A 70,445-nucleotide genomic window follows, 5' to 3' on the forward strand; every position below is an offset into this window, starting at 1 on the left:
GGTATAGGTGTGGTGAGATTCTGGACCACTTCACAACTCCTGGTTGCAGCCCGGCAATTCACTAGATAGAGCCCCTCCCCCCCGTGGGCCCCCAGCCCATGCTCTGATGAACCTCAAGCAAAAAAAATATGGGCTGGCCCCCCACCCTCACCAACTCAGAGCTCTGTGGAGCTCAGCCCTTCCTGCTTCTCATTGTCAGATTCCTGAATTCAGTTGGTGTGGAATCTCTCCTCCCAAGCAAGTTTGAACAATTAAAGTTTGTGTTGATCCATAACTTGGTCAACTGTAGTGTTCCCGTCAAGATCACCCAGTGTTCCCCTCTTTATGAGCAGACACAGCTCACTAATTTTATTAAGCACACCACGGCCACTGAGGTTGAACAGAGCAGAAACTGTACAATGGGTGGGATGGAGACACGGCAGGCTCTACCCGTAGTCCAGCGTAGTTTTCGCAATTTTGAGATGGCCTGGCAGGTCTAAATCCCACCAACTACTCAAAATCTGTTGTGTTTGAGCTCAGTGGCCGGGGTGTGCTTAATAAAATTAGTGGGCTGTGTCTGCTCATAAAGAGGGGAGCACCGGGTGATCTTGATTGTAACATGATGGCTGATGAAGGATTTTTTTATGTACAGGTGAAACTCGAAAAATTAGAATATCGTGCAAAAGTTCATTTATGTCAGTAATGCAACTTAAGAGGGGAAACTAATATATGAGATAGACTCATTACATGCAAAGCAAGATAGTTCAAGCCGTGATTTGTCATAATTGTGATGATTATGGCGTACAGCTCATGAAAACCCCAAATCCACAATCTCAGAAAATTGGAATATTACATGCAATCAATAAAACAAGGAGTGTACATAGAACAATATCAGACCTCTGAAAAGTATAAGCATGCGTATGTACTCAGTACTTGGTTTGGGCCCCTTTTGCAGCAATTACTGCCTCAATGCGGCGTGGCATGGAAGCTATCAGCCTGTGGGACTGCTGAGGTGTTGTGGAAGACCAGGATGCTTCAATAGAGGCCTTTAGCTCTTCTGCATTGTTCGGTCTCATGTCTCTCATCTTTCTCTTGGCAATGCCCCATAGATTCTCTATGGGGTTCAGGTCAGGCGAGTTTGCTGGCCAGTCAAGCACAGTAATCCCACGGTCATTGAACCAGGTTTTGGTGCTTTTGGCAGTGTGGGCAGGTGCCAAGTCCTGCTGGAAAATGAAGTCAGCATCCCCATAAAGCTCGTCTGCGGAAGGAAGCATGAAGTGCTCCAAAATCTCCTGGTAGACGGCTGCATTGACCCTGGACTTAATGAAGCACAGTGGACCAACACCAGCAGATGACATGGCTCCCCAAATCAACACAGACTGTGGAAACTTCACACTGGACTTCAAGCATCTTGTGGTGTGTGCCTCTCCATTCTTCCTCAGTCCTTGGACCACTGAGCAACAGACCAGGTCTGTTTTTCTTTAGCCCAGGTAAGACGCTTCTGACGTTGTTTGTTGTTCAGGAGCGGCTTGACAAGAGGAATACGACATTTGAAGCCCACGTCCAGGATCCGTCTGTGTGTGGTGGCTCTTGATGCACTGACTCCAGCCTCAGTCCACTCCTTGTGAAAGTCCCCAACACTTTTGAATGGCCTTTTCCTGACAATCCTTTCCAGGCTGCGGTCATCCCTGCTGCTTGTGCACCTTTTTCTTCCACACTTTTCCCTTCCACATAACTTTCTATTAATGTGCTTTGATACAGCACTTTGGGAACATCCAACGTCTTTTGCAATTACCTTTTGAGGCTTTCCCTCCTTATGGAGGGTGTCAGTGATGGTTTTCTGCACAACTGTCAGGTCAGCAGTCTTCCCCATGATTGTGATTCCTACTGAACCAGACTGAGAGACCATTTAAAGGCTCAGGAACCCTTTGCAGGTGTTATGGCTTAATTATCTGATTAGAGTGGGACACTTGGAGCCTAGAATATTGCACCTTTTCACAATATTCTAATTTTCTGAGATTGTGGATTTGGGGTTTTCATGAGCTGTACGCCATAATCATCACAATTATGACAAACCACGGCTTGAACTATCTTGCTTTGCATGTAATGAGTCTATCTCATATATTAGTTTCCCCTTTTAAGTTGCATTACTGAAATAAATGAACTTTTGCACAATATTCTAATTTTTTGAGTTTCACCTGTATTTTTATGTTTTTTTAAAAAAAATTTGGTTCAAGAGAAGGTTAAAATACAAAATTCAAAATGGTTGATGGAATTGAGTATGGCCGGTCCAGAGAAAAGAAGGACTAAGGGGTGACATGATAGCAGCGTTCCAGTATTTGAGGGGCTGCCACAAAGAAGAAGAGGGGGTCAAACTATTCTCCAAAGCACCTGAGGGAAGGACAAGAAACAACAGATGGAAACTCATCAAGGAGAGAAGCAACCTGGAACTGAGGAGAAACTTCCTATTAGTGAGGACAATAAACCAGTGGAATGGCTTCACTTCAGAAGTTGTGGCTGCTCCATTTCTGGAGGTTTTTAAGAAGAGACTGGACAGCCACTTGTATGAAATGGTACAGGATCTCCTGCTTGAGCAGGGGGTTGGACTAGAAGACCTCCAAGGTCCCTTCCAGATTCTATTCTTGGAAGGAAGCTGGTTTCATTCTGACCCTCCTTCTGGGCTGCCTCATGATAGCTTTTCCCCACCTGGTGTGGACAGGAGCCACCAAAGCCACGTCCCTTCAGGCCATCCCCCTTGTGGGAAACCTTGCAGGCCTCTCAGGGGTGCTGATGCCAGCCCAGGCCTGCCCCGAGGACCCTCATCCCCTGCTCCACCCCCTCCTGCCCTGGGACCCTCTGGGCCACGCAGACTTTGGGCACCAGCCTTTGCAATGCTGGGCAGCAAATGGCTGGCAGGGGGCGCCCAGCCACCCCACCCGCCGCCTCCTGGCTTCCAGGAGAGGAACTCACAGAAGGTGGAATGTCAGAGTCAGAAGGGACCTCAGAGGGTGCCTGGCCCAACCCTCTCCTCAAGCACCGAGTTCTGGTCCTGCCTTAGGCATGGAAGCCGGCTGAGTGACTTTCGACCAGCCCTTCTCCCTCAGCCCAGTCCCACCTCACAGGGTTGCTGTGCTGGGGACCATAAGGGGAGTATTAGCTATGTTCACCACCCTGAGTTGGAATCGGAATAGAGCTGGGAGGGACCTTGGAGATCTTCTAGTCCAACCCCCTGCTCAAGCAGGAGACCCTACACCATTTCAGATGAAGCACCCACTATTGTGTAGTGGGTTCTGGAACGCAGGAATGACGTCAGGCAGAGGAGTACAGCATGCAGCTCTTTATTGGTGGTAGAAACTGTACTGGGAAATCGGGGTTACCTGTGCCCCTTATATACCTGGCCAGGGACACCTTCAACCAATCATTCAAACCTCAGATTTCCTGCTGAAAGCTGATCCTTGCTACAGCAGTTTCGGTACAGCACCACCTGGTGGTATCGGCTGCAACAGTTCACTAATCCAACACATAACACCCCTCCCCCTTTTAAGAACAAACAATAGATACAGTGACACAGACTTGCCAAATGACAAGCTGTGGTAATACGCCCTTTGGCCACCCTCATGTCCGCACATAGTCAGCAAGATAGGCAGGTGGCCTATGTGTCCGGGATGACCGTCTCAGGGGTTCCCCCCTGTCCTGTACAGCAGAGTCAGTTGTTGAGTCCTGGCCTGGCGTTTCAGGTTGACCCACCCCAGAGTCAGCACTTTTGGCCGGGTTGTCGTGATGGCCCTGGGCTGGCTGTTGCCTGGACCGGGCAGGGCTCTCTGGCAACCATAGTGGGTCTGTGAGGTCCTCCTTGGGCTCGGGTCCTGTAGTTGGTTGGTATGGTTGGCTGTGGGGACCTGTGGACTGTGCTCCTCTGGTTGGTTGTTCTGTGGCCTTTCAGGAACCCGTCTCGTGACTTGGTCAATGTGTCGTCTGATGTGACGACCCCCCCTCCACCCCTACAATGTAGGAGAATGGCCCTGTTCTGTCAACCACCACCCCTGGAATCCACACATGTCCCGGTCCATAGTTCCTGGCCCAAACCAAGTCATCGGTGTGCAGCTCCCTAGGTGGTTTGGGTTGCTCGGTCTCCGCAGCCACTCTGTCGGGGTGTAGCCTGTCCAATTTGGTGATTAGGTGCCTGCCCCAACGAAGTTTCGCTGGGCTCTTCCCCGTGGCTGTGCATGGTGTGGTGTGTTGAGCTAACGGGAATTTCGCCAATCTGTGATGCCAGTCTCCACTGGTGATGCGCCTCAACGCGTCCTTGGTCGTTCAAACCATATGCTCTGCTTGCCCATTGGTCAACAGGTGGAAGGGCACAGCTGTGACGTGCCTAATTAAGTTGGCCTTCGTGAAAGCCTGGAAATCAGCAGAGGTGAATTTAGGCCTGTTATCTGAGACCAACATGTCAGGGAGGCCGTGTGTTGCAAAGAGCCCCCTGAGCGCTTGGATAGTTTTAGCTGTGGTCATACTAGTGACTGGCACTACCTCTAACCATTTGGAGTGGCTGTCTACCACCACTAAGAATAACTGCCCTTGGAAGGGGCCAGCATAATCAATGTGGACCCTGGACCAGGGAGTGTGTGTTGCCTCCCATTTGTGGACAGGTGCATGGGGCATCTCCGGCCTGGACCTTTGGCAGGTGTAGCAACTGTTTACCTGTTCCTCTATTGCCTTGTCTAGACCAGGCCACCACAGGTAACTCCTAGCTAACGCCTTCATCTGTACTATGCCTGGGTGCCCTTCGTGTAGTGACTGTATGACCCTGTCCCTCAATGTCTCCGGGATGATGACCCTGCTACCCCACAACAGGCATCCCTTGTGGGCAGACAATTCATACCTCCTAGTGAAGTATGCCAGGAATTCCGGGCCTGGACTTTTTTCTTGCCACCCCGTGACTACCCACGACTGAACCCTGCTCAGGATTCTGTCAGATGTTGTTTCAGCTGCTAGGTCCTTTGCATTTAAGGGGCATTCCAGTAGGTCCTGGATGGCCAATATTTGGGCTGCCAGTGCCGGATCAGGTTCTGAGCTTGCTAGGGGTAACCTACTTAACCCATGTGCATGGCCCTTTTCCTTGCCTGGTTTGTGAACCAGTTTATAGGTGTATGCAGAAAGGAATATGGACCACCTGAGCATCCTTGGGGATAGAATTTGGGGGTTTTGCTTGTCTGTTGTAAACAACCCCAATAGAGGCTTATGATCTGTGAAGATGGTGAACTCCCTGCCATAGAGGTAGTCATGGAGTTTTTTGACCCCGGCCACTATCGCCAGGGCTTCTTTGTCGATCTGGGCGTAATTCCTTCCTGCCCCTGACAATGTTTGGGAGTAGTATGCGATGGGCACCTGTTCCCCGTCCTTTGCCAGGTGGCTTAGTACTGCGCCCACTCCATAGGGGGATGCATCGCAAGCGATGCAGATGGGCTTTGACTCAAAGAAGTGGGTGACTGTTGAATTACTAGACAGCAATTCTTTTAGGCTTTTGAAACTTTTTTAATGGACCTTGGTCCAGTTCCATGCAGGCTTCTTGTCTAGGACCCTGTGGAGAGGCTCAGCTATGGATGTTTTGTGTGGGAGGAATGAGTGATAGAACTTCAGGAGCCCCAGAAATGCTTGCAGCTCCGCCTTGTTCCTGGGACTGGGGGCCATTTTGATTGCCCTCACCTTGGATTCTGCAGGGTGAATCCCTTTGGCATCAATTTTGAACCCTAGGAATTCTGTGGCTTTAACGCCAATGCAGCACTTGTCTTTCTTTAACTTAAGCCCTGCAGAGCGGAACCTCCCTAGAACTGCCTGCAACCTCTCAGCTAACATCTCCTCTGTGTCCCCTGCGATGAGAACATCATCAAAGTACGGACATAACCCTGGAATGCCTTTCAGAGTCCGCTCCATCACCTCCTGGAATATCCCAGGTTCTACGCTGACACCGAACTGTAAACGGTTAACTCTGAAGGCTCCTCTGTGCGTGACTATTGTTTGGGCATCTGCCGTTTCCCAGGTAACCGGGAGCTGCTGGTAGGCCTGCGTGAGATCCAGCTTAGCAAAGATGGCGCCGCCTTGAAGTGCAGCAAGGACCGTTGGAACCGGATAAGCATGCTGATTCTCGATTTATCGTGCACTTATAATGAGCGCAAATTCTCACTTCTGCCTTTGACTTGAGGGGGTAACTATTGGGGTCTCCCACTCTCCCCCTTCTACTGGTTCTAACACCCCTTGTTCTACTGGCTTATCCAGTTCGCTCTCAATCTTATGCTTGAGAGCGAAGGGGACTCTACGGGGTTCAATTCTCACAGGCAGAATGCTAGAGTTTAGTTTAAAGGAGATGGGGGCCGTGACCTGTATTTCCCTAATTTATCATCGAACACATCTGCAAATGTTTTGCAGACAGCTTTGATGCTGTTGGCCTGAGTGCTATGGATTCCTGAAATCCCTATGCCTGTTGTGATTCAGTGTCAGCCTGTGGGTTCGGCAGCTGAATCGGACAATTCTGAGGAGGAGGAGGAGGGGATTGGAGAGCCTGCAGAGGAAAGTTCTGAGGCATCGCAGAGCTCTCAGCCAGGCCACTCCCATCTTGTTCCTCCTCAGACCCAGCTGTGTGAGCCTGAAAGCTTGGACGGAGATATTTCACAGCTGGCTTTGTTCAAGGACGCCTGAAGCAGGAGGCAGATAAGCAGGAGTGAACAAAGGGAGGGCAATGAGGCACCTCGGGAGGAGGCAAAGAGAACCCACACCTTGAAATTGTGTTTAAAAGGGGAATGTATGGGAGGTATGCTGAAGGCAACCGTTTGAACAGCTTCTGATTTAGTCGTGGTTAGTATTTTGTTTTGCTCTGTTTTTGGATCTGTTTCGTTTCCTTTGTGTAAATAAATTTGGCTGGCTTACTTTCAGCCTATTGACTTTTGAAAAGGGGTTGTCCCTGACATTTCTGTAGGGCCGGTAGTAGGATGGAACAGAACAATGCCTAGGGCCTTAAACCAATCCAACCCCACGAGGCTAGTCCTCCGGCCCTCAACCACGAGGATATCCAAGTGCCCTTGGAAGCCCCTGAATCACACCGAAAGGGTGGCCTCCCCCATGACTTTGACGGGGGTGTGTTGGAAATCGGTTAAAGTTATGCTGGAGGGCCTCAATTTGGCCCACCGCTTGCTCCGGCCGCACACAAATTTAAAGGTCTCCTGCGAGATTACAGAGACTGCCGAACCAGAGTCTAGCTCCATTTTGCGAGGAACGCCCTGCAAATGGATGTCTAGTCTAATTTTGGGAGTGAGTAGCCGATGGACCCCTGTGTTGCAGACGGCCCTCTGGCTTTTAAAATAGTTTATGGTGGTGTGCAGATGGGCCCCAGTACCTTTTGGCGATGCATCCTCAGGTTGCAGTTTGTGTAGGCTGTCCTGGGAACGGTTCCGGCAGACCACGGCGATGTGGCCTGTCTTCCTGCAGGCCTGACAAGTGGCTGTCCAGAACTTGCAGGCCGCTCTCACGTGCTTCCTGCCGCAGCCGGCACACTTGATGGAGGTTGCGCTGCAACCACGTTGATCTCAGCCCCCTCGTCTGTGATGCCGCTCCCGCTGTACGCAGCATTTTCCTGGTGTATGGATCCTTCTGGGCTGCTGGGTCGGGGGGTGGTCTGGACTGCGCTGCCGGCCGCCTCGTGTGCCAGGATCTCATCCTGGGCATCTTGTAGAGTCAGGTTGGGCCTAGCAAACAGCTTCTGCTGCAGCCGCTTGTCGCAAAGGCCAAACACGAGCCCGTCGCGCAGCCTCCCGTCTAGGTCGGAGAACTTGCAGAGGCGGGTGGCCTGCCACAAGGCCCCGATGAAATCTGCCGCCAATTTGCCCAGTTGCTGGACCCATTGGGTGAACTGGAACCGCCAGGCCAGCTTGGACATTCAGCTTCTCAATGAGGTCGTGGTAGGAGACGCTCTCGAGGGTAGCCGGTGAGCACAGGCCTACGGCCAGATCATAGATGGCGGACCCACTGATGCAGAGCAGGGCCGCCGTTTTCAGACTGTCTTCAGCGATCTGGTTGGCTCGTAGGTAGAGTTCGACCTGTCCCAGGTGCAATTCCCATCATTTGGGGTGTCGGATGTCGAACTCTCGGGGCTGGCCGATCTTCGCCATCTCTGCGTCGGGCGTCCTTGAGTCCTGCTTCACGGATGTGGCCACTAGTGTGGCGACTAGCCGGTCTTCGAAAGGTGGAGGGGGGGAAAGATGCCTCTTTCCTCCAGCGAGCGATGCCGTCCCCTAGTGACTTGCAGCTCCTCCAGTGAAGCAGAATCCCATCCTTGTCGCCACTATTGTGTAGTGGGTTTTGGAACACAGGAATGATGCCAGGCAGAGGAGTACAGCATGCAGCTCTTTATTGGTGGTAGAAACTGTACTGGGAAATTGGGGTTACCTGTGCCCCTTATATACCTGGCCAGGTACACCTTCAAACAATCATTTCAAACCTCAGATTTCCTGCTGAAAGCTGATCCTTGCTACAGCAGTTTCGGTACAGCGCCACCTGGTGGTATCGGCTGCAACAGTTCACTAATCCAATACATAACACCTAACCCACAACTTTTGTTCCATTGATTAATTGTCCTCCCTGTTAGGAAGTTTCTCCTTAATTCCAGGTCGCTTTTCTCCTTGATTGGTTTCCATCCTTTGTTCCTTGTCCTTCCCTCTGGTGTTTTGGAGAATAGTTTGACTCCCTCCGCTTTGTGGCAGCCCCTCAGATACTGGAACACTGGATGGGGAGGAACAGGCTTCAGCTCAACCCTGACAAGACTGAGTGGCTGTGCATGCTGGCATCTCGGGAAATTCAGATTATTCCATCTCTTACTATGGGGGGTGAGTTATTACCCCCCGTAGATAGGGCTCGCAACTTGGGGGTCCTCCTAGATTCACAGCTCTCCTTAGAAGATCATATAAGAGCTGTGACCAGGGGGGCCTTTGCCCAGGTTCGCCTGGTGCGCCAGTTGCGGCCCTATCTGGACCGGGATGCCTTGCGTACAGTTACTCATGCGCTCGTGACCTCTCGTTTGGACTACTGCAACGCTCTCTACATGGGGCTGCCCTTGAGGACCACTCGGAGGCTTCAGCTGGTGCAGAATGCAGCTGCGCAAGTTGTGTTGGGAGTCTCCCGATACTCCCATGTTACACCTCTGCTCCGTGAGCTGCATTGGCTTCCAGTTGCCCTCCGGGTGAGATTCAAGGTGCTAGTGATGACCTATAAAGCCCTACATGGCATGGGTCCGGATTACCTACGGCAACACCTGCTGCCAGCGTCAACCTCCCTCCGTCCAGCGCGCTCCCACAGAGAGGACCTCCTCAGGGTGCCACCAATCAAAGAATGCCGATTGGTGGCCCCCAGGGGGAGGGCGTTCTCTGTGGGCGCGCCAGACCTGTGGAACCGCTTACCGGTTGAGCTCCGGATGGCCCCCGACCTTCGCTCCTTCCGACGGGATCTAAAAACATATTTATTTGAGCAATCCGGCCTAGTTTGATGGGTTAGGGGTTGGGGTTTTAACATGGTTTTTTAACTACTGTATATATCGGGCATAATATTTAATTGTTTTTTAACTTTTGTACTTTGTATTTTGATATTTATTGCCCTGTACACCGCCCTGAGTCCTTCGGGAGAAGGGCGGTATAAAAATTTAATAAATATAAATATAAATATAAGTGTGTCTCCCGTTTCTTCTTTTCTTTAGACTGGCCAAACCAAAGTCCCGCAGCCGTTCTTCGTATGTTTCAGTCTCCAGGCCTTGGATCATCTTAGTGGCTCTTCTCTGAACTTTTTTTTTCCAAGGTCTCAACTTTTTTTGTGTGATATAGTGACCAAAATTGGCTGCAGTATTCTAGGTGTGGTCTTACTAGGGCTTTAGAAACTGGAACTAATACTCTGCGTGATCTTGATTCCATGCCTGTGTTTATGCAACCCAGGATTGTATTAGCTTTTTTGGCTGCTGCTGCACACGGCTGGCTCATAGTCAAGTGATTGTCCATGAGGACTCTCACAGTTGCTGGTTTTGAGCCAAGTTTCACCTATTTGCGAGACCACCTGCTGCCATTGTCAACCTCCCATCGCCCGGTTGCTCCCACAGTCGGCCTCTTCAGGGTTCTGTCGGCCAGGCAATGCCGGCCGGCAACCCCCAGGCGGAGAGCCTTCTCTGTGGGCACGCCAACCCTCTGGAATGAACTGCCTCCGGAGCTGCGGACGGCCCCTGGCCTTCGGTCCTTCCGCCGTGACCTGAAGACTTGGTTGTTTCAACAAGCGGGCCTGGACTGACTACCTATTTTAATTAGGTTTTACTGGGTTTTAAATTGTCATGTTATCATTGCATTTACTAGTTGAATTCTTTTTAAATTTTCATTCTATGTTTTTTCTTTTTTAATTTTTATTGTTGTGAGCTGCCCTGAGTCCTTAGGGAGAAGGGCGGCATATAAATTTAAATAAATAAATAAATAAATAAATAAATAAATAAATAAATAAATAAATAAATAAATAAATAATCTGTACTTGGACCTTTGTTTTTTCCTAACCGTGAGAAGAATGAAACCAGTGGAACAACTTGCTACCAGATGTGGGTGCTCCATGACTGGAGGTTTCTAAGAAGAGACTGAACAATAGTTCTATTCAGACTTTTTTCCATGCTTCAGCCCAAGCTTGCAAAAAAAAAATGTTTTATGAAATCCATTCTTTAAAGTTGACACCATTCTTAAGGTCGCAGCCTTGTTTAGTGGCTCCTTGCAGGGGTCTAGATAGGGCTGGGCTGAATTTCCCCCCCCCCCAGCAGCCCCTTCCCCAAAGGCTTTTCAAACTCTGCAGGGCCCTCCAGGTGCCGTGTGTGGCTCTGAGTCCCATTTCCGCCTCCCAGCCATTAATGCAAGTATTGAGGCAGGGGGCCCCCAGGATGCCCCCCCTTGATCTGGAACCGCAGAGGAAGGGTTTTTGAACCGGCTTTCTCTCCACTTCATCCTTGGTCCATCCTTGCCTAATTAGAAGATTGGGGGGGGCTCCTTGGCCAGTGCGTCTCAGGGCTGGCGAAATTTCGATTACCTTTTGTGGCTTTGTGTGTTGCTCTCTGGCTAGTTTATGATGCAGTGTGTGGTATGAACAGAGAAAAACAGGTTGATTCAAGATCCGGTTGAAGGGCTGTGTGAGAATGCAGCCACTGGGTACAAAATGGGGTCTGGGCAAAAGAGGTGGGGGGCTCCTGTGTGGGGAAGGAGAGAATTCCCCCAGCCCTCCCACAAACCCTGTGTCTGTGCTGGCTCCTTGGGCGGGTAGGGCTGGCACACGCTGTTGTCTATGCCTGGCACGGAGGGAAGAGAGCAGCCAGAGGGGCACCCAGTCTTGGCAAGTGGCTTTATTTATTCATTGTCCATTTTCTACGGAGGCACTGGGGCCACCATAAATGTGCCCGACAGGTGTGGCAAATTCCATGCTTTCAAGGTAAAGGGGGGGCAGCCTTTGCGCCCTTCTGGGCACAGGCACAGAATCCGGGACCACCGTCTCCTCCAGGCAATAATTTATTCCAGAATTCCCTTCCTTCCAAAGGCGCCTGAAGGCTTCCGGCGCCTGGCCTCGTCCTGATCCGCCCCTCTTTCTTCAGCACGAAGCAGCCCAGCTTCCCTCCACGGAGCCCTTAGGGAGAGCCTGGAAAAGGGAAGGAGGCCTCAGAAACAGTCTTCCCTGGGATGGGGGGGGGGAATAGATGGGGGGGATTCCCGGTCCACCCTCTGGGGTGTTGGAGAGCCCCTCCCCCTTCTTGCTAGGCTGGCCTGTCTGAGAGGCAGAGAGGCACCGCTCCCTGCTGTGAGGGGCTGCTTCTCTTGTGGGGGGGGGACATCCAGCCTCAGCCTTCGTGACCCCCCCCCGAGTTAGTCTGGGGGAAGCTGAGCTTCTCTTCTGGAGCAGGCTTAGGGGCGAGGGGATCCCTTCTAGCTGGGGGTGGAGCAGGGGAGGGGGTCTTCTGAGATATATGAGTGGCAGCGTTCCAAAGGGGTCCAGGATCCTCTCTCTCCTGCTGGCCAGAGGGCCAGAACCATCTGGGGGGGGGGCAGGAAGAGCGCTTCTTGGGTTGTGCTGCTGGGGGGGGCTGGCTCTCCTTCCCCCCCTTCCTCTTCTTTGCACTTGGCCCTCAAGGTGTGAAGGGCCTTCGCACAGGGCCTCCCCACCCTTCAGCCCCCCCCTCGTGCAGTGCCACACACCCACCTCTGTTGTGGCACTTCAGCCGGCACCAACGACGCTTCTTGAAGTTGTTGGCGTTCCCCGCACAGCCCCCGAAGGTGAACTTCTGGCACTGCTGGGTCTTCGGGTCATAAAACCAGCGTTGTAATTTTAAATCGCAAGGGCCTTCTTCAGCAGGCAGCTGGCAGAGGTCTGCAGGGTGGAGGGAGAGGTTGACACTAGGTGGGCAGCGATATAGATGCTTTAAGAGGGAGGGAGGGAGGGAAAGGGGGGAAGGAAGAAAGGAGAGGGAAGGAGGGGATGAAGGAAGGACAGTCAGAGTGGGAAGGAAGGAAGGAAGGAAGGAAGGAAGGAAGGAAGGAAGGAAGGAAGGAAGGAAGGAAGGAAGGAAGGGAGAAAGGGAGGGGGAGGCAAAGAGTGAAGTAAGGAAAGAGAGAGAGAGGAAAGGAAGGGAGGGAGGGAGGGAGGGAGGAAGGAAGGAAGGCAGGAAGGGAGGGAGGGAGGGAGGGAGGAAGGCATCAGAGACCCAGAAGGCTCGGCCCAGGGCAAATTACCAACCATTTGGAATCCTTAGAAGGGGCGGGTGCCAATGACAGTGAAGTGACATTATGGCCCCTGGAATTTTGGTGTTTGTCCAACTGGTCATGTGCCCTCCACCATGCCCAGCATCTGCAGATGAGCCGCGAGCTCTGCCATTAGCATGCCAGGGGCGCCTGGAGGCCCCCAGTGGCGTGCGTGGCCTGCCAAGACACAGCCAAAGAGTTGCTCATGGCCCGCGCCCCCTCCTGTCGAGCGGATGTCTCTGGGTCTCACCTGTGACGGGCTTCATGCAGCGCAAGGCACAACCGTAGGAGCAGCACTTATCCATCTCCTGGCAGTTGCCGTCATGCAAGCAGTCTGTCTGGCATGGCACCAGGGCACCGCGGGGGCTCGGTGGGCAGAAGCCCAGCTTTACTGCAAAAAGAGAATCAACCCATGGGCTCCGGGAAGTGCTGCTCATGCAGCCCCACAAGGGCCGGCACAAACCCCATCAGTGTGTGTGTGGGGGGGGCAGGAGGTGCAGGAAAAGGGAGGAGCCTCCCCCACCCCGTACCGGACTCTTGAGATCAGCTGCACCAAAGGAGGACCAGTCAAGGGCGGCCTGCATCCTGCATGTGCAGCACCCCGAAAAGCGAAGCAGGCTTGGGCCTTTTCCTGCATGGGCTCAACAGACACCCCCCCCTCCCGAAGACCCCACCCTGCCAAAGAGGTAGGCTCACCAATCTGTCCACAGTAGCGCTTGCATTCCTCCAGGGTGTGGTAGCGGTTGCGGTTCCCGGGGCACCCGTGGTAAACGAAAGGCTCGCAGCTCTTGGAGGTGACGTTGTAAAAAAAACGGTCTTTAGGCTCCCCGCATCGTTCTGAATCGTTGGGGACGGAGGTGCAGCTTCCCTCGACTGGCAAGAGAGAAGATTCGGGAAACTCAAGACTTTTCTCAGTTGTAGGTGCTCGGGGGGGGGGAGAGGGAGGATAGAGCAACTGTCAGGACCCACCCCAATCCACGTCTTAGGAAGACAAAAACTCTTGGAGTCAGTTCTAGTCCAAAAGGAATTTTTACTAGGACATGCTTGGTTGTGGGAATACAAGACAGGACTTGGTATTGTTTTACAAATTGAAACTCTATAAAGGGATCCCGGTTCAACCCCCCTTCCCTTGACCCCATTTGGTCAGCCCCCCATCCTTCTACTTCGTGTCATCCCTTTCGTGGGAAAGGAAAAAAAGGAATTTCGAATCTTTATGGTTATTGGCTTCTTCCTCTCCAGAATTAAACGAAGACACAAGCCAGATGCCCTCTTCCCTAACCCTCCCTTTTGTTCCCCCCAGTTCAAAAGGTTTCCCTTGGTCTTTGAAATAACCTAAGGCAGGCTGAATCCACATCCGCTCCTCCTTCCTCGGGAGATGGCAGAATCCATGGGGGGGGGGAGAGAATGTTTTAAACATACATTTATGAATGTGATATAAATGGATTCTGACAGCAGCCCCCGAATAGAGGGGTCACCAACCTTGGCAACTGGGAGACTTGTGGAGTTCAACTCCTGGGCAGTTGGAACTTTAACTGGCTGGGGAATTCTAGGAGTTAAAGTTGCCAAGGTTGGAGTCACTCCCCCAAATAGAATTTGCATTCAGAGCCCTGGGGGCTTTGGGGGGGGTGTCCCTTTACCCAGGGAGGATCCCTTTAAATTCCGGGCTGTTTTTTTTTTTAAAAAATTGTTTGTTTGTTTTAGTTGTCTTTGTTAGATGGTTATATTTTAACTGAAACTCAATCACCCAGAGGCCCTGAAGCGAAGGAAAACATCACACCAGAATGCTGAACATTGGAAACCTCATGCTGGAAGGGACCTTGGAGGTCTTGAACAGAACAGAAAATAGAATCGATTCCAATAGAATAGAATAGAATAGAAATAGAATAGAATAGAATAGAATAGAATAGAATAGAATAGAATAGAATAGAATAGAATAGAATAGAATAGAATAGAATAGAATAGAATAGAAAATATGGAATGGAATAGAATAGAATAGAGAATGAATAGAATAGAATAGAATAGAATAGAATAGAATAGAATAGAATAGAATGTAGGAATAAAGGATAGAATAGAATAGAATAATAATGAAGAATAGAATAGAACAGAACAGAATAGAATAATAATGAAGAATAGAATAGAATAGAATAGAATAGAATAGAATAGAATGTAGGAATAAAGGATAGAATAGAATAGAACAGAATAGAATAGAGAATGAATAGAATAGAATAGAATAGAATAGAATAATAATGAAGAATAGAATAGAACCGAACAGAATAGAATAATAATGAAGAATAGAATAGAACAGAACAGAATAGAATAATAATGAAGAATAGAATAGAATAGAATAGAATAGAATAGAAAATATGGAATGGAATAATAGAATGGAATGGAATGGAATGGAATAGAATAGAATAGAATAGAATAGAATAGAATAGAATAGAATAGAATAGAATAGAATAGAATAGAATAGAATAGAATAGGAGAGGAGAGGAGAGGAGAGGAGAGGAGAGGAGAGGAGAGAAGATGGAAGGGACCTTGGAGGTCTTCTAGTCCAATCAGCTGCTCAGGCAGGAAACCCTCAACCATTCCAGACAAATGGCTGTAGTCGGATCTGACCTGACTTGCATACCCTAATTAGCGATTCTGTAAACCAAGCCAAGGCCTGCTATCCAGAGCCAATCTGGGGGGGGGGGCTTTTTTGACCCAAGAATTCCAAGGAGCAACTTCACTCTGCCGAAATTCTTTCAAGACACGTCACAAAGCAAGCAGCGCATCGGTGGGGGGACCCTGGAGGGAAAGGGGGCTGATCAGGTGAAACCAGCAAGACGCTTCAAAAGGGGCAGAAGAAGCGAAGTCTTGAAGGAGGAAAAACCTGGCGTCATGGATAGGAGGGGGGGCTCCTCCCGAGAAGCATCGCGGGGGGGGGGATGCTAAACATGAGCCAGCGGTGTGACACCACCCTGGAGAAGTACAGACTTTGGCTGAAAAGAAGCCACCATTCCCGGCCTTTGCACGCAGTTCTGTGTGTGAATTTGAGGGTGGCGACCAGGACGGAATGAGGGGAAACGGTGCCCGGAGCTGCTCAGCATTCAAACAAACAATAGTTCGGAGGCAGGCTTAGCCTCGAGAAGGGGAGAGGAGAGGAGGCAGTGGGAGACCCAGCGTCTGAAGGGCCGTCACGTGGAAGATAGCCAGGATTGTCCCAAAGACAGAGCAACAAACAAAGGTTTCAGCGATAAGAAGGGAGATTAATTTGGGGAAAACCCTGAGCTGTTTGACTCTTTGCCGGAGCGTCTGAACAGAGCTGGAGGGGGGGGCATCTCTCAGGGAGCTTCCTGCCCTAAGCAGAGGGTGGACTAGATGACCTCTCAGAGCCTACAAATTCTGACATTCTGTAATTCTACGAATATTTGTATCAAGAGCAGTAACTCCTTGCTCTGTCCCTAGGTGTTTATTATAACATCGAACTATTAATAATGTTGATTATATTATTATAATATAATTACTTTTCGCTTGGTTTTAAAATCTGTACGCCGCCCAGAGTCGCCTTGTAGGGGAGATGGGCGGCATAGGAATTAAATAAGTAAATAAATAAATAAAAACATAAATAAACATTAAAATAACCCCGCGGGCTGCTGCGATCCCCTTCGGGGAGGGTGGGGGGAAGGTGGGAACCGGACCCCCAGTTCATCGAGGTCTCCTTCTGCACCGGGCCGGTCTCCTCTCTCCGGGATTCTGCCCGAGGAGCCGTTCGCCGCCCCGAACCGTCCGAGGCTCCCTTCGGGTCCGCAGCCTGACGGGGCGACACCCCGGCGGGAGCGAAGCTGCGTGATTCACCGGCCTTGCCCAACCCTCCCCCGCCTCGGAGTTACGCGCGTCGGGCAAACGCAACCTTCGTGGGAGCGGAAGTGCGTGTTGGGCGCCGCCGGGCCCTCCTTCGTGGCCCCCGGCGGGCTGGGCCGGACCTTCGCCCTCCGCTCGCCCCTTCCCACGGGCGCCTTCGATGCGGCCGCGCCTGGCCTGCCTCCCCACGGCCGCCCGGAGTCCGCTGACTGCCAGGTGGGCGGCGTCCTCGGGAAGCCGGGACCCCTTCCCCAAACCCGAAGGGCGCCGGGCCGAGACGGGGACCCCAAAAGACAGCCTGGCCCAGCAGAGCCTCGCTCGCCCCCCACCCCCTCCCGTCTAGGGCTTCGCCACGGGCGGAGGACCCGCATTCCCGGGTCCGGGGAGAGAAGGGGGCGTCTCTGGGAGGCGGGACGGAGGGTTTCTCTGGGCCTTCGGGGCTCATCCCCGAGGCTCCAACTGCGAGGGGTTCAGACGGGGCGGGGGCTTCCGGGATCCGACGAACAGAAGGACCCTCTGGGCGAGGCATCCCGCCGCCCACCCCTCCCGCCCTGGCGCCCGCCCCACTTACAGAGGTCGGAGACGGAGAGCAGCGGGCTGCAGAGGACCAAGGCGCCGCAGAAGAGGAGGAGGAGGCTGCGACTGGATCCCATCAGGCTGGCTGGGCGACTGAGCCGCCTCCGACTCGTCTCCCGGACAAAGAGCGCGGCGCCCCTGACCCCCCCTTCCCTCCCCTCCGGAGGGCCGGGCTGGGAAACCCCCTCGCCCCGTCCCGCCCTGCGCCTCCGGATGACTCCTGCGGGGAAGGTTTCGACGCCCGGGGTCTGGCGGAGACACGTCAGCGGGATCCGGGCGGAGCGGGGTAGGGCAGGCTCCGTGGTTTCATAAGGGGGGGGGCGATGACACCCGATTACCCTCGACTCCTCTGCCCCCACAACCCCGAGTAGGGCAGAAGGACCAGCGTCTCAGCCTCCAGGCGCGGGAGATGCCTCCCGCGGACCCATTGAATCCGAATCAGAATAGGAGCTGGGACCTTGGAGGTCTTCTAGTCCAGCTCCCTGCTCAAGCAGGAGACCCCATACCATCCCAGACCAGTGGCTGTCCAGTCTCTTCTTAAAAGCCTCCAGGGATGAAGCACCCACAACTTCTGAAGGCAGCTTCTGTTCCACTGGTTAATTGTCCTCACTGTCAGGAAGTTTCTCCTTAGTTCCAGGTTGCTTCTCTCCTTGATGAGTTTCCATCCGTTGCTTCTTGTCCTGCCTTTTGGTGCTCTGGAAAATAATTCGATCTCCTCCTCTCTCAAACATTGGAATACTGCTATCATGTCACCCCCCCCCCCCAAGTCCCTTTTTCCCTAGACTGGGCCAAACTCAAATCCTCCAACCGTTCTTCATAAGTTTTAGTCTCCAGGCATTTCATCGTCTTTGTTGCTTTTCTCTGTACTTCTTCCAAAGTCTCAGCATCTTTTTTGTGATGGGGTGACCAAAACTGGATTCAGGATTCCAGGTGTGGCCTCACTAAGGCTTTATAAAGCTGTACCAACACTTGACGTGATCTTGATTCTGTGCCTGTGTTTATACAACCCAGGATTGTATTGGCTTTTTTGGCTGCTGCTGCACACGGCTGGCTCATGGCCAAGTGATCGTCCTCTCACAGCTGTTACGTCTGAGCCAGGTTTCACCGCATCTGTATTTGGACCTTCGGTTTTTCCTGCCTAAGTATAAAAGCTGCGTTTCCTCCACATTCAACATCATTGCTGGTGGGAGATCCCCCTTCTGCTTCCAGGCTTCACTGACCTGGCTTTGGAGGGGCATCTGAAAGCCCTGGAGGTTTTCAAGAAGAGACTGGACAGCCGTTTGTCCGGAATGTCATAGGGGAGGGATGTCCAATCTTGGGAACTTTTTAAGACTTGCGGACTTCAACTGCCAGGATTCCACAGGCAGCACGGCTGGCTGGGGAATTAATAATAATAATAAAGTTGGAAGGGACCTTGGAGGTCATCTAGTCCAACCCCCTGCTCAGGCAGGAAACCTTATACCATTTCAGGCAAATGGCTGTCCAGTCTCTTCTTAAAAACCTCCAGTGTTGGAGCATTCACCACCTCTGGAGGCAGGTTGCTCCACTGGTTAATTGTTCTAACTGTCAGGAAGTTTCTCCTTAGTTCTAGGTTGCTTCTCTCCTTGACTAGTTTCCATCCATTGCTTCTTGTCCTGCCTTCAGGCGCTTTGGAGAATAGCTTGACTCCCTCTTCTTTGGGGCCGCCCCTGAGATATTGGAACACTGCTATCATGTCACCCCTCACCCTTCTCTTCGTTAAACTACACTTACCCAATTCCAGCAGTCGTTCCTTATATGTTTTAGCCTCCAGACCTCTAATCATCTTTGTTGCTCTTCTCTGCACTCTTTCTAGAGTCTCGACATCTTTTTTACATCGTGGTGACCAAAACTGGATGCAGTATTCCAGGTGTGGCCTTACCAAAGCATTGTAAAGTGGTATTAGTATTTCACTTGATCTTGATTCTATCCCTCTGTTAATGCAGCCTAGCACTGTGTTGGCTTTTTTGGCAGCTGCAGCACACTGCTGGCTCATATTGAAGTGATTGTCTACTAAGACTCCGAGATCCCTCTCACAGTTACTACTATTGAGCAAAGTACCACCTATATTATACCTATGCATTTGATTTTTCCTGCCTAAGTGTAGAACCTTACTTTTTTCACCATTGAATTTCATTTTGTTAGATAGTGCCCAGTGTTCGAGTCTGTCCAGATCCTTCTGTATCTTAAGCCTATCTTCTGGAGTATTGGCTATTCCTGCCAGCTTGGTGTCGTCAGCAAATTCTGGGAGTTGAAGTCCGCAAGTCTTAAGGTTCCAAAGTTGGACTTTCCTGGTCCTGGAACTGCTGCTTTGAGCAGGGGGTTAGAGTAGAAGACCCCCCCCCCCAAGGCCTCTTCCAAGCCTGTTATTCTGAAAGTCGCCACTCTGGCTCCCGCTGGGGGCTCCTCGCCTGGCAAATTGCAAGTCTGGGCTGGTTGTGATGGAGCCCCCTCCCCCTGGGGGATTCTGTGGGTGGGACCAGGCTGCAGCTCTCGGAGGGGATGGGGGAGTGCCCTGGGGTCTCCTGGGAGCTCTTCATTTCCCCTCCGAAGCTTTTCTCTTTTTCCAAAATGAAAACTAAGTATGATGGATACAGGTGTCAAAGAATAAATGTAGGTAAAATAAGACCGAATTTTCACAGAGCGATACCTCCGTGCTCCCGATGGGGGATGCTGATAACGGTGTTGATGGCAGCTTTTCCTTTTAAACTGTTTATATCTTTTTATGAAAATATTAAAATGTAATGCAGACTAAACTAAAAAAGAGATAGAAAGAAATAAAGAATGTAAGAGAAAAATATAAAAATATAACAAAGAGAAAGAAAATGTGTGGAGTTGCTTCCAATTTCCACCACAGGTATAAAATTCAGTGACTCTTCACCCCCTCCAAGGTCACGACAAATTTCTATCTGTGTACAGGTAGTTCTATCCCGTTTATCTAGTGGCTGATCAAGGTTACAAAAGCACTGAAAAAAATTACTTTAGACTTCTCTTCTCTTCTCTTCTCTTCTCTTCTCTTCTCTTCTCTTCTCTTCTCTTCTCTTCTCTTCTCTTCTCTTCTCTTCCCTTCCCTTCCCTTCCCTTCCCTTCCCTTCCCTTCCCTTCCCTTCCCTTCCCTTCCCTTCCCTTCCCTTCCCTTCCCTCCTCTCCTCTCCTCTCCTCTCCTCTCCTCTCCTCTCCTCTCCTATTCTATTCTATTCTATTCTATTCTATTCTATTCTATTCTATTCTATTCTATTCTATTCTATTCTATTCTATTCTATTCTATTCTATTCTATTCTATTCTATTCTATTCCATTCCATTCCATTCCATTCCATTCCATTCCATTCCATTCCATTCCATTCCATTCCATTCCATTCTATTCTGTAATTCTATTCTATTCTATTCTATTCTATTCTATTCTATTCTATTCTATTCTATTCTATTCTATTCTATTCTATTCTATTCTATTCTATTCTATTCTATTCTATTCTATTCTATTCTATTCTATTCCATTCCATTCCATTCCATTCCATTCCATTCCATTCCATTCCATTCCATTCTATTCTATTCTATTCTATTCTAGGCAAATGACTCATATTTATGACAGTTGCAACCTTCCTGGGGTCACGTGATCCCCATTTGCGACCTTTTGACTAGCAAGGTCAGTGGGGAATCCAGACTCACTTAGCAATTGTGTTACTTACTTAACAACTCAATTCACCTAACAGCTGTGGCAAGAAAGGTCGTCCAATGGGGCAAAACTCACAACAGACTTGCTTAGCAACGGAAATTTTGGGCTCAATTGTAGTCGTAAGTCGAGGGGGTGGAGTGGGTGCTTGTTCGCCCCTGAGGGACACAGGGATGACCCCCCCCCATAGAGACTGGCTTTGGGGCTCTGCTCCAGTGGGGGTGATCTGGTGGGAGCTGGTGTGCAAATGGCCGTGAAGTGGGTTTTTTTCCCCCCAGCTGGGTGTGCAAGAAACCCCAGAGGAGGAAGGCGTCCACTGTGGTTGTGTGAAGAAGAGAAAGGAGGGCTGGCCGGGCGTTGGGAGACGCAGGGACAAAAGAAGGATGCCTGGGAATCTGCTTTGGTGAGACCCTCAGTCGCTCTGTTCTGGGAGGGGGCATGGCAGCCCTTAACTGGACTCTGGAAAAGGGTTGGAGGGTCCCCGGTGCCCACATTAATCACCCCGCCTTGAAGAAATGAAGTCATTGGTGACTTATGAACAGATGGCATGCAAATATTTTGTGTGGACAATTATAGCATCTGTTTAAAACAGACAAATATCTCCATGCAGGAGAAGCCCTCATGTAGCAAATATTTTTCCCTAAGATTCTGTTCTGTTTTGCAGCTTTCTTCCTCCTGCTTCTCCCCCCCCCCCCCGTTCTGCTTAATTTAAATAAAGGCAAAAAACTTTCTCTGATGTGCCTCATGGCCTCCAGCCAGACCATCCGTGTGGAGCCATCGCAGGACGGCAGAGGCTCTGTGCCCACCCCAGACTTACTCTGGAGTAAGCGCTTCCTGGGGACTGAGCTTCTGTCCATCTGGCAGGGATTTCTGGCTACGAGAGAGGCGCTTCCCCTGCGGATCCCCCCCCGGAAAGCCACGTTGGGGAAGGGTGCTCCTCTTCCCCTGACATGGGGGGGACATGGGTCAATGTAGGGAGGGAAAACCCCCAAAGGGGCAGAAGGAGACACCAGAGACTAAGACGGGAAGCTGGAACCAAAGCTTTATTGCAGAGAAGAAGGGAGGAGCCCAGGGTGGGTTTTGGGGGGAGGGTCTTCGGGGTGGTCCAGGACAGAAGAAGGCTCTTTGGCTCAAGTTGGAACACTAGATCCAATTCGGGTGGGTCTCCTCGTGGGTGAAGCTGTAAAAAAACAAAACATTCAGACGTGAGGTTTCCGCCCATGATTCCCTCCAGGTCTTCCCCCTGCCTCATCTTTCAGCCACGGAGACCCAGGCCTGAAGTCAGGGGGAATGTCCTGATTGGGAGAGAAGGGAAGCAATGGGGCAGCCTCCCCATGGGAGTTATGGGGCTCCAACACCGGGGCTTTCAAGCGGAATACAGAATTCAGAATTACAAAGTTGGAAGGGACCTCAGAGGTCTTCTAGTCCAACCCCCTGCTCAAGCAGGTGACCCTGTACCACTTCAGGCGACGGCTGTCCAGTGGCTTCTAAAAACCCCTCCCTCGACGGAGGCCAGCTTGATTGTTCTCCCCGAGACAGAATTTTTCTCCTTAGTTCCAGGTTGCTTCTCTCCTGGCTGAGTCCCTATCCCTTGTTTGTTTGTCCCGCCTTCAGGTGCTTTGGAGAAGAGCTTGACTGCCTCTTCTCCATGACAAGAGCAGAGCAAAGATGGGACAAGATCTCTCCAGGATGCTCTGCACTGGAGGGAGGATGGACTAGATGACCTCCAGCGTCTTTACCCATCCTGTCTTTCTAGGAGGCCTCCATGTTCACAGGAGCTTTCTAACTCGGACATGGAGTGTTTCTCACGATCACAAATGTGAGGTTGTGACCCTAATCCCCTGGCGAAGCTATGGTGGGCCTTCCTGTCACCTCATCATGGACCGGTTCTGGTCTGCCCAGAGGATGAGCTGGACCAAAGTGGGCAAGGGGTTTTGTCCCGGCCTCTCCTCTTCTTGGAAGTCCTCCTTGCCTGGGACCTTCTGGCATCCTGACCAGGCTGGCAGGAGGACCATCTTCTCCAACACAAGGACCCAGCAGCAGCTGAACTGGGGTGGGGGGGGGTGGGGAACCATTCTCCCAATGGTGGTTCAGGAGATTAAAGAGACAGTGGGCATGGGACGTGGTCAGTCTCGTGGCTCCCACAGAGTGGGGGTGGGGTACCTATCAGGAAGAAGGGACCCACCACACCAGACCAAGCTCTGCTTCAGCTTCAGGGCATCTTCCTTTTTTTTACATCTGCTCCACCTCTGATGCATGCGAGGGGAGCCTGAGGGACCCCAGAGGGTGCCCAGAGCACGACTGGACCGAGGAGACACCACACAGCCCTTCCTTTGCACTGAGCAAACTGCACAAGTGACAATGTCCACACAAAGTGCAGTCAACCAGGCATCCGTAATGGCAACACTTCATGTTCCCAGGGCATTCCCACTCACTTTCACACCTCAGGGGACAAAACGTGCCCGTGTCTGGAGGGGGTCTGGGACCCACAGAACTGAAGATCCCAAGGCTGAGACGTTCTCCCGGGATTGGAGCCCCAGAGCAAGCAAGGTCCCATCTCTGGACCCTCCCCCAGCAGCCAAAGCCCCTCCGTGCAGCCAGGATGAGACGTTGCCAGCTGGAAGAGGGTCCCGCCTCTTGCCCCTCTTTTTCCCCCAGAGCCTGGCTGTGTCCTTCTGGGGTTGACCTCTCAGGACTCTGAGCTGGACTGTATAACTGGACGCCTCTCTCTTGACCTGGGATCCTGGGGGTGGAAATGTGTGTGTGTGTGTGCGCGCGCGTGCGTGCACACACACACACACCATTTCCACCAAAGAGGAAGGTGGTTCTCCTTGTGGGTGTGTGCTGAGGCCCATCTTGGCCCTCCCTCTCCATCAGGGAGGGGTTTGTGCTGGCTCTGCAGACCCCTCCCCAAATACAGAGGAGCAAAATAGCACTCATGAGCGGGGGGGGGGGGGGGGGGGGGGGGGCTAGGATGCAGCACTGCAGGCTTCCTCCGTGGACTGCCAGCTGCCAGCAATTTGACAGTTTGATCCTGACCGGCTCAAGGTTGACTCAGCCTTCTGTCCTTCTGAGGTCAGTAAAATGAGGACCCAGATTGTTGGGGGCAACTTGCTCTCTCTTTACAACCAGTTAGAGAGGGCTGCAAAGCACTGTGAAGCAGTGTATAAGTCTTAAGTGTATAAGGGCTGTTGCTCTCCTAAGCAGAGAATGGACAATCCCTCCCCCTTCCCCACTTCAGCTGCTGATGGGCAGCTTGTCTGGAATGGTATAGGGTTTCCTGCCTGAGAAGGGGGTTGGACTAGAAGACCTCCACAGTCCCTCGCAACTCTCTTATCCTGTAACCAGAGAAGTTGTCTTTCCTTTGGTCTCCGGGAGGAGGAGGAGGAGCTGCAGGGAGCGATGAGTTCAAGTCCTGCGGAGGCCCCATCCTGCTGGTCCTTTTCGCTCCCTTTTCTGTGACATGATTTGTAACTCGGGGTATAGCCTTATCTACAAGGTGAACTGTTACCCAAACTGGATAATTGCAATTATAAAAGACTTAAGGTCTTCCCTTGTTTTTCTATAAGAATGCCTGCTTTGTATCTAGAAGCTATGTGTGCAACAGTGTTCATGCTTCGGTTAAACATGGCCACACTTTGGTTCTTATTTATACTTTAAAATACTAACTCTGAGCAGTTTTTTTTTATAAAGAATAAGCCTTATATAAAATGAATTCATATGTTATTCTGCAATAGCGTGCACTATTCTAAAAGTATCCTTTAAGTCAGTATATATATTTCCTCTCTATTCCTTCGTCTTATTATATCTCCTTTCCTAAATGTATCTTAGGTAAGTGCCTCTATACGCCTATTCCTTTAACAGAACTGGAAAATTACAACATGTACATTTCTCACAAAGCCACCCTGGGCCAGCCACTCTCTCCCAGCCCTAGGAAGGAGGCAGTGACAAACCACCCCTGGGAAACCTTGCCAAGGAAGCTGCAGGGTGTGGTCCAGAGATGAAACTCACTTGAAAGCACAAAAGCAAACAAAATATTATGAAAGGATGAATACACGCCTGTTTCTTCTGTTAGTGTTGCATAATAATTCTTTCGGCCAGCCTCACGGCTGAACAATTCAGGCTCCCAAAGAGCCCAGGAGGGCAGAGGCCTCTTCAACAGGCAGGGATTCACCAGGGTTACATTAACAGCCCTCTGCAAGCTGGCCATCGACGGGGCGCTTCAGTGCATCTGCTGGTCAGTTTTTCAGCAGCGCAAGTGAGGATTTAGATTTAGATTTATTAAATTTATATGCCGCCCTTCTCCCCAAGGACTCAGGGCGGCTCACAACAATTAAAAATTAAAAAAAACATAAAGTATAAAATTTAAAAAAGAATTAAACAATGGAAGTAATAAATAAATGACAATTTAACCCAATAAGAGCTAAATTTAAAACCATGGTCAGTCCAGACCCGCTTGTTGGAACATCCATGTCTTCAGGTCACGGCGGAAGGACTGAAGGTCAGGGGCCGTCCGCAGCTCCGGAGGAAACTCATTCCAGAGGGTCGGCGCGCCCACAGAGAAGGCTCTCCCCCAGGGGGTCGCCAGCCGGCATTGCCTGGCCGACAGAACCCTGAGGAGGCCGACTCTGTGGGAGCGAACCGGGCGAAGGGAGGTTGACATTGGCAGCAGGTGGTCTCACAAATACCCCGGGCCTAAGCCATGTAGGGCTTTAAAGGTAATTACCAGCACCTTGAATCGCACCCGGAGGGCAACCGGAAGCCAATGCAGCTCACGCAGGAGTGGTGTAACGTGGGAGTATCGAGATCCTCCCATAAGCACCTGCGCGGCCGCATTTTGCACCAGCTGAAGCCTCCGGGCGCACTTCAAGGGCAGCCCCATGTAGAGAGCATTGCAGTAATCCAGGCGAGAAGTGACAAGGGCGTGGGTGACTGTGCATAGGGCCTCTCGGTCCAGAAAGGGGCGCAACTGGCGCACCAGGCGAACCTGTGCAAAGGCCCCCCCTGGTCACGGCGGTTAGATGAATCCAGGAGGACACCCAAGTTGCGGGCCCTTTCTGAGGGGGGCAGTACCTCCCCCCCCATCAAAAGAGATGGAACATGTTGGACATGAGCATGGGTGCTTGCGCTGCTTGACCAATAAAGCTTTTGTAGATGGCCAGAGAGCCCCCGGGCGCTGTCCCTCCCCCTGCACATACCACTCCTAAAGGGAAAGACCCTCGGATGCCCAGGAGGGGGGAATACCCTGGCAATTGTCTGTGGAGATTCTCTCTCGTCCAGGCCACGGCTGTCCCGGAAGTGCTGTTTCAAAAGGCCTCTGGATCTTTTTTTTTTTTAATTCCATTTATATCCCGCCCTTCTCCGAAGACTCAGGGCGGCTTACAAGCTTAGCAGTAGCCTTCATTCTATGTATATGCCTGCTTATTAGGGCTTTCACAAACACCCCAAGCGGCATTATTACAAAGTCAGCTTAATTGCCCCCAACAATCTGGGTCCTCATTTTACCTACCTGGGAAGGATGGAAGGCTGAGTCAACCTTGAGCCTGGTGGGATGCGAATCTTGGTTTCTCCTTCAAGAAGAGCTGGAGAAGCTTCTTGGATGAGAAACGAAAAAACAAAGTCCAGTCACCTCTGGAAGAAGCACTTTTGGGACACACCGGCAACTGTTGGCAGCTGCCCGGGCTGAATCGAGGAAGGGTCTCTGGGGTAGGGGCTGGGAGGGAGGCCTTCTCTTAAGCCCTCCTTTTTTATGACCTTAGATCTGCCACTCTGCCCTGCAAGGACACTCGGGGCACTGGGGCTGCTCTGCCCTTATCAACTTCATTTAATTTGCGGATCTTTCTGCTGTCTCTTCCTTCATGGGGCTGGGCATTGAGCTTGCCCCCCAGAAACCCTGAGCGCCCCATCCCTGGAGATTTTTAAGAAGAGACTAGACAATCACCTGTCTGAGATGGTATAGGTTCTCCTGCTTGAGCAGGGGGCTGGACTAGGTGACCTCCAAGGTCCCTTCCAACTCTGCTATTCTGTTCTGTTCTGTTCTGTTCTGTTCTGTTCTGCTCTGCTCTGCTCTGCTCTGCTCTGCTCTATTCTATTCTATTCTATTCTATTCTATTCTATTCTATTCTATTCTATTCTATTCTATTCTATTCTATTCTATTCTATTCTATTCTATTCTATTCTATTCTATTCTATTCCACCAGGAAAAGCAGATGAAATCTTTAGCAGGATCAGTTGGGCGAAGCCCTCAGAAAGACTAAGAGGCACTTTGAGGCTGTGGGAAGATTTGCTGCATGGGGGTGTTTGCATCCCCCCCTTACCTGTTTGTCCCATCGAAGGGGGCAGCTCAGCCAGGAGGGGGAGGAGACCCAGGAGGAGGAAGAGGCGTGTGCAACCTTCATGGTGTCCGAAGAACAGGAATGACCGGCTGGGCTGGACGGAGGGACCTTTACGTCCTGCTATGAGGAAGTGAGAAGACCCCCTTGCAGGAGAAGAGCAGATGACGAGATTAACAACTCTTCCTCAACGCAACAGACCGCTGGCCTTTCCGTGTCAGGTGAGGCCAACAGGTGAGGGAACACCTGACATCTCTAACAATGGGGGCCTATTGTGTTCCAACAGGTGAGCCCTGGGGATGCTGCTCCTTCCTGGATCCTGGGTTATAGAACAGCATGCTTGGGTTGCCAAATGTGTTTGCCTGTTGGCATCACAACTTGTACCGTGACTGAAGGGAGTGGCAGGGACATCCTGAGAGGGTCAGGTGCCCGTGGCACGGGCACAAGTGTGACTCACGAGGGTGTCCCTCTCTGTCCTGCAGCACTGAGGACACTCAGTGGACTTTGGGGCAGATTTTAAGATTCCCGATGCCCACATTGTTTTCATCTGCAGCTTGTTTAAGTGGAATTGGGCTGGCGGAAAATGGAAAAGGATGGTTTTCTCTCTGCTGAGAGATTAATCACTCGGTGTTGAGGAGGTGAAGTTACACTGCAAGCACAATGGCAGCACCTTTGATTGCCCTCACACTCCCAGTCACTCGTACAGGTCACGACACAAGACGTCACGGGGCCTGGAGATGCCCTGGGACACTGGCCAGGCTTCTCTGAAAAATAGAAGACATCTCTGTGGTTTGTGCTTTTGTTCTATGTTAGCTGACTACGCTGAGCTAATCAAACAAAAAATGTTCAAGGATCGATTTATGAATGTTTCTTATTTTGAGTTGTTGTAATAATTATTTGATATTAACCTCAGTTTCAGATCATGGGAAAATATTCATAATTTCTCTCTCTCTCTGTCTCTCTCTATTCTATTCTATTCTATTCTATTCTATTCTATTCTATTCTATTCTATTCTATTCTATTCTATTCTATTCTATTCTATTCTTTCTATTCTATTCTATTCTATTCTATTCTATTCTATTCTATTCTATTCTATTCTATTCTATTCTATTCTATTCTATTCTATTCTATTCTATTCTATTCTATTCTATTCTATTCTATTCTATTCTTATTTCTTTATTCTATTCTATTCTACTCTATTCTATTCTGTTCTGTTCTGTTCTGTTCTGTTCTACTCTACTCTATACTTTGTTCTGTTCTGTTCTGTTCTCTTCCATTCCGTTCTGTTCTGTCCCGTCCCGTCCCGTCCCGTCCCATCCCATCCCATCCCATCCCATCCCATCCCATCCCATCCCATCCCATCCCATCCCATCCCATCCCTCCCATCCCATCCCAGGAAAAGCAGATGAAATCTTTAGCAGGATCAGTTGGGCGAAGCCCTCAGAAAGACTAAGAGGCACTTTGAGGCTGTGGGAAGATTTGCTGCATGGGGGTGTTTGCCACCCCCCGTTACCTGTTTGTCCCATCGAAGGGGGCAGCTCAGCCAGGGGGGTGAGGAGACCCAGGAGGAGGAGGCAGCAGCCATGCACAACCTTCCTGGTGTCCGAAGAACAGGAATGCCCGGCTGGGCTGGACAGAGGGACCTTTAAGTCCTGCTTTGAGGAAACGGGGAAAATTCCCTTGCAGGAGAGGATGAAATAGGAAGGTGTCGAGATCTCTTTCTCAAGACAACATACCGCTGGCTTTGCCCTTGTCAAGTGGGGGAGAAAACTGTCAGCTTCACCATCTGAGGCCCTTCGTGTCTCCAGACAGGCTTCATGGAGGGCTGGCGATCCTTGGGCTGCTGCTCCTTCCAAAGTCCTGGGTTACAAAATATGTTTGTATGTTAGAATTAGAAAGTGTAGCATCGGTGCTAGAAGGAAGGAAGGAAGGAAGGGAGGAAGGGAGGAAGGGAGGAAGGGAGGAAGGGAGGAAGGAAGGAAGGAAGGAAGGAAGGAAGGAAGGGAGGGAGGGAGGGAGGGAGGAGAGTGTCAGGACCCACCCCAAACCACGTCTTAGGAAGACAAAATTCTTGGAGTCAAATCTATTTCCAAAAAAGAATCTTTACTATGACATGCTTGGTTGTAGGAACAAGACAGGACTTATATTATTCCACGAAGTAAACCCTTATAAAGAGTTCCTGGTTTAACCCCCCTTAACCCCATTTGGTCAGTCCCCCATCCTTTCTCTCATATCATCCATCTCATGGGAAAAAGGAACTTAGGACCCTTCATGTTTTATTGCTGTCTTCCGTGACAAAACCCAGATGCTAGCCCTCCCTTTTGTTTCCCCAGTTCAAAAGGCTTCTCCTTTCCTTTGAAATGCCTATTGCCGGTTCAATACACATCTATCCTCTTCTCTTCGGGAGATGGCAGAATCCATGGAATAATGTTTGAAACATTCCATTTATGAATATGATATAAATGGATTCTGACAGTCCGCTCTCCTTAGAAAAAAGATGTGTCCATTTGTAGGGGAAGAAAAGAAAAGAGAAGGAAAAAAACATACGTAAATGTTAATTCGGTTTGTTCGGATATTCTGTATGAAATCTCTTAAGCAGCTTTGGTGCTTTAACGTGGCATTTGCTGACCCATTCATTTTCTGAGGAGGGGAGGTGTTTCCAAGCCACTAAATATTGGGTTGTTCCATGACGTTTCCTGGAATCCAGAATTTCTTTCACCTCAAAATGTTGTTCTCCTTCCACCATGATGGGAGGTGGTGGTGGTGGAATTTTTGTTCGTAGGGGAGATTGTTGTTCTCTCTTTATTAGACTGCAGTGAAAGATTGGGTGTATTTGTCTAAGATTTTTAGGTAGTCCTAATTCAACTGTTACTGGGTTTATGATTCTTTTAATAGGAAAAGGTCCAATGTATTTTGGTCCTAGTTTTTTACAGGGTTGGAGAGACTTAAGGTATTTTGTAGACAGATATACCATCTCTCCCACCTTGAACGGTGTGGGATCGGCTCTTTTCTTGTCTGCCTGTGTCTTGTGTGCTAATCTAGCCTCTGTTAATGCTTTTCTGACAATAGGCCAGGTGTATTGTAATTGAGCAATCCATTCCTTTAGTTCTGGAATTACCGGTTCTTTTGGAGTTAGATCAGGTATGGGGTTGAAGCTCTGGCCTGTGGCTACTTGAAAAGGAGTGTAACCTGTGCTGGAGTGAACTGCGTTGTTATATGCCACTTCTGCAAAAGGCAGTAGGTCCGACCAGTCCGACTGTTGGAAGCTTATATAACATCTTAAATATTGCTCAAGTACTGTGTTAGACCGTTCCACTTGCCCGTTCCCCTGAGGGTGATGACTAGATGTCAGTCCTTGGGTGGTTCCTAACAGAGATAAAAATTCCTTCCAGAATGCTGACGTAAATTGCACCCCCCTGTCAGATATGATGCGTTGTGGTGCCCCATGCAATCTGTAAATATGCTGTACAAAAAGTTTTGCTAATGCTTTTGCAGTTGGAATTTTTGGGCAAGGTATGAAATGGACTTGCTTAGAGAACAGATCAGTGACAGTCCAGACAACGGTGTTTCCGTTGCTTTCTGGTAGTTCTACAATAAAATCCATGGCTATTTCTTTCCATGGGGCTGAGGGATTCGCCACTGGTTGTAACAGTCCTGGCGATTTCCCTTGTAACCTCTTGGACATTGCGCAAATTTGACAACTGCCCACGTAGCTTTCTATGTCTTTTTTCATAGATGGCCACCAAAATTGTCTTTTAGTTAAGTGTAATGTTTTTACAAACCCAAAATGTCCTGCTGATTTTGTATCATGGCACAGTTGCAAGAAATTGGTCCTCTGGGTGGCAGATATGTATAGCTTCTCACCCACCCAAGGTAACCCATCTTTAATAGTGCACACATGCCTATTTTTCTGGAACCATTCGTCCCCTTCCAAGGACTTTCGGAATTCTATTCCGGTTTGGCTATCCACTTCCGGCTTCATTTTTACTTGTGCCCTGGTGGTGACTGGTGCTGCCAGTTGTTGTTCTGGTACGAGTGGTTTAAAGTCAGTTACCCGTGTGCTGTTATATTGGGGCATGCGAGATAATGCATCAGCCAGGAAGTTCTTCCCCCCGGCAAGTGTTTGAGAGTGAAGTTGAATCAGTGAAAGTGTTGGGACCAGCGGGCTTGCTTAGGAGTGAGTTTCCTGGGCGTTTTTAGTGCTTCTAAATTTTTGTGGTCAGTCCAGACTTGGAAAGGTATATTATTTCCTTCCAAAAATTGACGCCAAGTTAATAATGACCACCTTAATGAGAATGCTTCCTTCTCCCATATTGGCCATCATTGTTCAGTTTCTGTAAGTTTCCTGGATGTATATGCACAAGGTTGCAACGCCCCCTCATCATTTTCCTGTAGTAATACGGCTCCGACTGCTAAGTCGCTCGCATCTGCCTGTATTACAAAAGGTTTGTTGGGATCTGGGTGTTTAAGTACAGGTTCCGCAGAAAAGAGACTCTTTAGCCTCTCAAATGCTGCTTGACATTCCATTGACCATTTTAGAGGCTGGCTGGGTTTCACGGGTGACCCCCCCTTCGTTTTCAACAAATTTGTGAGGGGCATGGCTATTTGGCCAAATGCGGGGATGAATTGGCGGTAGAAATTTGCAAACCCCAGGAAACTTTGCAATTGCTTCCGTGTGCGGGGCGTGCCTACTCTAGTACTGCCCTGACCTTCTCAGGGTCCATTTCGATGCCCTCTGGGGATATGCGATATCCCAGGTAGTCGATTTTTTCCTGATGGAATTCACACTTCGATAATTTAGCATATAAATGGGCAGCTCGCAACTTCTTCAGGACTGCTCTGACTAGATTGATATGTTCCTCTTTGGTTTCTGTGAAGATAAGGATGTCATCGAGGTAAACCAGGACCCCCCTTATATAGGTGCTCTCTCAGCACGTCATTAATTAATTGCATAAAGACTGCGGGAGCCCCTTGCAGTCCAAATGGCAATACTTTGAATTGATAGCACCCCACTGGGCAGTTGAATGCAGTCTTCCATTCGTCTCCTTCCTTAATCCTAATACGGTAGTATGCTTCCCTCAGGTCTAGTTTGGTAAAAATCTTTCCTTTCGATAGGTGGGATAGCATATCCTTCATTAGGGGAAGGGGGTACAGATTACATTCACTAATTGTGTTCAGATTTCTATAGTCCACAACCAAGCGGAAAGACCCATCCTTCTTCTCCCTGAACAGAACCGGGGCGGCCACTTTGGGTTTGGCAGGCTCAATAAATCCTCTTTCTAAGTTTTTCTTTATGAATCTTTCCATTTCTGCCATTTCCCTTGGGCCCATGGCATACATCCTGGGTTTTGGGAGTTTTGCCCAGGTTTGAATTCTATGGTGCAGTCTGTGGGGCGGTGGGGGAGAAGCTCATATGCTCTTTCCTCACTGAAAACCTCAGCCAGGTCCCTGTATTCCTCCGGTATCTCTGTTAGCCCCTTCTCTTCCCCCACTGCTGCTGCCTCCTCCCTCTGGGTTGGGGGGGTGTTTGGGGGTTTTACGTTTTCCTGTTCCCCTTTTGGGAAGTTGAGTTCTGCAGTCCTCCAGTTTATCCTGGGGTTCCATTTCTTCAGCCATTCCAGTCCTAAAATCATTGGGCATGCCATGCCTGGGGCCACTATAAATGTTATGTCTTCCTCATGGGACCCCAGGGACATGTGGATTGGTAGAGTGGCTAGGGTAGCTGGTCCCCCCCCTGCTATAGACCCGTCTAATTGACTGAAGGAGATTGGTTGTTTTAGCCTCCTCACTGGGATGCTCAGTTCCTCCACCAGCGTTGGGCTGATGAGGCAGCGGATGCAGCCAGAGCTTTTATTTCATTGGCTTTTGGTACAGAGGAAGCTAATATAGTCACTGTCTTAAGTATGGGTGGAAGAGGTCCACTTACCAAAGGTTCTCCCTCTGAGCTGTCTTCCGAGGTGTCCACCGCCCCTGCGGTGTAGGCCGGAGTCCAATCCCAGGTTTTGGCAGGAATTGTGGACTCTACAGCCTCTGTCCCCTTCATGGAAGATTCTTTTGGGTTGCCTTGAGACTTCCCCAGCTTTTTGGAAGATGGTGCCTCTGTTTTGCATGGAGGGGCTTTCGAACGACATTCTGCAGCACGGTGGCCCTCTCTCCCGCAATTGAAACATCCCTTTGATTTTTTAGCCGTGGCCGGTGGGTTTTCCCCCTCACGTGTTTGTTCGAGTGGCGGGCGGCCCCATGGTTTTCCTCTGCGTTGTCTCTTCAATAGGTCTATTTCCACTTCATCTGCCAGGACATACCAGTCGTCGAGATGGTAGGGGTCTCCCCGAGGCAGGCAAGCGTCATACAGGTCGTAGTTTAGACCATCTTTGAAATGGCTGAGGAGGATGTCTTCTGGCCAGTTCAGCTTGCTGGCGATGGCTCGGAATTCTTGGGTATATTCGGCCACTGTTCTCCTGCCCTGCCTCACCGTTTTGATTCTCTCCCAGGCCTTCCGGTCAGCCAAAGGGTCCTCGAATCGTCGCCTCAAGGATGACATGAATCGGTTGAAGTCGTTGAGTTCTGGGGCGTTGGAGTCATGCAGGTTCACCACCCAGTCTGCAGCCTTCCCGTCCAGGGCAGATTGCACAATTCGGATGCGTGTTTTGTCACTGGGAATGTCCCGTCCGTACTCTTCCATGTAGCTGAGGACTTGGGTTAGGAAAAATCCCAGTCGTGATGGCTCCCCCTTGAACTTTGCTTCCAGGGGTGGAAATCTTTGGCTGGATCGTTGTCTGCGCCGCAGAGTGTATCGCTCCTCATCTCGATCCCCGTCTGTGGGTCTGGGGTGGGTGGGTACCGCTGAGTCAGTGGCTCCTGTTCCATTGGACGGCCCTGGGGTTTCAGGTGTTGGATCCCTTCCGTTACCCCTCCAGTTGCGACCCCAGGTGTTGTGTCGGTTGCGGTTTCCAGCTCTCTCCTCCCTTAGTGAGCTCAGGGTTGTTTTCATCAAGTAAATAGCTTTTTCCAGAATCCGCTCTTCCTCACTGGCGTGCAGGGAGTTCTCCATCTCTTGTTTCCATTCCGGTTGGTGGTCGCTCCGTCTCAGGGTCACTTCTCTCGAAGCCTTTTCCCACTCACTTTTCCTTCCAACGCCCATCGACCACTGGGGTTTTTGTTCGTGCTGCTCCGCCGTTTCCTCCCAGGAGGAATATGATGCTTCAGCTTCCCAATGTTTCTGGGAGTTCGGCTGGGAGGAAGGCTCCTTCTCCGTGGGGCTTCCCTCCCTTCTTGCTTCATCGTCAGACATCATATTTATTTGCAAAGTCCCCCGGTAAGGTTCCTCTTCCCAGGTTGACTTTCAGTGCAAGTCCTGTCTGTTAGATGTTTTGTGCCAGCCATTGGCAGTTCCCCAAAAGTATCATCAGATGGAGGCAAAGAGGCTTCTTTGCTTCCACTGATGAGCCAAGGGTCTCAGACCCCGACAGCCCCATTGGTGAGAGAGTTTTATGGTCAGGGAGGGACCAAGACCCCCCATAAATACCTCTGCACGAGGGGCTGCTCTTTGTTCTAGTTCTCCATTTCTAGTTCTCATTCTAACTTCTACCTCTACTCCTAGCTCTCAGTCCTTCTCTTGTTTTAGTTATGTAATGCTAGCTTGTTTTATTTTATTTCTCTCTCACATGCAGGCATGAATGCTTTCATGCCAAGTATTTCTTTCTCTTTGATCTATCATTGAATAAAGCTAATATGATTGCATCTCTGCGTGATGCCTTTACTTGGAAGCACCTTTAACGATTCATCGTGAGATCACCTCACACTGTCTAATGTCAGGACCCACCCCAAACCACGTCTTAGGAAGACAAAATTCTTGGAGTCAAATCTATTCCAAAAAGAATCTTTACTATGACATGCTTGGTTGTAGGAACAAGACAGGACTTATATTATTCCACGAAGTAAACCCTTATAAAGAGTTCCTGGTTTAACCCCCCTTAACCCCATTTGGTCAGTCCCCCATCCTTTCTCTCATATCATCCCTCTCGTGGGAAAAAGGAACTTAGGACCCTTCATGTTTATTGCTCTCTTCCGTGACACAAGCCAGATGCTAGCCCCCCCCCCTTTTGTTTCCCCAGTTCAAAAGGCTTCTCCTTTCCTTTGAAATGCCTATTGCCGGTTCAATACACATCTATTCTCTTCTCTTCGGGAGATGGCAGAATCCATGGAACAATGTTTGAAACATTCCATTTATGAATATGATATAAATGGATTCTGACAGAGAGGCTGATGACTTTGGGGTCCCTGATGCTCTTTGAACTTGTCTGCTTCCTTGCGGACATTGCATTACCCAAACTAGGCAACATCCTCACGGATGCATCAGTCAAGGCTTACTACTCACTAACAGGGAAGAAATGGTTGGGGAAGTAGAAGTTGTAGGAATCTTGGTGGAGAGGAATTGTGTAATTTGCAACACTGACCACTTGGGAAAGATTGCAGACTAAAGCTACAATAGTCACATCAAGCTATAGCTTAATTTGCAAAACGATGCATAGCACCATCAGTAATATCAGCCTAGACAAGTCATACAGCAATAAATGTTGGAAATCTCACAAAACAGAAGGAATACTTTACTGCATCTGGTGGGCGTGGAACCCCTCCACCCTCCTCAAAGTACGCGAAAGATAAACGTGCTACAAGGCAGAAAACTTTGAAACTGAGGCTGGATTTGCTTAGTGACCTGCGTGATTCACTGACCTGCAGCGATTTGCTTAAAACCCCTAGCAAAAAAAAAAAAGTTGCAAAATTGGGCATTTGCTTCACAATGGATATTCTGCTCCTAGTTGTGGTTGTAAGTTGAGCACTCCCTATAAAGTAAACTACAACTAAACTGTCTTCTGTCCATGTCAGTTCCCAGGATCAAGAAACGATAGTCTGTAGTGATATTTAACAGGCAAGGATGTGAAGTTTTGAGCAAAAGCCAGAACTGGCATCACATCTAACATGGCTGCACAAACCTGTCCGGGTCTTCACAGGATAACAGAGTTGGAAGGGATCGTGGAGGTCTTCTAGTCCACCCCCCCTGCTCAGGCAGGAGACCCTATCCCAGGGGTCCCCAACCCCTGGTCCATGCCATGCCAGAAACTGGGCTGTGCAAACAAGCCAAGCCCCCTCTGTGGGATGCAGGCAGCACATGAAACTGCTCCCACTCCAGAGCATGGAAAAACCTCTTTCCACGGAACCGGTTCCTGGTGCCCAAAAGGTTGGGGGCCTCTGCCCTACACTATTTCAGACAAATGGCTGTCCAGTCTTTTCCAGTGATGGAGCGCCCACAACTTCTGGAAGGAAGCCATTCCTCTGATTAATTGTCCTCACTGTTAGGAATTTTCTCCATACTTCCAGGTTTGCTTCTTCTCCCCTTGATGAGTTTCCATCCACTGCTTCTTGTCCTGCCTTCAGGGGCTTTGGAGAAGAGGTGGACCCTCCCCTCTTATCTGTGGCAGACCCTCAAATATTGGAAGATGATCATGTCACCGCTGCTCCTTCTCTTCGTTAAACTAGACATACCCAATTCCAGCAACCGTTCTCTGTATGTTTTAGCCTCCCCCCCCCCGATCCTCTTGGTTGCTCTTCTCTGCACTCTTTCCAGAGTCTCAACGTCTTTTTTACATTGTGGTGACCAAAACTGGATGCCGTATTCCAAGCGTGGCCTTACCAAGGCCTTGGAGTCCCTGATGCAACCCTGACTGGATCAGTGAAGGCTGAAGGGATCAAACCTTCTGTTGGGGGGGGGAGTAGATGCCAGGCTGGGGGGGTGGGTGAACCAGAAGGGCTTCCCTCAACCCCTTCTGTTTATTTGTGCAGGAGAATCAGGGGTTATTTTCTACCGCGGCCCACGCACAGGGCACTGCCAAGGTGGTTCTTGGCCCAGAGCCAGGGTAGAATAACAGAATAAAAAGAGTTGGGAGGGAGTTTGGAGGTCTTCTAGTTCAAGCAGGATAGAAATAGGGAGCTGCCGAGAGCTTGTTGGGTTGGCTTAGAAAGGGCAGAGTTTTGAACCATTTCATTTTATTCAGAAATCCTGCAGGCCTCTCTTCAAATGGGAATTTTGCCTTCCCTGGCTGGCTTGCAACCGGTGGGAATGTCAAAATATTCTTTAATGTTGGAACAGTAAATAGGACATATAATCCACGGAGGCTCAGCGGATGGATCCTTTACCAAGGTTTGGGCTGGTAGCAGCCCCGCCTGAGGGCCTGCCCTGGCCCCAAAGACGCCCTTCCTCGACTGCAGAAGCCCTTTCTGGGGTGTGTGTGTGTGTATGTGTGTGTGTGTGTAGAATGACGATGACAATGGAGGAGAAGGGTTCCCTCGCCTGGGGGGGGGGAGGGCAACAGGCATTGGCCAATTTCAACTCGATTCAGCTGATTGCAGCAGGAAAAGCAGCGCCCGCCCTCGCCCGCCCTCCTAACGGTGCGATCCTTGCACAACCCTGTGGGCGACCTCTTTCCAGTTCCCCTCCTGCCTGGAAGGCTGGTGCAGCTCAGACTGAGTCCCCACACGGCTGGCAGCAACATCATGGGCACAGGGGGTCCCAGAGCCCTCCTTCTCGGGCTCCTGGTCCTCTCAGCTGGGCTTATGCTCACCGGGGCTGGAGGTAAGCCTGGGTGCCCTCTGGGGTTCCCCCTGCCCTGCCTACAGGGAAGCCGAGACCATGCTCCTGGCCTCCAAGCAGTGGTGCCACAGGGAGGCAGTGGGGAGGGTGGCAAGGAAGGGGTCCACCTCTGGAGACTGAGAATCTGGAAGGATGCCCAGGTCCACCTCATGGCAGTCTTGTTGCATTTCAATCAATCTGAATAAATCTGGAAGGGACCTTGGAGGTCTTCTAGTCTAACTCCCTTGGTCAAGCAATAGACTATTTCAGACAAGTGGCTGTCCAGTCTCTTTTTAAACACCTGCGGTGATGAAGCACCCACAACCTCTGGAAGGAAGCCGTTCCACTGGCTAATTGTTCTTGCAGTCAGAAAATTTCTTCTTAGTTCCAGGTTGCTTCTCTCTTTGGTCAATTTCCAACCGTTGTTTCTTGTCCTCCCCTCTGGTGCTTTGGAGAAAAGTTTGACCTTTTCTTTGTGGCAGGCCTTCAAATACTGGATGACTGCTAACATGTCCCCCTTAGTCCTTCTTTTCTCTAGACTGGCCATTCCCAAATCCTGCAACCGTATGTCTCCAGGCCTTTAAATCATCCTAGTTGCTCTTCTCTGCACTTTTCCCAAAGTCTCAACATCTTTTTTGCAACGTGGTGACCAAAACTGGATGCAGTATTCCAGGTGTGCCCCAGTTGATCTGCAAGGTCAGGAAAGGCCCAGCAGACACCGTTAGCGCTGAGGTTCCGTGTGTTGTCTGAATGTAGACCCTGGGTGGCTCTGCAGTTGGCATTGAAATCAATGCTTTGATGCAGCTTCGCTGCAGATGTCCCAGCCTGGGGGTGGGTGTTGGTTCCTGAGGTCCAGGGCTGGAGAAGATCAGGGAACCAGGATCCCTCCTGGTCTGGAACAACTCAAGGCAGCTCACATTCAGGACCATAAGAATAGAATGAGAGAGTCGGAAAGGACCTTGCAAACACGAGTGATTTACAGAGTGAGAATATTCTCCCCCCCAGCCAACAATCTGGGTCCTCATTTTATCAATTTTGGAAGGATGGAAGGCTGAATCGACCTTGAGTAGGTCAGGATCGAACTCCTGGCGGTGGGCAGAATTAGCCTGCAATACTTCATTCTAACCAGTGAGGCAGAAGAAGGAAAAAGAGAGGGAAAGGAAAAGAAAGGGAAGGGAAGGGAAGGGAAGGGAAGGGAAGGGAAGGGAAGGAAGGGAGGGAGGGAGGGAGGGAGGGAGGGAGAGGCAGAGAGCGAAGGAAGGAATATCAATAGCATTTGATATCCATACTGCTTCATAGTATTTTGCAGCCCTCTCTAAGTGATTTACAAAGTCAGCCTATCCCCCCCCCCCCAACAATCTGGGTCCTCATTTTACCAGCCTCGGAAGGACGGAAGGCTGAGTCGACCTTGAGCCGGTCAGGATCGAACCCCGGGCGGTGGGCATTCCAACTGTTCCACCATCACGGCTCATCAGACTCTTGGCCAGGGTCCCCTTTCAAAGCCAGGCAGTCCAAACTCTTGAATTTCTCCTCGCAGGGAACGTGTTGGCGAGAATGTCTGCTGGGCACCGGGAGCCTCCTCCGGGGCCAGCACCAGGCGCTCTGGGGCCTGGGAAACACGGCATCTGCATCACCCAGTGCCAGTCCGATGGCGACTGTGCGGGAGGGAGGCAGTGCTGCCCCACCGGCTGCGGCTTTGTCTGCCGAGCAGAGTGTCGGTGGTAGGTCTCCCGTTTCACCAGTGGGGGGTGGGGAGTGGAGACCGAGAGCGTGGGAGTGGAGGTGTCACTTCTTTGAGGCTTGCACCCCCACTGCTGCCAGATGCAAGGAGAGGCCCCCGCTTTTTCCTGGGCGGGGTCTCTGCACATTGAAGGCCTGCCCTGCCCTACCCTGGGGTGGGGGGGTGGTCTGGGGCCCCTGAACTGCAGGAGTAGGAACCGGGGTGGCTGCTTCGAAGCCCCTTGTGGGAAGGGAAGGGATTATGGGCAGGGGATGTTCCCCCTGCCTCTCAGCCAAACTCAGGACCCATGAGCTGTGGGGGGGGGACCAGACTCTGCATCCCCTGGGGGGGGCTTCCTAAGGTGAATCTCTCTCCTTTCCTTTGACAGGGTTCATAGTCCCCTCCCAGGGAGAAGGTCTGGCTCTCCGGACGGCCATTCTTGGATCCAGTGATCCAGTGAAGTGGATCCAAGGGAAGACCCAGCCACGCTGAAAGCCTCCCCCCTCTTCCTCCCCCTCCCTCCTCCTGCTCCCTCTCCCCCTCTTCTCCTTCCTTCCTCCCTCCCTCCCCCTCCCCTCCCCCTCCCCCTCCCCTCCCCCTCCCCCTCCCTCCTTCTCTTCCCCCACCCCCTCCCTCCTCCATCTGAAGGGTCTTTGCCCCTCAGGCTGTTCCTGCTCACTGCTCTGGCTCCTTGCCCCCCTCCCACTAAGGGAGAGACCTACCCCACCTCATAAAAGTTCTTTTTCCTTTGCTCAAATTGCTTGCAGGGCTTCCTTTTTCATCCTTGTTCCCACCCCAGATTTGGGTCGTCCGTCTGGGGGCAGCAGCCTGGCTTTACACGAGTGTCCCCTGGATGAAAACCTGGTGCTTTAATGCCAGCCTGGTGCCCTTTTCAGGGGCTGGGGTGGTGAGAAGCTGATTGAGGTGGGTCTGCGTGGGTGGCAGGGTCTTCTCTGCTGTGGCCCCTCCCCCTGAGTCCGGCTCTCTCTGGAGGCGGAGCTTTGCCCCCTGAGCTCCCGCACCCATGTCTTTGGGCCACGGAGAGCAGGACTGGTTTGCAGGTGCCTGGTGAAAGGCTGCCTGCTGGGCCCACTTTGGGCAGTCAGGTGCTGTGGGTAACCCCCCCGTGCCCCCCCAGCTGACCCCCCTCCATTAAGGCGGGGAGTCCCCCCTGCCTCCTTGTTTCCAGACAGTGAGATGCCCCTGAAGTGCTGGAGAAGGCGGGCACGGCCGGGCGAGGGAGGGAGGGAGGGCAGTTGGGCAGGCGGATGCTGCTAAACCTGCAGCCAGTGGGGGCCCGAGTGCAAAACAGGGACGGGCAAAAGACCAGCTGCCCTCAAGAGCCAGGAGGAGGCAGCCCAAGACCCAGGGGGCAGTCCTTGGCCGCAGACTCCTGGGTAGGGGTTAATATAGTCCTCCACTTACTCATTTAGTCACCCTTCAAAGTTAAAAAACATCACCATGACCATTTTCGCACACCCCTCGGTGTCACACGATCAAAGTTCAGGGCCTTGGCAACGGATTCATATTTACCACGGTCGCAATTCCCCCAGGGTCACGCGATCCCCTTCTGACAAGCAAAGTCCACGGGGAAGCCAGATGGACTTAACGTAATGTGTGACTAACTTAAACATTGCAGTGACTCACTTAACAACTGTGGCAAGAAAGGTGATAAAATGGGGCGAAACTCACTTAACTCGCTTAGCAACAGAAACTTTGTGGCCGTTAAGTTGAAGACTACCTATCCTGTAAGGGGTCTCACCTCATTTTACAGCTCCCCTCCCGCCCCCAACTCTGGGATAAGATAACCTTTATTGTCATTTTTTTACTGTGGGCACAATGGCACACATCAAAAATGAAATTTAGTTGCCCGCTCTCAGAATGGAACACATGCATGACACACACCTAACCGTACGATGTACAACATATCTATAGACCCACGCCCCTACATATACGTAACAAATGAATATTAAATATTCTCCATCTTGAATATATAACGGGAGGAGGAAACCTGAGCGTTCACATGGTTAATGCTGTACGGAATGAAACTATGGCTGAATCTGGATGTTCTGCTCCGGATACCACGAAGCCCCCTCCTCCCAGAAGGGAACAAGGAAAACAGGTCCTGAAGAGGGTGTGTCGTGTCCCAGATAATCTTACAGGCCCTGTTCAAACAAGGCTTCTGTGCTATGTGCTGGATGGGAGGGAGGGAACTGCCAATGATCTTTTCTGGTGTCCTCACCACTCTCTGCACCGCCTTCCTGTCTGAAGCAGGGATGCTTGCAACCCAGACTGTGATGCTGTATGACTGGATGCTCTCGATCATCCCCCTGTAGAAAGTGGTCAGAACAGGGGAAGGAAGATGAGCTTTTCTCATGTGATGCAGAAAATGCAGGCGCTGCTGTGTCTGCTTCACCAGTTTCTCACTGTTGAGCGACCAAGCCAGCCTACTCGTTAGCTGCACACCCAGGAATTTGATGCTGGTAGCCATCTCCACAGGTGAATCATTAATGCACAGAGAGGTGTGGCTGTGCCTGCCTTTTTTGAAATTGACAATGATCTCTGTGGCTTTTATGGTATTTAAAACTAGGCTGTTTTGCTTACTGCAGTTCACCAAACCCTCAACCTCCTTGCGGTAAGCTTCCACCTTGTCATCATGAATAAGGCCCACTACTGTTGTATCATCTGCGAACTTCACAATATGGTTGGTGGCAAACCTAGCACAAGAGTCATGGGTCAACAGGGTGAACAGCAGCGGACTTAGGACGCAGCCCTGAAGAGAACCTGTGCTCAAGAAAGTGGTATTAGAGGTATTTGTTCCAACTCGCACATATTGGGGCCTGTTGGTAAGAAAATCAAGAATCCGGTTGCACAAAGGAGTATTTAAGCCTAAAAGGCCCAGTTTGTCTACTAGATGCTTGGCAATGATTGTGTTAAACGCCGAACTGAAGTCGACAAACAACAAACGCACATGAGTATTTCTTTCCTCTAAGTGCTTCAAGCTCAGATGGAGAACGGAAGAAATAGCATCCTCCGTAGAGCGATTTGGTTGGTAGGCAAACTGAAGCGGGTCAAATGCTGGCGGGAGGCTGGAGACGATAATGTCTTTTATCAGCTTCTCAAAGCATTTCATAATGGTGGATGTCAGTGCAACTGGAGGGTAATCATTGAGGCCTGTAATTGTAATCGGTCGAGCGGGAAGAAGAGTCTAGTTTAAAGTAACAAATTGGGCCCCAAGGCGGGGTGGGAATTTGAACCCAGGCCTGCCCAGCACCAGCTCAGCCAGCTCAGCCTCTTTGCCCCTCCCCTGGAGCTGCCTCCCTTTGGATCCTGGCTAGGGGGCAGGGGATGAACTTCTGGGGGCCCCCTGAATCCTGACTGTACTTTGAAAGGATGACCACTAGAGGGAGGAAGAGAGTGGGCCCCTCCTTCTCTGACTCTCTGCTGCCCCCTCTGGTGCTCTGGATTTTGTGGCCCTTCCAGGGCAGGATCTGGAAGGCTCGTCCAGCATTGGCGTAAGAGGTGGGTGAGGCAGGAAGCCCCCCCTCAACCTGGCTCGAGTGCAGCAATGAACGTCACAGACACGCAACAATGCCGGTCGGCCTCTTTGTGGCCCAGGAACACCGGCACGCCAAGGGAGAGGGCGTCGCCTTCTGATGCCAGGCAAAGTCCCCGCCGGTCCCCCAGGTGCTCTCCTTCAGAAAGTGAGGCGCTCCCTCCCACCCCCCTCTCCCTCTGGGGCACCAGCTTCCTCGCCTACCAGAGGCAGCCAGGGTTGCCTGGTCCGTCCGTCCTCCAGAGCCTCGGCTCAGAGCCTCCGTCCGTCCTGCTGAGCCTGGAAGAGAACGGCCAGCCTCTGTTAGGGAGGGGGAACCTGCCCTCCCTCCTGGCCCCTCAAGGGGGCACCCTTTCATCCTTCCGCTGGGGGGGCAAGGAAGCCCCCGGCTCCCCGGTTGCCACTTGTGGGGTGCAGGTGTGATGTTTGCTGCTTTCCCTGCCTGCTGCCAGGACCACCTGGGGCTCCCATTTCCTTCAGGGGCCCCAGAAGGATGTTCCCTCCGGTGGGGAGGCTGGTTCAGTCCCCCCCCCCCAAGCCTCTTGGGGGGAACTAAATCTGCCCCCTCTCCGCTTGGGCCCCTGGCTCAGCCTCTGCTCCTACTCTGGGGCCCCTCGCCAGCCTTCTCCGAGAGGGAGAAAGAGAGAGAGAGAGAAAGGGGGAGGGAGGGAGGGAGAGAGGGGGAGGGAAAGAAGGGGGGAGGGAGAGACAGAGGGAGAGGGTGAGAAATGGGGGAGGGATGGACAGAGAGAGGGAGGGGGAGAGGGAGGGAGGGAGAGAAGGGAGAAAGAGGGAAGGAGGGAGAGGGAGGGGGAGAGAGAGAGGGGGATGGTGGAAAGTGCACCATGGGGAGATGCTCTCATCCAGACAGTTGATGGGAATGGTGATGTGGCCCCGGAGGGAGAACCCGAGCAAGCGCCCCCTGCAGGATGGCCAGGTGAGCTCCCTCTTGGGCACCTGTCCCGGATTCCTGCCCCCCCCCCGCCCAGCCTTCCTTTACCACCCAGAGCCTTGAGGCCCCTGAGCCCGTAGCTGGTCTGGCAGCACTTGCTGGTGCCCGCACAGCCCTTCTGCTGGGGCAGGGTCCTCGCAGCCCCCAGGCCTCGATAGCCCCCTCAGGGGTAGAGGCGGGCAGAAGCTTCTCCGGGGTTGGGCACCTTTCTTGCCACAGTTCCTAAGTGACTCACTGCCGTTGTTAAGTTGGCCACAGGGCTGTGAAGTGAATCTGGCTTCTCCCATTGACTTTCCTTGCTAGACGGTCGCAAAAGGGGGTCACGTGACCCCAGGAAGACTGAGACCGTCGTAAAGGGGAGTCAGTGGCCAAGCGCCCGAATTTTGATCCCGTCACCCTGGGAAGGCGGCAACCGTTCTAACTGTGAAAAATGGTCCTAAGTCATTTTTTTCAGGGCTGCTATAACACTGAATGGTCACTAAATGAACTCTTGTAGGTCGAGGACTGCCTGTATGACTCATTTTAATTGTGATGCTTCTGACACGAATAAAGAAGCCATCCGTTTAGCGACTGTTTGAAGTTACAATGGCACTGAAATAGGTGGCTTATGGCCATGTTTCACACTTATGACTGTTGCTGCGTGGTAACCAGCATGTGCTTAGGACCATCGTCACAACCTGGGATGACGTGATCCCCATTTGTGACTTTCCCAGGTGGCTCCGGACAAGCAGAGTCAGTGGGGACGTTTGGGTTCGCTTAATGAATGCAAGAGTCACTTAACAAATGCGGTGATTCACTTAACAACCTGGCAAAACAGGGCGTAGAATGAGCCCCCAACCCCTGCCTTGCTTAACAACAGAAATGCTGGCAAGGAATTACGGACATAACGTGAGGATAACAGGTAAATAAAGAAAACGGATCAGCCATCCACAAGATGCCCGTGCTTGGCGGGTCCCCATTTCAAATCCTGCCGCCCTTTCCTTCCTGGCCAAAGGAAGCCATCGGAGGAGGGGTGAGAAACCGGCCAGATGAGGGGGGGTGCTTTCTTCCTCGGCTGCTCCCTCAAAGGACGAATGCCACCTGCAGCTCCAGCCCTCCCTCGGGGGGTGTGCATGTGTGTGTTTGTGTGTATGTGTCAAGAAGGATCCTTCGGGCATCCCCCCCCCCCGGCTATGCTCACCTCGGTTGGGGACTAAACAGACCTTCTGGCAAGCTAGTGGGCAGCACTTCTTGTTCCTGGGACACTCGCCGTCTGTCCTGCAAGCCTCAAGGTGGGTGCACCTGGCAAGCCCTCTGGGGGGCGGGGCGGGGCAGGATCCATCCTTGCCTGCAAGAGAGAGGTGGCTGGGTAGGGGGCAGCCAGGCTAGGGGGCTTAGCTGGCTTAGCACCAGGCAAACCGTGGCCCCCTCAGCTCAGCTGAGCAGTCACCCACCTCAGGGCAGGCTGGCTACCAGCCCTGCTAAGACTCAGCCGACTTACTCTTCAGCTGGACTTAGAACAGAGAATAAGAGTGTTGGAAGGGACCTGGTAGGTCATCTAGTCCAACCCCCTGCCCAAGCAGGAGTTCCTACCAACATTTCTGGACTGCCATCTGTCAGAAATGGTGTAGGGGGTTGGAGTAGATGACCTCTGTTCTATTCTATTCTATTCTATTCTATTCTATTCTATTCTATTCTATTCTATTCTATTCTATTCTATTCTATTCTATTCTATTCTATTCTATTCTATTCTATTCTATTCTATTCTATTCTATTCTATTCCATTCTATTCTATTCTATCCTATCCCGTCCCATTCCATTCTATTTTTATTCCATACTATTCTGTTCTGTTCCATTCTGTCCCGTCCCCGATTAATGCATGGGGGTGTTTGCATCTCCCCCTTACCTGTTTGTCCCATCGAAGGGGGCAGCTCAGCCAGGAGGGGGAGGAGACCCAGGAGGAGGAGGAGGCCGTGCGCAACCTTCATGGTGTCCGAAGAACAGGAATGCCCGGCTGGGCGGGACGGAGGGACCTTTAAGTCCTGCTTTGAGGAAGTGAGAAGACCCCTTCCAGGAGAAGAGGCGATGGCGAGATTTGACAACTCTTCCTCAACGCAACAGACCGCTGGCCTTTCCGTGTCAGGTGAAGCCAACAGGTGAGGGAACATCTGGCATCTCTATCTAGGGAGGCCTATTGTGTTCCAACAGGTGAGCCCTGGGGATGCTGCTCCTTCCTGGATCCTGGGTTATAGAACAGCATGCTTGGGTTGCCAAATGTGTTTGCCTGTTGGCATCACAACTTGTACCGTGACTGAAGGGATTGGCAGGGACATCCTGAGAGGGTCAGGTGCCCCTGGCACGGGCACAAGTGTGACTCACCAGGGTGTCCCTCTCTGTCCGGCAGCACTGAGGACACTCAGTGGACTTTGGGGCAGATCCCATTCCCAATACCCACGTTGTTTTCATCTGCAGCTTGTTTAAGTGGGATTGGGCTGGCGGAAAATGGAAAAGGATGGTTTTCTCTCTGCTGAGAGATTAATCACTCGGTGTTGAGGAGGTGAAGTTACGCTGCAAGCATAATGGCAACACCTTTGATTGCCCTCACACTCCCAGTCACTCGTACAGGTCACGACACAAGACGTCACGGGGCCTGGAGATGCCCTGGGACACTGGCCGGGCTTCTCTGAAAAATAGAAGACATCTCTGTGGTTTGTGCTTTTGTTCTACGTTAGCTGACTACGCTGAGCTTGTTGTTGTTAGTTGCGAAGTCATGTCCGACCCATCGCGACCCTATGGACAATGTTCCTCCAGGCTTTCCTGTCCTCTACCATCTTCTGGAGTCCATTTAAGCTCACGCCTCCTGCTTCAGTGACTCCATCCAGCCACCTCATTCTCTGTCGTCCCCTTCTTCTATTGCCCTCAATCTTTCCCAGCATTAGGCTCTTCTCCAGTGAGTCCTTCCTTCTCATTAGGTGGCCAAAGTATTTAAGTTTTCGCTTCAGGATCTGGCCTTCTAAAGAGCAGTCAGGGTTGATCTCCTCTAGGACTGACCGGTTTGATTGCTTGGCAGTCCAAGGAACTCGCAGGAGTCTTCTCCAGCACCATAGTTCAAGAGCTAATCAAACAAAAAATGTTCAAGGATCGATTTATCAATGTTTCTTATTTTGAGTTGTTGTAATAATTATTTGATATTAACCTCAGTTTCAGATCATGGGAAAATATTCATAATTTCTCTCTCTCTGTGTCTCTCTCCTATTCTATTCTATTCTATTCTATTCTATTCTATTCTATTCTATTCTATTCTATTCTATTCTATTCTATTCTATTCTATTCTATTCTATTCTATTCTATTCTATTCTATTCTATTCTATTCTATTCCTGTTCTGTTCTATTCTATTCTATTCTATTCTATTCTATTCTATTCTATTCTATTCTATTCTATTCTATTCTATTCTATTCTATTCCTGTTCTGTTCTGTTCTGTTCTATTCTATTCTATTCTATTCTATTCTATTCTATTCTATTCTATTCTATTCTATTCTATTCTATTCTATTCTATTCTATTCTCTCATAATTCTATTCTATTCTATTCTATTCTATTCTATTCTATTCTATTCTGTTCTGTTCTGTTCTGTTCTGTTCTGTTCTGTTCTGTTCTACTCTACTCTATACTTTATTCTGTTCTGTTCTGTTCTCTTCTGTTCTCTTCTGTTCTACTCTACTCTATACTTTACTCTGTTCTGTTCTGTTCTGTTCCGTTCCGTCCCATCCCATCCCATCCCATCCCATCCCATCCCATCCCATCCCATCCCATCCCATCCCATCCCATCCCATCCCACCCCATCCCATCCCATCCCATCCCATCCCATCAGATCCCATCCCATCCTATTTCTATGCCATTCTATTCTATGCCATTCCAGACCATTAGTTTGTGATTGTTTTATTCCACTTAGCATCCGCCTGACCACCAAGGCAAGTGAAGAATGGAGACAGGGAGAAAACGTAGAACAGAAATTAAAGCAAGCAGCAAACTCGGTTAGAACTGAGCATTAAAATTAACTGTTACATCGGACTTCCGGTGGCTGCGCGGCGCCGGAGACAGCCTTCCCGGGCTGCCCGCGGCTCAGCTGAGTAATTTTCGCCCGAAACAGCGCCGATCAGCTGTTTGGGCGAATTTGAAGCCCCCTCCTCGGGAGAAGAGGAGGGGGTGAGGCCCCAGGTAGGGGTCGAGTTCTCTGGGGCCGCCTGAGCTTGTAGCTTGGGCGGCTGAAGGATCGAACTCCCCCGTAGCCTGGGTCGCTCCCAGCTGGTCAGCGTCTCTGCTCCGGATTTCTTGGAGCAGAGCCAGGCTTCTGCGACCACCCCTGCCTGAAGGAAGGACTATGGAATAAAGGGAGCAGGCAGAGCGGTACAAGAGGAAAAGGTGAAGAGGATTATTTTATTTTACTCTCGAGCTTGATGAACTTTTTTAAACTTAAGGTGAAAGTGCGTCACAATTGAAAGTAAAAGATGGCGGCTAAACCTCCCCCTAAAACTCTTCGGAGTGCTGGAACTTCTCCGGTGCAACAATCATCATTGCAGGCGTTGCATCCTCCTGATGTATTGACACCGAAGGATTTACAAGATGCTCTTGAAAAACATGCCCAGGTAATTCTGGAATCAATGGGTGATAAATTTGCACAGATGGAGGAGAAATTGGAGAAATTGGAGGAGAGAATGGAAGAGAGGATGGAACAGAAGTTCAGTGTGATGAAGGTAGACATTTTGTCTTCAGTGCATAAAGTGGCTGAATGTGTGGAAGATTTGGATGAAAAAGTGGAAGATTTGACTCAAAAAAATGCCATATTAGAAGCAAAAGTTTTGGAGAATGAGGATTTAAGAGACAAAATGGATAGAGAATTGAGTCTTGCTCAATATTACCAGATGCAGTTTGCTGTTAGAATCAGAGGTTTAAAAGAGAATATTAAGGAAGATCTAAAGCAGCTGGTCTCTGAGGCTCTCGAAGTGGTATTGAATCAGCCAGCATCTGAAATAAAAGGAGGCTTGGACAAAGTGTTTCGTGTGAATTCATGGATTGCCAGACAGAGAAAGCTGCCTAGAGATGTGGTGGTTTATTTTGCAAAAAGGGAAACTAGAGATGAAGTTATACAAGCTGCCTATGATACTAAAGTTGTGATTGCTGATCAAGAAGTTTTGGTTCTAAAAGAAATTCCTCCAAAGATTTTAAGGAGAAGGAAGGATTTTACATTTCTTGTGCAAGAGCTCAAGCAACGAGATATAAGGTTCAGATGGGAGATCCCAGTTGGGTTGATGGTGATGCATGAAGGTAAAAGGTACCGTCTGGTTACTGTGATGCAAGCGCGTGATTTTTACAATAATGTTTTAAAAGCAACCCCATTATCACTTTTGGAAGCTGCAAAGGGATCTGGAGAAGGAGAACATCAAGAGGCTGAAGATGGACAGACAGAGGAGAATGGTGCTGGAGGAGATCAAGCTACAACTTCTTTGGATGATCCTAGAGAGCAGAGGGTGACGCGTGCTGCTTTAAAACGATCAAAAAAGATAAAAGAACAAGATCAGCAGAAGTCTATGGAAATTCCACAACGTACTTACAGCCAAGCAGTGGGAGGAGCACGGCCTAAAAAAGATAGTCCTATCAAAGCAGTGCTCCAAGAGCTTTGGGAGGATATGCATGGCAACTAAATTCTTAACTTGGAACGTTAATGGACTAAATTCACCACAGAAGAGGAAGAAAGTTTTTCAATATTTAAAACAATTCAAGATAGATGTTATATGTTTGCAACAAACGCATATTAGGGTTGTGGATCAAAAGTATTTATCGAACTCAAGGTTGGGTACGCAATTTGTTGCTTCTGCAATGAATAAGAAAAATGGAGTGGTTGTTTATGTTAAAAGTGCTCTAACAGCAAACTTAATCGAAGCAGATAAGCATGGAAGATACGTTATGATAGAGTTGCTGCTAGAAGGTAAAAAGACGCTTTTAGTTGGATTATATGCTCCTAATCAACAACAAGCTGACTTTTTTAGTTTACTTCATACAAAGCTTACCCAGTTGGATTATAAATCTTTTATTTTTATGGGGGACTGGAATGGTGTTTTGGATGTACAGATGGACAAGGCTGGAGCTTTTAAGCGCATTCCAAGTCATGCTAGACTGCCTAAATCTTTTTTTGAAATGAAGGATGACTTGGAACTGCGAGATATTTGGCGCGAGAGACATTTGCAGGAAAAGGATTATACTTTTTATTCCGACAGACATCAATCTTTTTCCAGGATCGATTTTATTTTGTTGACTAATGATTTTTTTTAAGGACTAAAAAGGTGAACATTTGTGCAAGAACTATTTCTGATCATAGTCCAGTTTGGCTAGAGATTGATAAGGAGAATAGAGACAGGCGCTCGTGGCGCGTAAATGAGAATTTGTTTAGAAATCAGAGAAATGTGGAAGAATGCAAACAGCGGATGAAGGATTTTTTTTGAAATTAATATGAATAAGGGCACCTCTATGGACATGGTTTGGGATGCTAGCAAGGCCTATATGAGAGGGGTGTTGATATATATGAACAATAAACATAGACGTGCTGTGGAAGCTAGGAGGAAAGAACTGGAGAATGAAATAAAGGAAAAAGAAAAGGCTTTGATTTTGAATTCAGAGGATGTGAAGACTAAGGAGGCTATTAAACTGTTAAGAGGACAATTTGATAAATTAATGGCTGACCAAGTGGCAACCAATTTGCGGTTTGCCAGGCATAATACTTTTTGCAATGCTAACAAACCAGGTAGATGGTTAGCTTATAGATTGAGGAAAAAACAAAGGGCTTCTAATATAGACAAAATTGAGTATAAAGGAAGGGTTGTGTTTCAACAGGATCTTATCAAGGATGCTTTTGTGGATTTTTATTCTAAATTATATGCTAAGGAGAAGATTAATGAAAAAGATATTGATATATATTTGGAGAATGCTAGCATCCCGGTTTTTACGCAAGTACAAAAAGAGGAGATTAATCAATTAATTACAGAAGAAGAAATTTTTACAGCAATTAAGGAATTGAAGGTGGATAAAGCACCAGGTACGGATGGTTTGTCTGCGGCTTACTACAAAAATTTACAATTAGAGATGATGAAACCGTTAAAGGAAATGTTCCAGACAATCCAGAGGGGGGGAAAGGTGCCACCGTCTTGGAGAACAGCTTTTATTTCTTTGATTCCGAAGGAAGACCAAGATGCTACTCAAGTTAAAAATTATAGACCAATATCGCTTTTAAATACAGATTACAAGATATTTGCTAAGGTTTTGGCTAATAGACTGATGAGGGTTCTGCAACAGGTGGTTCATGGGGACCAAACGGGGTTTATTAGTGGTAGGCAAATGAAAAATAATGTGAGGCATATAGTTGATGTGTTAGAGTTTTTGGAAAGGAACAACCAGATCCCTGCGGCGCTAATTTTTCTAGATGCTGAAAAAGCTTTTGATCAATTGAATTGGCAATTCTTGATGAAAGTTTTAGACAAAATGGATTTTGGGGAAAATTTTTTACAACCGATTAGGGCATTATATCAAAAACAAACTGCCCGAATTATAGTTAATAATAGTTTGACAGAAGCATATAATATTGAGAAGGGCACAAGGCAAGGGTGTCCGTTATCGCCCTTGTTATTTGTGTTAACATTAGAGATATTATTGGTTAAAATACGGAATTCGGAAAAAATTAAGGGGATACAAATTAGAGATCAGGATTATAGATTGAGAGCATTTGCAGATGATCTGGTTGTTACAGTGACCCAGCCAGAGAACTCTGTTGTGGACCTGATGGAGATAATAACACAATACGGGAAGGTTTCTGGATTTAAAGTTAATATACAGAAAACCAAAATTTTGGCCAAAAATATGACAGTTTCGCAAAAGGCTCTCTTAGAAGGATTAACTGGATTTGAGATTGTTAAAAGGGTTAAATATTTGGGGGTGCTTTTGTCGCCCTCTAATACAAAGTTATATAAAAATAATTATGAAAAATTATGGGGGAAAATTCAAAAAGAATTGGAGAGTTGGGAAAAATTGCAATTGTCTTTGTTGGGACGGATCGCAGCAGTGAAAATGAATGTCCTGCCTAAATTTTTATTTTTATTTCAAATGATACCGATTCTTAAGAAAGATTCTAATTTGGAGGAATGGCAGCGAGGTATCAATAAATTTGTTTGGGCAGGGAAAAGGCCACGAGTTAAACTTAAGATTATGCAGGATACTCGTGAGAGAGGTGGTCTTAAAATGCCCAATCTTAAACTATATTATGAAGCTGCTGCGTTAGTAGGAATAAGTGATTGGATTAATTTGACACAAGAGAGATTATTAAATCTTGAGGGCCACGACTTGTTGTTTGGCTGGCATGCATATTTGTTGTATGACAAGAAGGTAGACAACGTGTTTAGAGTGCATATTTTAAGACAGGCATTGTTGAGAGTTTGGAAGAAGTATAGACATAAGCTAGATTGTAAGATACCACTGTGGGCAATTCCAAAACACGCAATAGAAAATATACATGCTGGATTCAAACATGATGTGACTACGTACAAGGAGATCCTAAGCTTGGAAAGAAATGTTTGGTGTTTGAAATCATATAGCCTCTTGCGAGAAGAGAAGGTTGTTCAAAATTGGTTTCAATATACTCAGTTACGGGCCAGGTGGAAAGAAGACCAGAAAAATGGTTTTACAATGACTGATGAAAATTTGATAAAGCAAATTAGAAATCAGGGACCAGCACATATTAAACGGATATATCTTGCGTTGATAGAGATTGATTCAGAAACAGAACTTGTTAAGGATTGTATGATAAAATGGGCCCAAAACATCCAGGAAGTTATTACAATGGACACGTGGGAAAAGATTTGGGTGAGGAATGTAAAATTTACACAAGCTCAAAATCTAAGAGAGAATTTTTATAAAATGTTTTATAGATGGCATTTAGATCCTAAAAAGCTTGCAAGTATGTATCCGAATTATCAGCCTAAATGTTGGAGGTGCGGTGATGAAGATGCAACATATTTTCACATATGGTGGACTTGTAAAAAGGTTAAAGCCTTTTGGATAAAAGTCTGGTGGAACATGCAGAAGATTTTTAAACAGAGGATAAAGTTTTGCCCGCAACTTTTTTTGTTGGGAATAATTACAGATGCTACAGTTGTGGACACTAAGCTGATGTTGAATTTAATTACGGCAGCAAGACTTTTGATAGGTCAGTACTGGAAGAAAGAGGAACTGCCGACCATAGAAGAGTGGACTTTAAAGGTTTCTGACCTGGCTGAGATGGCGAAGATTTCGGCCTATTTGAAAGATCACTCGCAAGAACGCTATATTATGGAATGGAGAAAATGGATTGAGTTTATCCAGAACAAGTATAGGGTTAAGAAGTTTCATGTAGCATTTGAATAAGTCTTCTTTCTTTTTTTCTTTTTCTATTTTGGTTTTTCTATATATATTTAATATTACTAAGGTTTGTTTTATCCTATATAAGCTAGAGAGTGATGGATTTTAGAGTTTATGGTTGTTAGTATATGGTTGTTTATGATTGTTTTTTTATATATACCTTGTATTTAGCTCTGGGAAGTCGGGGGGGGGAGGGGGGGAGGGGGGAGAGGTAGGGGGGAGGTAGAAGGGAGGGGGAGGGGGGATTTTTAAAGAAAAAATTGTATGTTAAAACTTTTCAATAAAAAAAAAATTAACTGTTACATCGAGTTCAGATGCTCTTGGAGAAGCGATCCCAAATGCCAACTGCCCATCCTGGTAGGGAGGGTGGCAGAGAAATCTCCCTTCTAGGGTGCGCCTTATGGCGACCTTATAGCGACTGCCGACGAGCATCCTGGCCATCGGGAGTTTGAGCCCAGATTGAACCTCAGCCTGATCCACGTTGGGTTTTATGAGTGGCAGCTGAAGAGTGTTCTCTGTTGCGTTTGGCTAAGTTTGCCCTGCGAAGGGTCAGGGGCAGGATGGCATCCACCCGAACCAAGCTGCCTGGCTCCCCACCCCCACCATCCTTGCCACAGGTGACTGTTAATTATAATTCTATTTTTCATTGTAATCGCCATGTTTATTGCTTTAGAAGTATTTATCTTTTATGATTGTAATGCTTTTAATGCTTAAAGCTACCAGGTGCCAATCTACCACAGGTGGTACCCGTACCACTGGTTGAAAAGCCCTGCTCTAGACCACTTCAGACAAATGGCTGTCCAGTCTCTTCTTACAAACGTCCAACTTCTGGAGTGAAGCCATTCCACCGATCACTTGTTCTCACAGTCAGGAAATTCCTCCTTAGTTCCAGGTTGCTTCTTTCTTTGGTTAGTTTCCATCCGTTCCTTCTTGTCCTGCCTTCAGGCGCTTTGGAGAAAAGGGTGACCCCCTCCTCTTCTTTGTGGCAGCCCCTCAAATATTTGAAAACTGCTCTCTTGTCCGCCCTGGTCCTTCTTTTCTCTAGACTGGCCATACCCACTTCCTGCAACGGTTCATGCTACGGTTTAACCTCCTGTCCCTGAATCATCTCTGTTGCTCTGCTCTGGGCTTTTCGCCCAAACTGATGCCAAGCGGCTGGGGAATGGCAGCTTGGCAGAAGTCAAGGCTCCTGGCAAGAGGAGCTGGCCCTGGCCGAGGCAAAGCCTTCCGCTAGTTAATTCTTCTGTCTGAGCCTGAATATCTGGCTGACGTTGCAGTGGAGCATAACCATAAATGGCTGGGTGCCCGTTCAAGAGGTCCGGCTTCTGTCCACCACCAGCCTCGCCAACCCAGGTCCGTCAAGCTCCCTTCCCAGAGCAGTGCCAGGACGGGCAGGCTCACAAGACTCGCTGCCTTGAGGACAATGAACTAGCAAGCTGGGCCCATGTGACATCTTTAACCCGGATTAGAAAAATCCTCGGTGCTCTCTGAGCTTGGTTGTTTTCTGGCAGATGTTAAACTAGATAACAGCATCAGTGCTAGAAGGGAGGGGGGTTTGCCGGGTGGAGGAAGAAGAGGAGGAGGAGGAGGAGGAGGAAGGGGGGAACTGTGGGGTCCTTGCTGCTCTCTGAGTTGGGTGGTTTTCTTGCAGACATTTTGTGACCCAACTAGGTAACACCATCAGTGCTAGAAGGGAGGAGGGTTTGCCGGGTGGAGGAAGAAGAGGAGGAGGAGGAGGAGGAGGAGGAGTGTAGGATCCTTGGTGTTCTCTGAGCATAGTGGTTTTTCTTACAGACGTTTCATGACCCAGCTAGGGATCATCATCAGTGCTAGAAGGGAGAGAGATTTACAAAGAGGAGGAGGAGGAGGGGGAGGAGGAGGAGGAGGAGGGGGACTGTGGGGTCCTTGCTGCTCTCTGAGCTTGGTGGTTTTCTTACGTTCTATGACCCAACTAGTAATGTCATCAGTGCTACAATGAAATTAATTTTGCTCTCTGGCTACGTACAAGTAGTTTGCCGGGAGTGCTTTTGGTGGTTCCCTGATTAAACCTTTTGCTGCTTGATTGTTCCCCTGGCATTGGTCTTGATGTTAATGTCCGCCTATTATTTTTATTGTTGGTGAAGAGATGTTTTAGATTTTTGGCTGTCTCTTTGGAGTGCCATGAAGGTGTTGTTTACCTCTGGGTGCCAGGCTTCCAGGAATTCTCCAGCGTTCGGGGGCTGAGCCTGGCCCGGGACGGTCCCTGTTTCCCAGGAGAAATCACGGCTAAGTCTTTCCACGTGTTGTGCAATTAAGGAGTTTTCCTCCCGCCTTCTGACTGCTAGTTGCTGCCCTTATTTTTCGGTCTGTTCCTGGGTTAGTGTTTCAATTTTGCCCCCGGCCTCCCTCTCGTTCCGAGGCATAACCTTCCACGTTCCAGGCTAATCACCAGTCGGGCCTTTAGATGTTGGCCATGGTGACTTTGGTCAACCTTTGCAGAACGTTCTTAAGCAATGAGGGGAAAGTTGTCCAGCAGCCTTGATCACGCTTTGTCCACTACGGCCTCCCCAGGATCCCGGGGGGCCCTTTCAGCGTGGCTGGCTCAGGAATTCTGGGAGTTGAAGTCCACGAGTCATAAAAGAGCCAAGGTGGCCTACCCCCGACTTAGTCGCTTTCCCAGCCTCTCCTTCTGGCCATCTCCAAGCGTGGATCAGGGAAACGCTTTCCCTCTTTCTTCACCCCTCCGCATGTTCTAGCTAATCTCTCTCCCCATCGCTTCCTCCCGCTTGAGGTTCCTCAATGCCATCCCAGTCTTGCCCCAGGGGTGCCGCCCTCTCCCTGCCCGCATCGGGGCCGAGGCTGCCAAGCGGTGACTCAGCCCTTGTGATCTTGAGGCAAGGAGCGGCTTCCCCAGCCAGGAAGTAGCCTGAGGGAGCAGGCCGGGAGGCCGCTGCCTGGTGGCTGAGTCAGATGGTTGGCCAGATTTCCTGAAGCAGCTGCCATCAGCTCTTCCCGAGATGGGGGGGGGTGGGATTGCGCCAGACTAAGTAGGCATCTCTCTAGATGGTTTGCCAAAAATGCACACCGTATTGTTTTTAGAATAGAATAGAATAAAGGTGGAATAGAACAGAACAGAACAGAATAGAATAGAAATATAGAATAGAATAGAATAGAATAGAATAAGAAATAAAAATAGAATAGAATAGAATAAATAGAATAAGAAAGAATAGAATAGAATAGAATAGAATAGAATAGAATAGAATAGAATAGAATAGAATAGAATAGAATAGAATAGGACAGGACAGGACAGGACAGGACAGGACAGAATTAGAAATAAGAATAGAATAGAGTAGACTGGGATGGGATGGAATAGGATAGAATAGAATAGAATAGAATAGAATAGAATAGAGCTGGAAGGGACCTTGGAGGTCTTCTAGTCCAGCCCCCCGCTCAAGCAGGAGACCCTAGACCATTTCAGACAGGTGAATGTCCAGCCTCTTCTTAAAAACCTCCAGTGATTTTTGTGATTCTGGCACGACTGATGGGGCCCTGTCCCTCGCAGGGGTCTGTTTCCAGATGATGGGTGCCCACGGCCGGGCCTCGCTCCTGGCAGGGAATGTGGGGAGAGATCCTGAGTGGGACACAAACCCTCCCTGCAGGCAGGAGGACAGAAAAGGAGAAGAAGAGAGCAGCACAAGGGGTCCTTGGTGCTCTCTGAGCTTGCTTGTTTTCTTGCAGATGTGGGTCCCTTGTCTGAGATGGTGCAGGTTCTCCTGCTTGAGCGGGGGGCTGGACTAGAAGACCTCCAAGGGCCCTTCCAGCTCTGTTCCATTCTATTTCATTAACCAAGCTAGTTAACATCACCAGTGTTAGAAGGGAGTGGGGTTTGTGGAGAGGAGGAGGAGGAGGCCTGAGGGGTCCTGGGTGGGCTCTGAGCTGGGTGGTTTTCTTGCAGACGTTTCATTAACCAAACTAGGCAACATCATCCAGGCTCTTGGGGGTGTTCTAGTCCAACCCCCTGCTCAAGCAGGAAATGCCACACAGTTTCAGACAAATGGTTGTCCAATCTCTTCTTAAAAAGCGCCCACAGTTTCTGGAGGCAGCTTCTGTTCCACTGGTTGATTGTTCTGTCGAGACACTTCTCCTTGTTTCTAGTTGGACCTAACCTTTGGCGAATTCCCATCGGCTGCTTCTGGTCCTGCCTTCAGGTGCTGTGAAGAATAGCTGGACCTCCTCTTCACTGTGGCCACCCCCCAGATATTGGAGGAGGGCTCCCGTGTCCGGTGATGCGAAGGGGGCACCTGCAGCCTTCTCCCTCCTGCCCCCTCCCTACCCCCCTCCTGAACCAAATCAACTGAGGCCCAGTTGCCCGGCTCTGTGCCCGGTCCAAGGCTTGGCTAGGTGCCGGTCTGGCAAGCTCTTGGACAAGGCCCGCAAGAGATGGGGTGAGGTGCCTGGTTGGAGACACTGTGTGAAGGAAATGGCCGGTTGGCCTCCCCCCCCAGCTCCCGTCTCTGTGGCTTTGACCACAGAATGAGCTGCCCCTTCCTGATCCTCTTTGCCCCAAGAGTCCTCCTCGGCAGCCTATCCTCTCCCTTCCAGCAGCTCCCCCCCCTCCCCGCTGCCCTTCACCCCAAGATTCCCTGCCCTGCAAGCTGGGGACTTCCTGGCACCTGCAGAGGTTTCCTCGTCCCTCTGCAGGACGGTGGGGAAACTCTTGACCTGCGGCCTCTTCCCGCTTTCTTTTCAAAGACAGCTGGCACTTGGTTCCCTGGGTCAAGTGGGCAGCAGAAAATGAAGCGCATTGCAGGAAGAAGGGGAAAGGTAGAGAGGAAGAATGGATGGGAGAAGGAAAGGAAAGAAGGAAAGAAAGAAATATGAGATGGATGGATGGATGGAAAGAAGGAAGGAAAATATAAGAGAGAGAGATGGAAGGGAGGAAGGAAGGAAGAAGGAAGGAAGGGAAATATGAAAGAGAGAAGGAAGAGAAATGAAAGAAGGAAGGAAAATAAAGAGAGAAAGAAAGGGAGAAGGGAGGGAGGGAGGAACAAAGGAAAGGAGAGAGGAAGGGAGGGAGGAAGGAAGGAAGAAGGAAGGGAGGAACGGAGGAAGGGAGGAAGGCCATTCTCAGCTAACCTACAGCTCTTCCATTGGCTTTTATGTTGAATGCAGTGGAGGGGTGTGTGATGAGAACAAAATGAGGACTGGGCTCTGAAGGAGCATGCACTGGCTGTGTGTGTGTGTTTGTGTGTGTGTGTGTGTGTGTGTGTCTGCCCCTTCCAGAGTAAGCAGCAAGATGGCTTCTCCACAGTTCTCCTTAAAGTTCTCCAGCCAAGGAGAGGCCGCCTCTAAGATAAGATAAGATAAGATAAGATAAGATAAGATAAGATAAGATAAGATAAGATAAGATAAGATAAGATAAGATAAGATAACCTTTATTGTCATTTTTTACTGTGGGCACAATGGCACACATCAAAAATGAAATTTAGTTGCCCGCTCTCAGAGTGAAACACATGCATGACACACACCTAACTGTACGATGTACAACATATCTATAGACCCACGCCCCTACATATATGTAACAAATGAATATTAAATATTCTCCATCTTGAATATATAACGGGAGGAGGAAACCTGAGCGTTCACATGGTTAATGCTGTACGGAATGAAACTGTGGCTGAATCTGGATGTTCTGCTTCGGATACCATGAAGCCCCCTCCCATAAGGGAACAAGGAAAACAGGTCATGAAGAGGGTGTGTCGTGTCCCAGACAATCTTTCGGACCCTGTTCAAGCAACGCTTCTGTGCTATGTCCTGGATGGGAGGGAGGGAACTGCCAATGATTTTTTCTGCTGTCCTCACCACTCTCTGCACCACCTTACCGTCTGAAGCAGGGATGCTTCCAAACCAGACTGTGATGCTGTACAACTGGATGCTCTCGATCGTCCCCTTGTAGAAAGTGGCCAGGACAGGGGAAGGAAGATGAGCTCTTCTCATGCGATGCAGAAAATGCAGGCGCTGCTGTGCCCGCTTCACCAGTTTCTCACTGTTGAGCGACCAAGCCAGCCTACTCGTTAGCTGCACACCCAGGAATTTGATGCTGGTAGCCATCTCCACAGGTGAATCATGAATGCACAGTGGCTGTGCCTGCCTTTTCTGAAATCAACAATCATTTCTTCCGATCTTACCTGGAACTCCAGACTTCATTATTAGCATTTAAAAAAGTGACATTAGCACTTTTAACATTTAACTTTTAGGCTTGTGTTTTAAGTTCAGCAAAACATCCTTTTTTTTCTTTTTGGCAAAATCCAACCGTTTGGGATACAAGAACTGGTCTTTTCAGTCCTGAAGGATAGAGACCATATTTTCAATACACTTGCAAGTTTTAAGAAAGATACGAACCCAGGTTGGGAAAGAGTAACGTGACCCTTAAATTTGCCCCTGTGGAATGTTATCTAGAATCAACAATTTCTATTGTTCAAGTCCTGTGTATGCTCAGAGTCTTTTATTCTTTGATCGTTGCTTTCTGACTATCCCAGTATCCCACAGACCGAGTCCATGCATCTTTCGTCTCTGTAACCTATGAATAGACTTGAATGCATTTTCCCTTGCCTGAATCACCTGGTGACTCATATTCTGAGGTGGACAAAGAAGCCTCTTCGTAAAGGTCACAAATCTAGGGATCAAGTTCTTATCAGTGCCACGCGAGAGGCCTGGAGGTCACCCTGAGACAACTGCTGTGTTGCTGAACAGCTCTTACCATTTGTCTGAAATGGTATAGGATCTCCTGCTTCAGCAGGGGGCTGGACTAGAAGACCTCCAAGGTCCCTTCCAGCTCTATTCTATTCCGTTCTGTTCCGTTCCTATTCTATTCTATTCTATTCTATTCTATTCTATTCTATTCTATTCTATTCTATTCTATTCTATTCTATTCTATTCTATTCTATTCTATTCTATTCTATTCTATCCTATCCCATTCCAAATTATTCTATTCTATTCTATTCTATTCTATTCTATTCTATTCTATTCTATTCTATTCTATTCTATTCTATTCTATTCTATTCTATTCTATTCTATTCTATTCTATTCCACATATTCTGTTCTGTTCTGTTCTGTTCCATTCCATTCCGTTCCGTTCCATTCTATTCCCTATTCCCTATTCCCTATTCCCTATTCCCTATTCCCTATTCCCTATTCCCTATTCCCTATTCCCTATTCTACTCTACTCTACTCTATTCTACTCTACTCTACTCTGCTCTGCTCTGCTCTGTTCTGTCCTATTCCTATTCCTATTCCTATTCCTATTCCTATTCCTATTCCTATTCCTATTCCTATTCCTATTCCTATTCCTATTCCTATTCTCATTCCCATTCCCATTCCTATTCCTATTCCTATTCCTATTCCTATTCTATACCTTAGGCCATTTTTCCCTAGGTGCAGTTGACATCTTCTGCCTCATAACCCAGACACCTTTACTAATCTTACCTTCTTCTGGAACAAGGATGAACCATTTTGCTGCATTACCACCATGGCCCCCTTCCCATACCTGAGGATGGCTCAGGTCCAGTCAGCCATAGCTGGCACTTCCAGCTGGCCCTCATCAGCCTCACCTTTTGGTTCCACAACAGTTGCTTGTTCTTCAGGTGGCCAGGATCCTTCCTAAAATGGGGATACATTCAGCCGGAATTGGCATGTCTAGTTTAATGAAGAGAAGGACCAGGGGGTGACACGATAGCCATCTTCCAATATTTGAGGGGCTGCCACAAAGAAGAGGAGGGGGTCCTATTTTTCACTAAAGCACCAGAAGGCAGAATAAGAATCAACAAATGGAAACTAATCAAGGAGAGAAGCAACCTGGAACTAAGGAGGAACTTCCTGACAGCGAGAACAATTAACCAGTGGAACTCCTTGCCTCCAGAAGCTGTGAATGCTCCAACACTGGAGGTTTTCAAGAAGAGACTGGATAGCCACTTGTTTGAAATGGTGTAAGGTCTCCTACTTGAGGAAGAGGTTGGACTAGAAGACCTCCAAGGTCCCTTCCAACTCTGTTATTCTGTTTATTCTGAGACCTTTCCTAATATTATTTCATGTACACTTTTGATCATCATGATATCATGACCCTTACAGCTTAGAATAGAATGGAATAGAATAGAATAGAATAGAATAGAATAGAATAGAATAGAATAGAATAGAATAAAGCTGGAAGGGACCTTGGAGGTCTTCTAGTCCAACCCCCTGCTCAAGCAGGAGAACCTAGATCATTGCAGACAGGTAATTGTCCAGTCTCTTCTTAAAAACCTCCAGTGATGGAGCACCCACGATTTCTGGTGGCAAGCTGTTCCACTGGTTAATTGTCCTCGCTGTCGGGAAGTTCCTCCTTAATTCCAGGTTGCTTCTCTCTTTGATCAGTTTCCAACTATTTTTTCTCATCTTTCCCTCTCGTCTTTTGGAGAATAATTTAACCCCCTCTTCTTTGTGGCATCCTCTCAAATACTGGAATGCTGCTATCACGTACTGCTTCTCGTCACAAACACGGGTTCCGTTGTGTAATGCTGTATATTATTTATTTGGCTGACGCAACCTTAAGATTAGCCCCAGGGAGAGAGATTCCCCAATGCCAGAAATGAAATTTTGCCTCCGCTGGTTTTTATCCATGATTGTTTTTCCAAAGGATTTTCTGTCAGCATTGTCCTGTTTAGCCTGCGAAAAAAAGGTGAGCGTCAGAATCAGCACTTGGATCCTGGAGGCGTCCGGAGTCCATGTTGGGCTCCCAACCTCTCGTGGAAGGACAAGGAAACGTTCAGTTTGCAAGATTGTTCGAAGAATTTCCCCAAATTTGGCTCTCAGAAGAGCAGTGGGGAAAAGGGGGGAAAAGACACATCTGCCACCCTTTTCTCCCCCACGAGCTGCAAGGGTTTTCTCCCCCCCCCCAGGGGTGATGCTGGTGGTCAGGTCCCCTGGTGCAAGAGGCCCTGGGAATCTCCACACCAGAACCAAAGTCAACAGACTCTCCTTGGGACCACCTGCTGCTGGCATCATCTTCCCATCGTCCTCTGCACCCCCACAGGGAGGGCCTTCTCAGGGTACCGCCGGTTAAGGAATGCCGGCGGGTTAATCCCAGGGGAAGAGCGTTCTCTGTGGGTGCGCCTGCCCTATGGAACCAACTACCCACGGAACTTAGGACTGAACCCGACCTTCGCTCATTTCGCCGGGACCTGAAAACTCGGCTCTTCGATCTGTTTGGTCCAGACTGTGGGGTTGTTAATTTAACTGGGTTTTAGATTTACTCTTGGGGCTTGAATTTAATTTAATTGTTTTAATTGTTTTTAATTTTTTTTTGTATTCATGGTTTTAACTGCCCTGTAAACCGCCCTGAGTCCTACGGGAATAGGGCGGTAGGCCTGGAGGAACATTGTCCATAGGGTCGCGATGGGTTGGACACGACTTCGCAACTAACAACAACAACAACACAAATCCAATAAAATAAATAAATAAATAAAATAAATCTCAAGAGTTTCGGAGCCAAGAGAATCCCTTGGGATCACGCTAGGAATGTTGGACAAGGGATTCTGGTGTTCTGGCTGCCCACCCAGGCTCTGGCAATGAGTGGAATCCACCCAGAGCTTTCCTTGTGTGGTCAAGATGTGGTGGGGCACCTAAGGGCAGATTTTCCTCCTGATGGCCACAAGATCTGTCTAGAGAAGAGGAAGCAAGTGGATCAATTAAAAGACCCTAGAGGAAAGAAGTGCAACTGCTGTGTTTTTTAAAGTGGGGGGGTGTTATGGCCTCCTCTTCCTGTGCCCCCAAAATGATTCAGTTCCAGAAGATTAGCTTTTCTTTCTGTGGATTCTTTCTTTGGTTCACATGGTGTGGTAGGATGGAGGGTTTGTTGTCACTGTGTGTTGGGGGGAGAGAGCACGGGGGGAGGCTCAGCTAATCTCAATGTACACATGTTGTATTTTGACAATAAAGGTTTATTATTAATGATAACTTTTTCTTTTTCTCCCTTCTTTCTCTCTATACATCTCTCCCTCTCCATCGATTAATTCATTAATTCATCCATCCATCCTTCCATCCATCCATCCATCCATCCATCCATCCATCCATCCATCCATCTATTGTATCCAACCATTCATCCATCCATTCTATCCATCCATCCATCCTATCCAACCATTCATCCACCATCTATCCATCCACCCATTTATCCATCTCCCTCTCTCCACCCATCGCTCTCTCTTTCCATCCATCCATCCATCCATCCATCCACCCATCCATCCACCTGCTCATATAGAACAATTGGGGAGCAGATTAGGGTGAACTGGGACCACCCACAGCACTAATCCTGCTGGATATAAAAAGCATTCCAGAAGTTCACAAACGAAACAAAAAATTAATGACTAAGAAAGGCATTACAGAACATTACAGGCAAATGGGATATACCATAAATCAAGTCTGGTCTTCGATAGTTACGATTGGCAGGTTACAGATTTGCAGCTCTGCTGGCAGGGGAATGCTGGGAGTTGAAGTCCCCAGGTCTTAAAGTTGGCAAGGTGGGGGGGGGGAAACCCTGGCTAGATGATCTGATCCCCCGGCCTCTGCTCGTCCCCAGGGAGATCAGCGCTCCTGCTTACCGTAACGGCTGCAGGCTTTCTGGCATTCCGGCCGACTTTCAAAATTGTTCTCATTTCCTCCACAGCCTGTCCAGGAGAAGGGCTGGCAGGTCTTCTTCTCGTAGTCAAAGTACCACCGTTCCTGCAGGGTGTAGCAGAGGCCTCCATCAGGAGGGAGGATGCAGATTCCTGGAGACGTACAACAGGAAGGAGATGGCAGGGAGAACAAGTGTGCTGGTCAGAGTAAACAGCTATTTTAGGAATTAAGAACTGTCCCCTTAAGGGATAGCCTTTTGGGTAATGTAGTTTTAAGTTACTCGGTCACATCTATGTTTCGGATTGGCCATTGGGAAGGACTTCTGATTGGATAGCTGGGATTACTGGCTACGTGCAGACCGGTGGGGCTTTTATGAATTCCAGCCACAGGAGCTGTTTGCTCCTTCAGTGTGGGAAATGCTACTTCTTTTCACCTACGTGTTGGGTCCAGATTATGAAATGTGCTTCAGAAGAATCTCTCCAGTAACTGTGAGTTCATGTTTAGAGAATGCCTGATGAATTAAAGTAATCTGTGTGAAACCCTTTCCGTGGAGTTTTATCTGCCTAGATCAAACAATATTAGCCCCCTTTGCTTGAGACAGAACAAGGGAGCCCTGGGCTTGGAAGCTGGGGAAGAGAGGTAGTCCAAAGCCCCAGCCTTTCTGTTTCCCCCTTTGCTTGACCTCACTCACCGAGGTCTCCAGAGGCCATGCAGAGGTTGGCCCAGAGCACCAGGGAAGCCTGGAGGAGGAGGAGGGCCATGGACCTCATAAGGAGAAGGAGCAGAGTCCAGATCTTGTTCAGGCTGAGGTCCAGTCCAGTCACGGAGCAATGGCTGAGGGCACGATGTGATTTCTAAGCTCAGCAATTCCTAGGACAGAAAGAAAACAAAAAAATTGTGAGCTCCTAGGTGCTGTCTGAGCTTGGTGATTTTCTTACAGATGTTTCCTTATCAAACATCTGGCGGTGGGGTCTGTAGAGTGGAGGAGAAGGAAGAGGAGGAGGAGAAGGAAGAGGAGGAGGACTGTGGGGTCCTTGGTGCTGTCTGAGCTTGGTGATTTTCTTACAGATGTTTCCTTATCAAACATCTGGGGGTGGGGTCTGTAGAGTGGAGGAGAAGGAAGAGGAGGAGGACTGTGGGGTCCTTGGGGCTGTCTGAGCTTGGTGATTTTCTTACAGATGTTTCATTATCAAACATCTGGGGGTGGGGTCTGTAGAGTGGAGGAGAAGGAAGAGGAGGAGGACTGTGGGGTCCTTGGTGCTTTCTGAGCTTGTTATTTTCTTACAGATGTTTCATTATCAAACATCTGGGAGTGGGGTCTGTAGAGTGGAGGAGGAGGAAGAGGAGGAGGAGGAGGAGGAGCTTCATTCTTTTCTTGGCGATGTCTAGGTAACACTATCTGTGCACTGTTCCATCCTGAGCTACAAATATTCGGCAGGATCCAATCTGGGTCAATCACCGGGACCAGAAGTTTAGTTTTCCAAGCTTTTGGACTCAGCGAATGTCTCCAACACAAGTCTGAAAGCTCAGAAAACAAAATCTGGTCCCGGTGACCGACCCAGATTGACTCCTACAACATGATCCTGGGACACGTGAATTTGCCTTCGTTTGTACAAATATTGTCTCCTATTGAAACACAAATTCCTCGGTATTCAGCAAAGGCATCTTAAGCGAACAGGAAACGTTCAACCCTCAAAATCTCAAGCTTTCACACTGCTTTTTGCATTCCTGTTTTGGTGTGATTCCGGGCTCAAAATTCACCCCTTTCAAGCTTTGACAGGGGAGTGGTATCAACACTGCATCGGTGTTGGGAGATTTCCCTCCAAATTGTCTGTGAAGCGGCTTAAATTAAGAGATCACAGCATCCCGTGGGAGGATTCTGAAGCCTTTGAACATTGGTCCGTTTGGGGATGGAAAGACCATCGTGTGCATTGCAGAGAGAAACTTCCCTTTGCAAAGGGAAAGAAATCCTGGCTTTTCGTCAGGTGTTGCACACACTTTAAGTTCCTAGTGAAGGACCTTAGGCGGGGGGGGGAGGGGACGGGTTGTGTGTGTGTGGTCTAAGCCCCCATTCCTTTGAAAGGAGCTTGTGAAGGGGAGGAGGAGGAGGAAGTGTGCCCCCCTCTGCAGACAAACTTTCCCACAGTATTTTTATCAATAATTTTAATGCAAGCTGCGGGTGGGGAATATCGATCAATCTGTGGAAGAATTCTAACACCCCAGAAGTCAGGAACAAGGAAGGCAAAAGTGAACGCTGGCCTGGAAACAACGCAAATACTTCTAACGAAGGCTAATGCAACATTCAGCACGAACGCATGCCTAAGGCTGGACTAGAACTCACCACCTCCTGGTGAGCAGGGAACTAGGGAACTTCATCAGCGCTAGAAGGAGGAGGAGGAGGAGGAGGAGGACTGTGGGGTCCTCGGTGTTCTTCGAGCTTGGTCGTTTTTCTTGCAGACGTTTCATGACCATCTAGATAACAGTGCTATAAGGGAGTGGGGAGGAGGAGGAGGAGGAGGAGGAGGAGGAGGAGGAGGAGGAGGAGGAGGAGGACGATGACGACGACGACTGCGGGGTCCTCGGTGTTCTTTGAGCTTGGTCGTTTTCTTGAAGACATTTCATGAGTACTGATGACGTTCCCTAGTCTGGATGATGAAAGGTCTGCATGAAATCAACCAAGATCCCATGGTGGGAATCCCTACCTGAAGGGGCACCTTCTGCCTCTTTTTGGAGACAAATATTCAGGTTGGGAGAAGAAAATATTACCTGTGACAACGGGGGAAGGAGCCCATGCAGCTGCTCTCTGGAAGCTCCTGTGGGGGCTCAGAAAAGCTGGATCTCCTGGAAGAAATGCTGGCTGAGCGTAGCTCTGGGTTGCAAGAAGGCAGCTGGAATAATGAAGCTCCCACCCACCCAAGGCCTCCTCTGTGGGACGGACGGAAGGCTCATCAAATCGGTCAGGAGTGGCCTTGTGCCCTCAGAGCTTCGGCTGTAGGTGGTATGCCAGCTGTGCACCTGGCCTCTTGGCACCTGGGCATTCGCCCACCTTCCTGGGCAGGCAGTGCCGATCGAGGAGCACGCTGGGCTCCTTGAAAATAATCATAGACTAACCGAGCTGGAAGGGAACCTGGAGGTCTTCTCGTTCAACCCCCTGCTCGGGTAGGGAGCTCTGCACCATTTCAGACAAATGGTGGTCTGGTCTGTTTTAGAAAGGCAGGTTGTTCCATTGGCTAATTGTCCTCGCTGTCAGGAAATTCCTCCTTAATTCCAGGTTGCTCCTCTCCTTGATGAGTTTCCATCCGTTGCTTCTTCTCCTGCCCTCGGGCGCTTTTGACCCACCTCTTCTTTGGGGCAGCCCCTTTAGTGGCCATTTAAAGTCACAAGAGCAGTGGAAAAAGTGACTTAAGACCATTTTCACACTTATGACCGTTACAGCCCCCCCGTTGTCACATGACCAAAATTCAGAGGTTCGCAACGGACTCATATTTGTGACGGCGGCAGCGTGCCGGGGTCGTCTGGGATCCCCTTTAGTAACCTTCTGACAAGCAAGGCCAATGGGGAAGCCAGAATCACTTTACAACCAGGTTGCTAACTTAACAACTGCATTGATTCACTTAACAGGTGTGGCAAGGAAGGTCGTAAAATGGGGCAAAGCTCCCTTAACAACTGTCTCGCTTAGCAACAGAAAATTTGGGTGCAATTGTGGTGGTAAGTCCAGGACTAACTGTAGCCAACTACAGTCTTCTCCTACATCGCTTCTTCTGAGTTTAGACTTGCCTGCAACTGGATGCCTGCTTCACATGCAGCACTGCCCTGATGAGGTTCTCTAGTTGGGTCATGAAATGTCTGCAAGAAAACCACCCAGCTCACAGACCACCAAGGACCCCACACTCTTTCTTCTCCTCCTCCTCCTCCTCCTCCTCCTCCTCCTCCTCCTCCTCCTTTCTGCATTTCCGACGCCCTTCTAGCACTGATGAGGTTCTCTAGCTGGGTCATGAAATGTCTGCAAGAAAACCACCCAGCTCACAGACCACCAAGGACCCCACACTCTTTCTTCTCCTCCTCCTCCTCCTCCTCCTCCTCCTCCTCCTCCTCCTCCTCCTCCTCCTCCTCCTCCTCCTCCTCCTCCTCCTCCTCCTCCTCCTCCTCCACCTCCCCACCTGGGTCACGAAACATCTGCAAGAAAGCCCACCAAGCTCAGAGGGCACCAGGGACCCCTCATTTCGACCCTGCGCTGCAGATATTCTCCTTTATTGGTAGAAAACCCAGCGGCTTTTTGTCAGCAGAGGGCAGCAGAGGGCAAAGCAGCGGAGAGCGACTGCAGCCTCTGGCCGCCGCTCAGAAGCAGCTGATCCGTAAGGAAGAGAGGCTGGCGGGCTGGTCCAGGGAAGAAAGCCCGGTGGGCCCCACAGCCAAGGGATCCCAGAGCGGCCATTTTTCAGACTGAACGACCGTTGCAGCTTTCCCCTAGGGTCATGTGATCAAAATTCAGGGGCTTGGCAACTGACTCGTATTTATGACGGTTGCAGCGTCCCGGGGTTACGGCAATCCCTTTTGCGACCTTCTGACAAGCAAAGTCAATGGGGGAAGCCAGATTCACTTAACAACTGTCTTATTAACTTAACAACTGCAGTGTTCAGTTAGCAACTGTGGCAAGGAAGGTTGCAAAATGGGAAGCTAAGCAGCTGTCTTGCTTAGCAACAGAACTTTTGGACTCAATTGTGGTGACAACTGAAGGACTATCTGTGATGGACACCTCTGGAAACCCTGTTGGCTACACACACAAACACACACACACACAGAAAGAGAGAGAGAAAGAGAAACAGAGAAAGAGAAAGAGAAAGAGAGAAAGAGAAAGAGAGAAAGAAAGAGAGAAAGAGAAAGAGAGAAAGAGAAAGAGAGAGAAAGAGAGAGAGAAAGAGAAAGAGAAAGAAAGAAAGAGAGAAAGAGAAAGAGAGAAAGAGAGGGAGGGAGGGTGTGAGAGAGATGCCTGAGAATCATTTCCTGGCCTAAGGAAACTGAAGAAGGATGTTGGGTCACATTCCTAAATGCCTAAAGACTAGCCAGGAAGAAGCTTGCTTGAGGCTTGCATCTTGGGCTCTTCCGTGGCTGGAGGGAAGGAGAAAGACAGAACCGGCTCCAGATTGACAGGGCAAAGTCTTCCAGGAGCCAAGAAAGCCAGTAAGCAAAGGGGTGTGTGTGTGTGTGTCTCAGACGATACCGTTATTCTATTCTATTCTATTCTATTCTATTCTATTCTATTCTATTCTATTCTGTTCTGTTCTGTTCTGTTCTGTTCTGTTCTGTTCTGTTCTGTTCTGTTCCGTTCCGTTCCGTTCCGTTCTGTTCTGTTCTTTATTCCTACATTCTATTCTATTCTATTCTGTTCTATTCTGTTCTGTTGTGTTCTATTCTGTTCTCTATTTTCTATTCTATTCTATTCTGTTCTGTTCTGTTCTGTTCTGTACTGTTCTATTCTTTATTCCTACATTCTATTCTATTCTGTTCTGTTCTGTTCTGTTGTGTTCTATTCCGTTCTCTATTTTTTATTCTATTCTATTCTATTCTGTTCTGTTCTGTTCTTTATTCCTACATTCTATTCTATTCTATTCTATTCTATTCTATTCTATTCTATTCTGTTCTGTTCTGTTCTGTTCTGTTCTGTTCTGTTCTATTCTGTTCTGTTCTGTTGTGTTCTATTCCGTTCTCTATTTTCTATTCTATTCTATTCTATTCTATTCTATTCTATTCTATTCTATTCTATTCTATTCTATTCTATTCTATTCTATTCTATTCTATTCTAGCGATGCTGGCTGGAGAATTCTGGGAGTTGAAGTCCACAAGTCTTAAAGTTCCCAAGGTTAGAGACCGCTGGACTAGAAGACCTTCAAGGCCCCTTCTAACCCAAGGACTCTATGTTCCCTTCTACAAGAAGGCCGAGACCAAGCTTAGAGGTCCTGGATCATTAGAAGAACACCCCACAAAGTCCCTTCCAGCCGTAGGATTCTATGATTCCTCCTACAGGAAGACCAAGAGCCCCATCTTTGTCCTCCAGCAATTATGCAACCACAACTTCTTGGAGTAGTTCTCCTTCCTCCTCCCTCCGGCCTCTAGCTCTGCTGATTTCATCCACCGCAATGGGTGTTTTGCTTCCTGCCCAACCCACCAGCACGGCTGAGTCCTGAGCGGCATCCAAAGTCACCCGAAGGGCCGAAACTGGTGCAGCAACTTGGCTGGTGCGACAGCTGGAAGCTTCAGCCCCACCTTCCAGAGTAATGCAGTAGAGTCAGAAGACAAGGCCGTGTGATGTTTTGCGAGCCATCCATGAGGCAATTCGAGG

At 49.2% G+C, this 70,445-nt stretch overlaps 2 protein-coding genes across 3 annotated transcripts; one reads left to right on the forward strand and one right to left on the reverse strand.

The window, feature by feature from the left end:
* Positions 1-11,369: 11,369 nt before the first annotated feature.
* LOC310637714 (uncharacterized protein) lies at positions 11,370-22,947 on the reverse strand (the record flags this gene model as incomplete). The annotated part of the gene is made up of 7 exons (XM_083358215.1): positions 11,370-11,667; positions 12,226-12,393; positions 13,015-13,155; positions 13,461-13,637; positions 17,179-17,532; positions 21,690-21,817; positions 22,745-22,947. 7 exons carry the CDS (start codon positions 22,945-22,947, stop codon positions 11,657-11,659), a joined length of 1,182 nt encoding a protein of 393 aa, XP_083214341.1. The 3' UTR covers positions 11,370-11,656.
* Positions 22,948-25,053: 2,106 nt separating this feature from the next.
* Positions 25,054-40,308, forward strand: LOC310639362 (perlwapin-like). Of its 2 annotated transcripts, XM_083361034.1 has the most exons (4): positions 25,054-25,130; positions 27,208-27,438; positions 39,369-39,552; positions 39,940-40,308. In XM_083361034.1, the coding sequence occupies exons 2-4, from the start codon at positions 27,369-27,371 to the stop codon at positions 40,001-40,003; spliced, it is 318 nt and encodes a 105-aa protein (XP_083217160.1). In that variant the 5' UTR covers positions 25,054-25,130; positions 27,208-27,368; the 3' UTR covers positions 40,004-40,308. The 2 variants fall into 2 exon arrangements, with proteins under 2 accessions (XP_083217160.1, XP_083217159.1); XM_083361033.1 differs by lacking the exons at positions 25,054-25,130; positions 27,208-27,438 and adding an exon at positions 37,707-37,834.
* The last annotated feature ends 30,137 nt before the right edge of the window (positions 40,309-70,445 follow it).

Source organism: Vipera ursinii, assembly GCF_947247035.1.
Source record: "Vipera ursinii genome assembly, chromosome: 3".
Lineage (NCBI taxonomy): Eukaryota > Metazoa > Chordata > Lepidosauria > Squamata > Viperidae > Vipera > Vipera ursinii.

Coding starts and splice junctions, on each gene's coding strand:
- LOC310639362 (XM_083361033.1), top strand. CDS start 37,756: ATGGGCACAGGGGGTCCCAGAGCCCTCCTTCTCGGGCTCCTGGTCCTC. Junction 37,835..39,368: donor TATGCTCACCGGGGCTGGAG/GTAAGCCTGGGT, acceptor TTCTCCTCGCAG/GGAACGTGTTGGCGAGAATG. Junction 39,553..39,939: donor TGCCGAGCAGAGTGTCGGTG/GTAGGTCTCCCG, acceptor TTCCTTTGACAG/GGTTCATAGTCCCCTCCCAG.